Below are 72089 nucleotides of genomic sequence, written 5' to 3' on the forward strand. Positions count from 1 at the left end.
GATTCCATACTTGATTTTGGTTTTGTTCCTAGAACTAGACTTTCATCGAGTATTCTTTTAGTTTTATTCTAGTCGGTGGTTCAATCATCATCTCATACTAAATATAAGATTCCATGATTGGTTGACTCATCTTTCTCTAAAACATGATCTAGTCAATTTTTTACTTAAGACGTATCTTAATTAACATATTTAACTAGATTAGAATAACTAGGTTGAATCATACGGTATTAATGTTTAAAAGTTAACTTGGCATTTTTAAGAACATCATAAAATATTAACCTAAATACTTTACTTTCTCCATAACTCTTAAAGTTTACAGAGATGATGTCTCAAAATAAAACTGAAACTAATTTAAAGTAAATGCCTAAAGAATATTACGATCCTTCTCGAGCTCCCTCAGCAACTCTTGCCTCGTTTGCCTTTGACAGGTTCATCTCCTCTTCAGTTGAATATTTAACTCCCTTTTGCTCCTGTCATTCCAAATTTCATGAGCATTAGGTATCATATAACTTTAAGGGAAATTTATTCAATTTTATACTTGAAACAGAACTCACAGTTCCGTTCTTCTTGTCCTCCGGGAATTTCGAACAGTTCCTGTTGCAATGGGCCGTGCCACCACAGTAGAAACACTTGGAATCGGCAAGAACTCCTTTGCTTTTAGCAAGAACTCTTTTCCTTTGCCAAACTTCTTCTTCTTGTTCTTCTATTTTCCGTCTCTCTTGAATCCCTTATCCTTTTGAACCATTATAACTTCTTTCTTTGGTTCAATCACTGCGATATTCTCCTCGGCTATGTGGAGCATTGTGTGTAGTTCCTCCTAAGACTTATGCCATCCATTCATATTATAGTGCATTCTGAACTGATTGAACCTATTATGAAGTGAATGCAGGATGATGTCGGTGGCGAAATCGTGGCCATTATCGACTCCAAGTCGAGCTAGTTTCTCAAAGAAACTGATCATTTTGAAAACATGTGGCCCTACATGCTTTCCTTTTTCAAGGCGACAATCCAGTATTGTGCTTCATGTCTCGTACCTTTCCATTCTCAACTTCTTTTGGAACAAGTTCCTAAGTTGTCGTATCAGTATGTAAGCATACATCTGTATGAACTTATCTTGAAGATTAGGTTCCATGGTTGCCAACAACAAGCACGTGATAGGTTTAGATTTTCTCTGAAGGGCCTTCTATTGCTTCTTCTCTTCGGTAGTCGACTCATATAAGAGTACTGGAATATGAGTGTCTAGGATAGCTGCCTTGTTTTCAAATCTAAGAACGAGTCTCAAATTCCTTTCCCATACAATAAAGTTATCTTCATTCGACTTCTCTTCTCAAGAAGCCAATGAATGTTGAACGATTCTTTGTTTGTCATAATTAAAATACATAAAAGAAAATGCAAAGTGACTTAAACTTGTTTATCGTAGCAAAATATCTAAGTCTTGCCACATTATTCAAGATATGTGTCCCCTTTGAATAATATGATTGCAAGATCCCATTCCTTCGAGGTTAAGCGTACTAGGGCACTGCCCTCAACCCCGTCATCCTAAGTGAGTAAACTCTTTACTGATCATACTCCTATGACTCTTGGTTGATGAATTTCACACTTATGTGTTAAATTCATCCTTTTGCCTCGAAATCCAAAATCCATTTGTTGATTCGTTGAGAATAACCATTTAGACGCGTAGACCTCTTCATAGGTCTACCTTATTATCCCGAGGTAAAAGATGGCACTCTGCGAAGGCCGACCCACCATCAATGAACAAGGGCGCAACGGGTGTCTTAATTTGGATATGCGTTACTCAAAATTCTTTTTGGGACTTATTACGTTTTTATCATGCATGCATTACTATGAACTCTAACATAACCATTCACGACATAAAACGTAAATAAATAAGTAAGTAAATAAGCGCGAGCAAATAAATCGAACAGACTAAATCCTAGTATGACCCTTAACCTAAAAGATCTAATCTTCTTAGGTAACTTCTTGTTTTGCCTTTTGACTTTTCTGGATCTCCATCCATTAATCTCCATTGTTTTTCCCACCCGAACCACGATCTCATCCTTCGGCTCTTCAATGGACTATTTTGACCCTATACTCTAATTACAAGACTCAACGATTCGCAGATCGTACAAAAGTTGAAATTAATTATTACATCGGGCACACACTTGTGCTTAAAAACAAGAATTGGAACACATATATGGCCATACTAGTCTCTGCATTCACAAACATGCATACAATAACATGACATTCATAATATGATTTAAGTATGCATTTTAGATTCCTCTCTAAGGCTAAAATCTAGGGTTGCTATGATCCGTATAGCTATTCGGGAATATTTATTGACATCTATATGTCAAACGGGTCCTAAGCTTATTTTCGGAAAATTCTGACTAAAGGCGCGATTTAATTTTATCCGTAGAGATCTGTAAAATCAATTTTAGCAAAAACTCTGTTTTGGGCTTTCGGGAAGCCGGGGTCAATTTCAGAAAAATTCGTGTGGAACCGGGAAAAAAAACTCGAAAAACTCTCACTCGAGTCAAGGTCCAAGTCAAACTCGTGAAAACAAGTCAAAACTTGGTCAAGGCCCATAGACAAGTCTCGGGCAAGCCCAAGACATGTCTTAGATGAGCCGAACATCGGCCGGACCTAGGGACAAAACGTTCCAAACGTGTCGAGTCCCTTGGTCCAGATACGTCTTAGCCCTAGGCTAGACGCGTCTTAAACGCGTCTGACCAAGGTCGGGTCGCATAAGCCATCTCAGACATGAAATCCGAGATGCCTCGAGACGTGCCAGACGCGTCTGGACTCTCGGGTGGAGTTTCGGTCGAGTCCTAGTACTAGACGGACAAGGGTCAACAAGTTCCAAACGTGTTGTGTCCCTCGGTAAAACGCGTCCAAGCTCTAAGCTAGACGCGTGCTAGGGCCTCAGACGCATCCTAGACGTGTCTGAGCAAGGTACGGGTGTAAGCCATCTCGGACGTGAAGTCCGAGATGCTCGTGTTGTTCTAGACGCGTCCTAGACGCGTCTGGACTCTCGGTCCATGTCTCGGTCCTAGACCGAGACGTGCTGGGTTTTCCTAGACGCATCCAAGACGCGTTGGGATCCTCAGACTCGTCCTAGACGCGTCTCGGATGTTCGAGACGTACGCGTCCTGGACTCCAGCAAGGTCTGGACCGAGATAAACTAGTGGTCCGACCTTTCCGCGTCTCAAGACATATCTCGAGATGTGCGGGAACCGGCCAGAGGCGTCCTGGCCGGACAGACCGGATAATTTCCAAAAAATTTTTGGAAACTGCCGTTTCACATTTCTTCTTCCATGGTTCTAGGGTTTCAAAGCCGTTGTTTTGTAATATTTTTCACCAAAACTCCTGTTTTTTAAACCTTATTTAAGAATCATAAGGCTCGTGATGCCACTGTAAGGTTTCGTATATCTCTAAGACAACTAATGTTTTTAGCAAAATCTCAAACATCTGTATGTTTAACACTAGGTTTCCAGGATCACATACATTAACTAGTAATGAGTTAAGTACGGAAAGAAGAATACCTTATTCGCTTTCCTCGAATTCGATGCCAACGCCTTTTCGGATGATCAAGAGCTTCAAAGTAGTAATTCCTCCACTTGAGACAGCGAGTAAGTTGACTTGAACTCCCTCCCTTTAAGTCAGCTAGGACCTTGATGAAGGTTGAGATAAGGAACTCCTTCTTCTTGACTAGTTAGAAAAAACTGGGTGCTTTTCTATAAAATATTCTCTCTCTAAGATGTGTGAGAGAGTTGATTTTCTCTTGAGAAAATTTCACACTTTTCTATTTGTCTAACTGGTCCATATATAGACTAACCCTAATAGGAATCCCATTCACTTTAGGATTTAATCCGGACCACGAAAAAGATTTAATCAGACTTAGGGAATCCTCGATGGGAGGGATTCCCATCTAGGGTTTCCCTCTAATGTGGTCGGCCAGAATAACCCACTAATGGGCTTGGCCTGGCCGGCACACTCCTTTGTTATGGCCCGGTAGTGAAGGAGATGTCCTTCGACCAAAGATGCAATGCGAGCAATTTGTCGGATTGGAGAATTGATGAAGAAGATCATCAAGTCCGGGCGATTTAGGGGTCGTAGTGTTTAGCTAGAAACCAACTACGATAGTCGAATTACGAAGTAATTCGCGGCTAACTTCGACCGGATCCTACATCAGGTTACACATAAGAATGTCTATTTGATCGAATGATATGACTAGTGGGATGAGACATATAATCACGGGAGAGTCCCATAAACAAGTCTCATAGGCCTAAAAGAAGTTTAGGCAAAGATAGTGCAGAAGGCCCAAAAATGGGCACTTGGGCCAGGCACCAAAGGAGGGAATTTTGGGCCGAAAAGGGCACAGCCAAGCATGGCTGTCTGGCCCTATAGGGGCCAGGCAGATCTGCCTAAGATTGGCTTGATATGGCTGGCCAATAAAAAGGAAATGAAGAAATGGAAACTAGTTTTTATTTTTGACTATTTCCTTAATCTTATTCAGAAAGAACTTTTTGGGAAACCTAATTTGGGTGGGACTCTAACTTAGGGTTTTATGTAATGTCTCTTAGGGATTCGAATAAGGTGTGGAATTTCTCAAGAAGCTTTCTTACTCTACAACATTAAGTAGAGAGAGAAAGTGAGCTAATTCCCAAGCTATCTAACTAATCATAAAGAAGATGGTGTTCTTCATATCAAACTCCCATTGGAGTTCTAGCTAGCTACAAGGTGGAAGATCAAATTGATCATTCGGATGTCTTGAGTAGAGGAGCAACACATGGAGCTCTTGGTCTTCGCATTCGATTGAAAAGGTTCGAGGGAAAAAGTAGCGATTAAGGTAGTCTTAAACTCTTAGCTAATTATTAGATTATGCATGATGATCTTGGGACCAACTAGTGTTAGACATGAGATGTCTGAGATTCCGCTTAGAACACTAGGCGACACCACAACCCAACAATTAGATCAACCCTTAAGTGGGCTTGATCTACCCAGCCCAAAACTTCCTTTTAAGCCTTTCCGGGTTCCCTTTCGAGCCCGGTTCTTTTCTTTCTATTTGGCACTATCAGACTGTATCATATCCATCTATAGGAAAAATCTGACTATTCTTATTCTCTCAGTTCAAGTTACCCCTCTTATGTGTAACCCTTGTAGGATCTGGTCTATGTTAGCCGCGGATTACCAAAGTGATCCGACGATCGTAACAACTTGTAGCTAAACATTACGACCCCTAATTGGACAGGACTGGATGATCTTCTAGATGAGGTCATCGTTATCCTATTCGCCAAATTTCACGCATTGTCATCTTAGTCGAAGGAAACTCCTTCAGAAGGACATCTTCCTTCAGACCGAATGAATATATCCTTCTGAGGTACCCTCCAAATTGTCTCATGGTAGTTTAGAGGAACCCTCCAAACTGCCTCACGATAGTTGTGGAGCACTTCTCCAATGAGTGTATCCTCGTTGCCCTATCTTTTTGGGCAAAAAGTTAAAATATTAATATGATGGTTTTGTTTCTTTTTCTTATTTTTTGAGGATTCGACTACGATCTACGTTAGTCGTTACAAGGCATTGATACATCATGAAGATGTGATATGCACAAAGAACCGCCTAATTTCAACTATGAATGAAAGAGGCCTAAAGCCCAACAACATGAAAGAGGCCTAAAGCTCGACAAACTTATTACGTTATGTACTTTATTAATAGCCTAAATTACATGGGATAAATCTTGATGGCAAACTACTTCCACCGAAACTCGATCCCACGACCTGATGGGCTTAAGAGGGATGTCCAACCACTGCACTAAAGGTTGGTGGACATATGATGGTTTTATTAGTTGGTTGACTGTATTATTTTCTTATATGTTTGATTAATGGATGTGATTCTATAATATCAACTAAAACCTTTTACATATTATTTTTTTCCCAACGATTTGAGCTGAAGAAAAAGTCCATAACTGTAGTGGTCAACATTTGTATTCGGATAATGCTGTCCAAACGTCACCTAGGCCCAACCTAATTTTCACGAATGTCAATTAGGCCTGGCCCACTGTCTTACTGGCTTCGAAGGCCATGTAAACGCCTATCTAGACAAATACTTAATCGTCAAAGGATTTGGAATCCGAAGGATTTTCTTCATATCTGATTAAAAAAACCCTTACTTTTCTTAATATCTGTTCAATCTTATTGAGATAATAATTTCAGAAGTTTTGGAATCCGAATCCTTTTTCTTGCATTCTTGAAAGGAAAAAAAAACCACCGGCTCTAGTGAAGATCAGGATCCGATCGTGACAGTTATTGGAGTTCCATCACCAACCAATTCTCATATTATATTACTTCCTGTAAGCATCTCTCCAAAACGCCTAAACCCCATTCCTGGAAGCATCTTCATAGTTATCAACCTCATGTTCACGGGAAATGTGATCCTCCAGCTTTAATTCCTCTTCAAATGAATGAGATTTCGATGGAGATTGATTGTTACTTAGATACTGAGTTTATATCAGTTACCGGATCATGGGGACTTCACTGTTTAATGAGAAATCGAACTTGTATTTGAAGATTATTCGTGCCAATTGGAGAACATGTAAGTTAGAATTTAAAAGGTTCAATCTTTTACTTTTACTTGCTGAAACTAAGTTCTAATTAGGTTAAAATTTATGAATTTTAAACCGTTACTTTCTTTCTTCTTGTTTGATTTAGAGAGAGAGCAGAGGAGAGAGAAAGTAAAATATATATATTTTTTTAGAGGGAGAGAGAGAGGAGCGTTTTTTATTTTTATGTTTGAAGGTCGCCGGGCGGAAATTTTTCCGACCAGCGACCTTTGCCAGTGAAGATGATTAGGTGGCATGAAGATGAGGTGACAGAGATAGGTGATGAGATGGAGGAGAGAGAGGTGATGAGATGGAGGAGAGAGAGGTGATTATACTAATTAACGGAGTTATAACGGTAACTGAAAAAAGGGGCTAGGTAGGAAATTAACCGGTCATAAAGTTGGGGGCTATTTGGGAAATAACCATATTTCTTATTGTCTTATTGTTCTGAATCTCAGAACAATGATAAACCAAAAGTTCTTTCAATTAATATCAGAAGTATACAAATATTAGAACAAATACTATAACCGGATATAATAAAAGTTTCTTATAATTAAATTGAAATAACTTTACAGGTCATTATAAATTGAATAAGGGACAAAGGCGAATGTGTTGCTATTTCTTTAAGACAATAACCGCATTGTATTTTGAACCAACAGTAACTTTTTACTGTGTGTCTTTGCAATAGATTCTTTATTGTCATAGTGTATTTTAATTGTAGGCGCTAGTTTGGGTCATACAAAAATTTCCTCCAGGAAGTGTCGCAGCCACTCTGCCTCTTCTCGTGCTTTATCCCGAGCAATGAACTTCGAGTTCATTGTCGACCAAGCTACGCATGTCTGCTTCGCGGACTTCCAAGATGTGGCAACTGCAACTAGTTTGAATACATATCCACTAGTTGGTTTATATCTGATATCCAATTTGCATTGCAGTTCCCTTCTTATATCTCAGGATATAAAGTGTAATTAAGTCCATTGTCTTTCTCAGATACCACTCTTATTATAGCATTCCAGTGTTTGATTACTCGGATTGCTTGTGTACGTACTGAGTTTATTGACTGAGTACGCTATATCTGATCTTGTACAATTAATTAAGTACATTAGACTTTTGATAATCCCAAAGTATTCAAGTTGTTTTACTCCTTGACCCGTATATTTTACTAAATATATAGTTGGGTTTATCAATGTAGTTACAAATTTTAGCTCATTTTTACCAAATTTTTCTTTGATTTTCTCAACGTGGTGAGCTTCAGATAAAGTCATCTCCCCATTGGGATTTATAGAAATTTTAAATCCAAAATGAAATCTGCTTTACTTAAGTCTTTCATATTGAAATTCTTAGAGAGCATCTCTTTGGTAGCCTTAATGATATCCAAATTGTTTATCATGATTAACATATCATCTACATATTGACATAGGACAATACATCCTTTGACAATTGTCTTGCCATTGACAATTTCTCACATTCGTTTATTTTTAACCCGTTCGGTGTTACAGTGTAATCGAATTTCAAATGGCACTACTTAGGAGTATGTTTTAATACATATAATGACTTCACAAGCTTACGTACTTTCCTCTCATGAGCGAATAAAACGAATCTTTCAGGTTGAGTCATATAAATCTCTTCCTCCAAATGTTCTTTCAGGAAGGTTTTTCCACATCTATTTGGTGTATTTCCAGATTATATACGAAAGCTATTGCTAACATGAACCAAATCAAAGTGTACTGACACAATAAAACCAGACTTCTAACTGTTATATCTTATTATTCTGAAACTCAAACAATGATAAACCAAAAGTTCTTCTTTAATTAATATCAGAAGTATACAAATATTGTGACAATACTATAACCAGATATAATAAAAGTAGATTCTAAGCGAAATGAAATAACTAAACAGGTGATTATAAATTGAATAAAGGATAGAGGCGAGTAGGTCAGCTTTTTCTTAAGATAACAGTCGCACTGTATTTTGAAGCAACAGTAATGCGATTTGCCTCGCAGCTGGATACAACTGTCTTACCTTTCTAATCTGGGGGTTCTTTCTGATCGGAAAACAAACGAAGTCTTGTAAGCAATATGAGTAAAAGAGTTTGAGTTATAAGTCGATTTGTAGACTAGGAAAAGTCAAGATGGTTTTTGGATCAACAGTCGTTAATACTGTTGAGTCCAACGGGCTTTGGCCAATCAACATGACTATTTTGGTCCGTTGATAGTGATCCTTGTGATTACCACGGTAATGGTCTTCACAGACAGATCAGACAAAACTCGTCCGTCTGATTGCATTTAATATACCAAAATGAAAGGCTCCCACGCTCGTAGCAAGCGAAGTGCAAAGTACAAACACAATCGGCATATCTCAGAAGGAGTCTACCGTTTATTTGGCTACTGAAATTTGTGAATGTGGTGGAGGGACCCCCCCCCCCAAATGAACGAGAGCATAAATCTAAGGCCCAAAATTCGGCCCAAAATATGAAATTTTTGCCTAATCCAGTGATTTCCTTTCCCTTTTATATTCCAAAGCACTTTCCTGCCCATTTTCAATTTCCCCATTTTCGGTAACAACGAGAAAAACCCAATCATCCAATCACTCATTAACCCAGATGACATTTAAAACCAAGTTTTGGTTTTCTCTCTCTTCATTTGTCTGAAAAGAAAGGGTTGGAGCACTCTAAAGAAGTTCGACCAATTCTTCTATTCCACTCAAAAGCATCTTGTTCTTGTCTCTCTGGATTTCGGTTCAAACTGAGTGCATCATTTCGATTCCAAGAAGCCAAACGGTGTCGTTTGTATTAGAAAACCTCAAGAGGTTCGTCGGAGAAGAAGAAAGAGTTGTGCCGTTTTGAATCATCTCTTCAACAGGTATAAAAGAAACATTAGGGTTTCGAATTTTTTTTTACAAACAGCAAGATATTATGTGGGGTTACTTGTAAGTTATATTTAAGTTTTTTTTTGATAGATTTAGGGTTTTGGTTCTACCAATTCGGTTTTGGTTTTAACATTTTAGATTTTACTTTATAAATCATAAAAAAAAATTGGGAAAAAAAATCTATTTAGTGATGTTCTTTTCTACTTAATGATCAAGATATTCTAGATCTTTCTTTAGGAATTGGTTTTTTATGTTCATAAATCTATGGTTTTGGTGTTAGAAATTGGTAACAAATCTAAACATTCCTGAATCTGCAGACGTTTCCAGGAAATGGTTAAAACAACAGGAAAGAAAGGATTTTGTAAAATGTTGATTTTTTTATCTTGTACATTTTTAGATCTGAATAGAGTTCCAAATGAATTTATGTCCGCACTTATACCTCTGTTAGTGGCAAAAGTCGTAGTTAGATAAACATTTTGTAAAATGTTTTATTATAGAGGTTAGGTGTCTTGATTTTGTACATAACTTTAGTTCTGATAAATTTTCACAACACTTTTAAACATAAAGTTAATTGTTGGGAACATTTTGCAAAATATTCATTTTTTATCTTGTACATTTTTAGATCTAAATAGATTTTCAAATGAATTTATGTCTACGCTGTTGGGTTTTGGTATCACCTAGTGTTCTAAGCGGAATGTCAGACATCTAATATATCTAACACTAGTTTCTAGTAGATTACCTTAATCGCTTTCCTATCGAAGTAAATTCGATGCCTTTATCCCGAACAGGTGAGTTTCAATTGTAGCTCCTCTACTTGAGACATCCAAGCAAGTTGACTTGATCTCCCTTCTTTAATGTTAGCTAGGACCTTGTTGAAGGTTGAGAAGAAGAACTTTTCTTCTTTGACTAGATAGATCGCGGTTTTGGGAGTTTTTTCTCTAAAATATCTCTCTACTTGATATCGAAGAGATTGATTTGCTGTAGAGAAAATTTCACACCTTTTCTGTTCAATAATGGTTCTTATATAGAGAACCTTAGAGTAGAATCATATTCAAACTAGGATTCAATATGGACCAAAGAAAAGATAAGACTCGGAAAACCCTTTTCTGAGTAGGACTCCAGATGGGAGTTTAGTCCCATCTTGACTCCTTTATTCTGGCTGGCCAGGGAAGCTCTTTACTGGGTAGGCCCGGCCGCCCCACTTAATGTGGTCGGCCCCTTTTCATCCGGGCCTTCTTTCGGGCTCGGTTCTTCTTATCTTTGTCTGCACTCTTCTGAACCTTTTTGGGCTTATCAAACTGGATCTGATCCATCTATTTGCCTTGTTTCCTCTAGTCAATTCTCTCTGATCAAGTCACCACTCTTTGATGTAACCCGTTGTAGGATCCGGTCTATGTTAGCCACAATTCCCCGAAGTGATCCAACGATGACTCCTAATTCAACCATACTAGACGATCTAGTAGATAAAGCTGTCATAATCCTATTTGACAAATTGAGTGCATTGTCATCTTGGTCGAAGGACACTCCTTCAAGAAGGACATCTCCTTCAGACCAAAAAGACATATCCTTCATGCACTTATACCTATGTTGGTTGCATAAGTAGTAGTTAGATCAGCATTTTGTAAAATGTTTTAGTATGGATGTTAGGTGTCTTGATTTTGTAAGTAACTTTAGTTCTAAGAAAATTTTCATAACACTTTTTCACATAAATTCAATTGTTGGGAACAGATTATAAAATGTTCATTTGTTCTCCGTATTTTTAAAACATTAAGGTATTTGTTGGGAACAAATTACAAAATATTGATTTTTTCTCAATATTTTTTACAATCTGAATAAATTTTCAACATTTTTTTTTCAATATTTTTTAGATCTGAATAGATTTTCAAACGAATTTATGTTTGCACTTATACTTCTTTTAGTATAGAAGTTCGGTGTCTTAATTTTGTAAATAACTTTAGTTCTGATAAATTTTTCCCAAAACTTTTAAAAATAAAATTATATGTTGGGAGCATTTTACAAAATGTTTATTTTTATTTTGTACATTTTTAGATCAAAATAGATTTTCAATTTAATTTATGTTTTCACTTATACCAATGTTGGTTGCAAAAGTAGTAGTTAGATAAGCATTTTGTAAAATGTTTTAGTATGGATGTTAGATGTCTTGATTTTGTAAATAACTTTAGTTCTGAGAAATTTTTCGTAACACTTTTAAAACATAAATTCAATTGTCGGGAACAGATTATAAAATGTTCATTTGTTCTCCGTATTTTTGAAAATTAAGGTATTTGTTGGGAACAAATTACAAAATGTTGATTTTTTTCTCAATATTTTTTGGATCTGAATAGATTTTCAACATTTTTTCTCAATGCTTTTTGGATCTGAATAAATTTTCAAATGAATTTATGTCTGCATTTATACCTATGGTGGTTGCAAAAGTATTGTTATGTCTGCATTTATAAGCATTTTGTAAAATGTTTTAGTATAGATGTTAGGTGTCTTGATTTTGTAAATAACTTTAGTTCTGAGAAAATTTCCATAACACTTTTAAGTATAAATTTAATTGGTGGGGACAGATTACAGAATGTTGATTTGTTTATATTTTTAAACATTAAGGTATTTGTCGGGAACAGATTACAAAATGTTGATTTTTTCTTAATATTTTTTTGACCTGAATAGATTTTCAAATGAATTTATGTCTGCACTTATACCTATGTTGGTTGCAAAAGCAGTAGTTAGATAGGCATTTTGCAAAATGTTTTAGCATAGATGTTATGTGTTTTGATTTTTTAAATAACTTTAGTTTTGAGAAAATTTTCGTAACACTTTTAAACATAAATTTAATTGGTGGGGACAAATTACAAAATGGTTATTTGTTCTCAATATTTTTTGCAAACTTTTTTGCAAAAGTAGTAGTAAGATAAGCGTTTTATAAGATGTTTTAGTATAGATGTTAGGAGTTTTGATTTTGTAAATAACATTAGTTTTTGAGAAAATTTTGGTAACACTTGATAATGGAGGATAATCAAATTCAACTGATTGAGATTGAAAAATTAGTCCGTACGTTGAATTAATTTTTTTTATTGTGAACAAAACTCAAAATGTTTTGGTTTTTTGGAGTGAAATTTTTGTTGTAAGTATAATGTTTAAAGAGGTTGGATGTTGCTGTAAGGAAATTTGAAAATGCTTTTGCAAGAAGCTTTTTTTATTTATTGCAAAACCAAAAAAAGCGCTAGCAAATTTGATTTTGCATGGAACAAACTGATATGTGTCAGAAGTATTTCTATATGTGTTGATGTCGTCAATATGATTTGTCGATGTAACTTTTCAATGAAAGTTTATATAAATATAATGATGTTTATCTCGTAGCATCTCATTTAATGTTTAGTGTAAACTCAACAGTGTTTCGAAAAGTAATTAAACAAGAGTAAAATAGGAATTCATAACAAGATATTTGTGCCATATACAAATAATAAAGTGTCACCAAATAACATATAATTGTGAAGACAATAAAAAAATGCAAAGAATAAACTATATATTTTCAACTAAATTCCGGCTCGACATGTAGCACTGTTGTGATGAGCTTGTTGCTGCAGCCAGGTTTTGAGCATACAACGTTACCCGAAAGGGTTCGTTCTTGATATATTTGTAATTGTTCTTCGTAGAGATTGTATATCGGCCTAGAGCTTCGCGAAACGCTTTCACACCACCAGGAAAAAAAAAGACCAACGTGAGTAAACACCTGGCCCTAAGATTCCGAAACAAGTTTTTTGTCCTTATTTAGAGAAACATCGATTCTTCTACCATTCTCCATACATATTAAATCTGCAAAAAATAAATTAACAAATCAGCCAACATATATGGATGTATGCGCACATGAAGGACTAGATGCTTTAAGCATTATTCTGAATACAACTTTTTAATATGTAATGTTTGTAGTTCTTGGAAAATGTTGATGACAAAATATTTAATATACAAAAATAGTTCAAACTGTATTAGTAATACATAAGTACTTAAAAACAGTAATATGAGTGTTCTAAACATTTTAGACAGTGTTCCAAATGTACGCGTTTGTGTTAGGAGAACCACGGAAATTTTATAAGGAAATATGAAATGAAAAATGCAAGAATGTTTTGTTGGATCATCGTGATTTATGCTCAAAATATAAAATATGGTGTCTGTATTAACAACGATGTTGGAATCATAAATACCAGTGTTCACAAAACAGTATTTAGTTTTAGCTGAAACAAAAAAGGATCGTAAAAAATGAAAGAAAAATCAGTTTCTGTAAGAAACAAAATCTGATTTATGATGGTAATGGTTCAGATGAGCATGTAAATATTTGCTCTAACCATATATGTTTATGTGATCAACTAATACCTTGTGCTGACAACATGTAAGAAAATGCTCTTACAACCAGGAGCGGACCGTAATGAAGACCAGCCTAGGCAATGGCCCAGGCTGGATTTTGTAATTTTTTGACTAATGCAGGGGTAATTCGGTATTTCAAAGGTTTTGATCTTCTTTTCTTTTTTAATTTGGTCGAGTTTTAGAGGGGGAAAGTTGGGCATGAGTTCTTCACCGTGAGTCCGTGGGAGATTGTTTTCTTGTCTTTGATTCTTATTTCTTAAAGGCTTGATCTCCAAAATTAGAAGGTTTGATCTACTTACTCAACTTATACTCTTCAATCTATAATATATTTTATCAAAATTTTCAATTTGAAGATTTTAAGTTTTACTATTCAACTTTCTCTCTCTAGGGTTTATTGTACAACTTGAAATAAGTTTGTGAATCTATCTATGTGTTGATTGAAAGAGTTGTGTTGATATCAGACAAATGTAAGTTTTAAAATTAAGAAATCAAATTAGGGTTAGGGTTTATTTTAATTTCTCTCTATTCCTAAATAGTTTAGTTTCATTTAAGTACTGAGTTTATCTTCATTGTAAATTTCAAACCTTAACTCTAAGTTCTTGAATACTGAAATTAGGTTCAAAGATTTACAATGATTAATGAGAATTTTATTTCTGTCTTCTTTATTGATATGGTGTATGCATAGTTTTTATTTGGTTCAATTATTTTTTCTCTATTTTTGGTTTCTCAAATTAACTCTAGCAATTTCATAAAAAACTAACTCTTGCTGGATCATATTTTACATATTCTTTTATTTTGGTAAGTACCAAATCGGAAAAATGATATACTTGTGCTTATGTAGATAACTAGATATACGACAAAGGAGATGGGTCGTTTTGCACTCGATAATTTATAGAAAAAAATTTGTTAGAAAATTCGAATTACTTAAAGTAAAGAGTTGGCCCCGGCTAACTTGAAATCCTGATTCCGCCCCTGCTTACAACGGTAGTTTTTGTTTCTTTTTTATAACACAAACGTTGCAAACAAAAGAGGGGGAGAGAGAAACACGAAAACAAGATCAAAAAACGTACTTTTTGTTATCTTTAACAAAAACAAGACTTTGTAACCTTTGAAACTTTTTTGGATATTATATAGTCGGGGGGATGTGTTTTAAGTCCAAAATCGCATGATCAATGAGTCTAGAGACCAAAGATAATCTGAAATAGAAAATAAATCCACTCAAAGTAAATTACATGTCTATCCTCTCATTCTCTTTTACTACCTAACCTATCCTAGGTTTAAAAAAATAACCTAAAATAAATTATACCATAATATTTAGAGATTCATTAAATGATTTCCTCAAAAACAAACTTTCCTTCCGGAAAAATAGTTGCCTTTTCCGTTTAGCAGAATACTTTGTTTTATATTTCTATTAGAATTGGACAAAGCAAACTGAAGAGAGAGAGAGAGCATCGTCACTTTCTAATATACGAACATTTCATTCATCATCGACGCCAAATTAAACCGAGTGAAAAAGGTGAAAGCATCGAGTGGGAGAGAGAGAGCGATTGTTGGTTTCATTTATCATCTACAGTAGTGAAGAGTAAGAAAAAACAAACGTTAAAATAAAATTTTAAAAATGTTGTTAGACTCGATAAGATTCTACCAGCATAGAATTTTATTAGAATCAACCTATTGTAACAAATTCATATCAGATGGTAACAGAATCAAGAAAATGCTAGTAAAATACTGAAAGTGTAACAAAAATAATATCACATAATATATTTTAATTACTAAAAAGTATTCGTTAACCTACTGTAAAAAATTCATAAGATGCTAGCAAAATATTCTTGCTTTTTAAACTATTGTATTCAAATTCATTGAACATATGCTAATAGAATGTAAAAATTGCTATTAGAATCAATAAGACTCGTTTTGGGAGAGAGAAACTAGTTTTAGGTAAATATCCATTTATTTGGTAGGTTACTTTAGAAAAATATAAGTTTTGGAAATAAAGATTAACATTAAATATCCACCATAAATATTCTTTCATAAAATTTATGGAAAGAACAATTGTATTAACTCAACCATTATAAATCTTTGGTTTACCAATGGTTAAAAAATATTTATTAAAGGGCAAAAATGAGAAAAAATTAAATGATTGATGCATGGGGCTCACCAAATAGTGAATTTTTGGACTTATTTTACATTTTCAGTTTATTTTGGTTTTATTTTATTTATTGATTTAGGAGTGGATATATGACTAATTACCCCCCTATTTTTGGACCTTAAACTCAAAAATCCTTATATCGTCTTTAGAAGTAAAATCAACAAACTTCATAAGAAGATTTTTTTTTTTGTTAAAAGTCATAAGAAGATTGAACCTAATAAGATAAACAAACACCAAGAATAACCTCATTAATGGAGATTCAAATAACTAGATCTAAATTTATATACTTATCTCTCTAAAACACAATGAAAACACTCTAAAACCAGATCTGAAGCTAATTTCAATCTCCATTAAAGACGATAGAAGATGATGATGGAAGCTAAAAGATACAAAATACATTGAAAAAATCAAAAGAGAGAAGATGAAAACGCACCTTAAAAGAAAAGCAACTCCGGTAAAATTAAATGATTGATGCATGGGGCTCACCAAATAGTGAATTTTTGGACTTATTTTACATTTTCAGTTTATTTTGGTTTTATTTTATTTATTGATTTAGGAGTGGATATATGACTAATTACCCCCCTATTTTTGGACCTTAAACTCAAAAATCCTTATATCGTCTTTAGAAGTAAAATCAACAAACTTCATAAGAAGATTTTTTTTTTTTTGTTAAAAGTCATAAGAAGATTGAACCTAATAAGATAAACAAACACCAAGAATAACCTCATTAATGGAGATTCAAATAACTAGATCTAAATTTATATACTTATCTCTCTAAAACACAATGAAAACACTCTAAAACCAGATCTGAAGCTAATTTCAATCTCCATTAAAGACGATAGAAGATGATGATGGAAGCTAAAAGATACAAAATACATTGAAAAAATCAAAAGAGAGAAGATGAAAACGCACCTTAAAAGAAAAGCAACTCCGGTAAAATTTCCCGACGGGATGCAAGTCCAGTCAACAAGGTTATAGAGAGAAAACTTAGTCTGAGAAAAGAGAGGTTTGCGTTAGAGAGAATGAGCAAATGAAAAATGAATTAATAGGTTGGTCTATATATATACAAGGTAGAGAGGGTATTAATTGAAAAATGCATTGCCTAGAGATGGAAAAAAGTGTTTTGAGATCTGTTAGGACTTTATGTATAGGGTTTTTAAATTTTTGTTTTTTTTTTTGTAATATTATTCCGGATTGGGTTTTATTTAAGATTTGAGCCCATTTTTTGGGTTTTTTAATAAAAAAATATCAATTTATGTCTCACTGTTCCCTCCACAATGATAAGTTTGGTAGGTCAGGGGCCAGGCCCACCCCTGACCTCCCGTCCCTGCTTATGGACATGAAAAGATCATTTTTAGGTGTTTTCGACTATTTCATTTTATGTATGATACTGTATTTCTGATGTAGACATTGGCGGAAGCATAAAACTAATAGAATCCATTAATAAAACTAAGAAGAAACGATAAATAAACAATAATAAACGGAAGATAAACTAGAATAACTGTAAACAAAGAAGATGCAATTAAGGGTTTTTGTATTTGATAATTCAATTGTGTTTAACAAGACAGACTGGACTTCTCTTATATAGAGTTTATACTTTTCCTACTTAAACTCAAATAAAGAAAGAAGATAACTACTAAGGATACTTTCCTTGATTGCTAGGACTCTAAACATGGAAACCTCAAATACTAAACTGGAAACTATGCTAATATAGGATCATGGCCGTTAGGCCCACTATTAGTCTGGCCGAGAGGCCCACTAGTTGGATGGCCGTCATCATACTCCCCCGCTGAGGAACAACTTGCCCCCAAGTTGGTGTCGTCATAAAGCGGATCGTCCAGGTATATCAACAATTTGGGAGGCAACTTTGGCGACGATTTCGAAGGCAATCCTTAGTTCCCACTTTGCGTGTGATTTGCCAGAAATCTGAAGAAGACAAATAAGGACTATGGCACTAAATATTATCGAAATCGTATGATGCCAAGATACTCGTAAAAACAGTAGTAGTGCATAAAAGTCCAATAAATTGTGACATCGCCCGTCATCTTTTTGTGTGATGAAAGAAACCACATCGTTCTTGATGGAACAATTAGCCTTGAAATCCTTGAACCACATTATTACTTGCACAATCTTCCCAATTTCATCTTCGTGATGATAATAAACCGAGACTCCGTCATAGATATGCAAGGCCGTAATGAACTTAGCAAAATCAACACATAAAATCACGATCGCACCCAAATAATTAATGTATCTAATGTCTGATGGACTTCTTCAGTGAAGGGACACAATCGAGTAGGTGAATAACCTTTAAAGGACATTGTATCGAATACGTGATAGGCGAATTCCTGTTGGTTCCCTGAATACAACCAAGAACTTGTAAGTAGTTCATGATCATGAGGAGATAAAACCATTCCCTTCTTTTTAACCATCTCTGAAGTTTTTATCTTAGCAGATATATTCTCAGTATCATCAGTCAAGCCAATTTTTCCACAACCACGAATTAAAGATGCAAAAACATAGCCATCGACATTAAAAACAGATACATGTATTTTCTTTAAGAGTTCAAAAGCTATCAAAAGCTTCTCTTTGTCGATCAATGTCTCCACGAAAATCCCCAAACTCTCTTCATCATTGACAAATTCTTTCCTGAATAGAGATTCTACTTCAGAGACCATGCGTTCTTTCCTGAATAGAGAAAGCATATTTCTTCATAATGACACACTAGGTTTATACCCAACTCGCGTCATCTCTTTTATAATCGCCTAACAAAGATTTACATGCCTAGCCTCGTACAAAATACTTAATAAAACGCTGTAGAGTCCTTCGTCCGCGAGAACCCTGTTCTCTTCTATTTCTAAAAACAACTTCAGTGCTGTCTTTTAATCTCCATTCACTTTATAAACATCCATAAGAGACCCCAAACTAGGGTTTTGCTGCCCCGTTTTGGACTTCTTTGCTACCAAGTAGTTTTTTTACACATTCCATGTTTGGCTGAACCCGACATAACATGAGTGAAATAACTCTCGTAAAATACATTCTCTGCCAAAACTTCATTAATAAGAAACGTAGCAATTTCCGGAGAAATCGGCCGAGAAACACATGGAAGAAATCGAAGCGGCCAATTATAAAGGCGAAAGACTAAAACGACCAAAACCGAAGCTACGGGTGTCGGAATCGAACGAAATTTTGAGGGATGGTGCGAAATAGCGTTGCGGTCATTTTTTGTAGATTTACCTGAAAAATTACCACCTCTTAGAAACGTTCAACATCATATCGATTTCATCCTGGGAGCAAGCTTACCTAACATGCGCCATTACCGTATGAGTCCGAAGGAAGATGAGATTTTAAAAGAGAAGATTGAAGAGTTACTCAGCAAAGGGTTCATCCGTCCAAGCATGAGTCCTAGTGCTGTCCCCGCTTTGTTGATTCCAAAAAATGATGGAAGTTGGAGAATGTGTGTTGACAGTCGAGCCATCAACAATTATCAAAACCACGTATACTACAAGAAAAAACGGTTCTAGCGACAAAAAATTTTGTCGCTAAACATTAGATTTTTGTTGCAAAAAATGTTTATCGACGAAAAAAAATTTGTCGTCACTTGGTCGTAGTAGCATCGTCAGGGAATGTATTTAGTGGCGAAATAAAAGTTCGCCGCAAAAAATACTTTTCAATGACAAAAACTATTTAGTCATAGAAAATATTTTTAACGACAAAATTCAATTGTTGTTGAAAGTATTTTTCAACGACCAAAATATTTGCCACCAAAAGTATTTTTCAGTGACAAAAGTTGCAGTCCCTAAAGAATTTTTCTGTGGCAAAATATTTGGTTTCAAATTTGTTTTATTAACAAAAATTTATTGTCTCGAAAAGTATTTTTGCTGACAAAGTTAGTTTGTCGCTGTAAAAGTTTCCAGTGACTAAATAAGATCGTCGCCATAAAAGTTTTCAGTGACTAAATAAATTCGTCTCAAATTTATTCTGTGACGAAATAATTCGTCTCATAAATTTTTTACGACGTTACAGTATTGCTGTTGAAAATATTTTTATGGACGAATTATTTTATCGACAAAGTAAGTTTGTCACTACAAAATATTTTAGTGACTAAACGATATTGCTTCAAATTTAAATTAGCTATAAATAGTTCGTCGCATAATATTTTGCGACATCATAATTTCATCATAATAAATAATATTCAAAGACAAAGTTATATGAAATTGAATCAATATAACAAAACATAACCGTTAACTAATGTAGTAAAACAACTTACAACTAAGGCATCCTTAATTCTTCAAAGCAAAACACATAAAAGACTAATAAAGTATCCAAACAACTAAGTAGTCTTTTCTAAGAAAAATCTAGAAACAAAAAACTGAACTCAAATATTGCTGGTGTTTGAAGAGGTCCTGCCATCAGGAATACTTAAACCAATTTGACTAAGAATCATCCTTCTGAAGTTTTCATTGTCGTCCTCTATTTGTTTAAGTTTGTCTTTGTACACATTGATTTCTTCATTCTGAGTATGAATCTTTTCATCTTGAATCATAACCATAGTACGTAATTCTTCGATTACTCCATTTAAAGTGGTTGATGTTGTACTTTTATAAGACGGTGGTTTAGGTTTCTTTCCCATTACTTCATAAAAAATCTCATCTTCTCCACGTGGTGTAGAACTCTCTAAATTGCTCTGTTGCAGTTGAACCATCTGCTCCTGCATATAAAAAGTTTAAGATGTTATTAAAATATTAATATCACCATTGAATTTGTCTCCACAAATATAATTTGAAACACAGAAACACTCATGATATTATATACTTAATACCAGTACAAAACTACTAATAGTTTTTCTAACAAGAAACATCATCATAGACATAAAAGTTAACATAAAAAAACATACACGAGTTGAATAAGAAAAATAACAATTATTCCGATTTACATCTTACCAATGAAATATATATATATATATATATATGACAACTCAACCAAATCGAACTTCACATTTAGAAGTTAATAGTTGAACTCCCAAACATAGGAAAACACTATCATTTGATTGATCATCCAAGAATGGAATATATAAAATTTAAGTCTCTGGAATTTGTTTTATCTACAATATTGAGTAATCATATATGGAGATGGAAACTTCTAACATATAAATATCCAATTAACAACAGTATATCCATAATTCTAACATTCTTCACATTGTTATATCCTTTACAAACAAATTAAGTGTCCAAATGTAAACAATTCAATATAGTATATAGTACAAACATAAATAATAATCTAGTGAGTGGAAATGTATGTTACAGATTTATACTTCAAACGATTTAATGGAAATACAAGTGTATCAAGGTATGGACGGGTTTTAACTACGGTTCAACGATTACTATTTTTTTTCAAAGTTGATAATAGGTGATAGTTCCTTGAACCCAATAATCTATATTCTTGTATGTACACATTGAGCCTAAAACACAACAAAAACAAATGCAACCAAGAAACAGGGAAAAAAAATCATAACCTTAATCACTCAGGTTCCCATTATCTAAAAAAAATCTCCCTTATGGTTGTGTAGGATTCCATGTAAGTATCATTGTGTTAGCTATCTACTTAATTTTCATATTTATTAAATGAACAAACATGACAAATATCGAAAGGTAACAACAATGTATGAAGTAATATTAACAATTGATAATACACTTACATATTTAGAGCGAGCTTCATCATTAGTCCAACCTCCTTTTTCGCTGAAGTGTGTACTATAAAATGTTTGTATTTTTCCGATTTGCTCTCTAGCTTTTCTTTTCTAGTAAATCAAAAGTATTATATGGTAACCAAAAAGATTAGTATATAATTTATATGAACAAGCCAACAATTATATAAAAAAATATGTCATCCATAAAAAAGATAGAAAAATTTTGAGTGTACAAATTACAAAAAATGTGTACTTACTATCTCACGATGACATGCAAATGATCTTGACCCAGCACAATGATTAAATGGAAGTTTTCCTCGATTTGCAATGTTGGCCTCTGAGCGTTTCTAGAAGAAAAAAAAAACAAAATTTACTTTTGAATAAGTATGAAAATGTGAAAAGATACCGCATACCTTATAGTCCTCTGAATCAAATAAACGGCATAACCAATCCCAATTTTCCTGTGAAACACCTTCATATCTATTCTTGCTTGCTTCTCCAGATGAGCTATATTTTTTGAAGTGTTTATACAAAACAGATCTGTAGTTGCTATACTTCCTCGCCATTGAATCATATATATACTTCTTAACACATGGGACCGAAGTATCAATCTCAAATTTATCCTTACACAAGAAGAACACAGATCAAGGTGAGCAATAGTTAAATGATGAAATTTATTCAATAAATTTATATAAACTTTTACATACCTCGACGAGTTCAATTAAAGATTGAATATCATGCTCTGGAATTTTTCTCCACTTTGGCACCTGAAGTGGAGCGAAAAGTCGAACTATTGTGCCACATTCGCTAGCAAGCTTACTTGCATTTTCGCAAATTGGTCTCCCTTCGAATGTTGAAAAGTTAATGGTCAACTTTCTGCTCGACTTCATTATTTTTTCTATTCCAAAACTTCGAGTAGGTCCACATCCCCCCTGTGCTGGTGTTTAACTAAAAAATCTTATTGATTTGTTCTATTAAGACCACGAAGGAAGATTTTCAGTTTATGTATACGCATCTAGAGAAAAATCAGTCCACTTGAGCAGACACTTTATGAACCGAGACATCCACGGTGAGAAGGTACATGAAACTTATTCTGCTACTAAATCTCTTTCAGTTTCTTGATCCAGCAACATTTAAAACTGAATATTAGGGTTAAACACCCTAGAATTGGATACTTATACATTTGAATCCTAGGTTCATTAAATTTATTTCTTTATAGAATTTCATAAATGAGACAAAATATAACCAAATGAATCAAAATCATATGAGCAAATTTCTAATACTTAAGTCAATGTAAACATTAATACAATCGTCCCAAAATTTCGAAAAATTGTTGTAGTTTTAAACACTAGGTTAACCTGCAACAAATATAAAAGAAGAGGATAAGAAAAATACCTAAATATTTGCTCCTTGATGATCTTCAATTGGTTAAACTTCATAGAATAAAGATTTGAAGAAGATTTGAGTCTATTAAATGGACACCTTGTTAATGGAAGCAAGGTAAGTGGGAAGTGGGTATGCCTTGATCGTGTTTGAGAAGCTCCCTCCATTTCTCACGGTTTAGTTCAGAAAAGTGGGAAGTGGGTTTGCTTTCATTTGTGCCCTAAGTTAGAACAGGAACAACTCGTAATTGTTAATAAAAATAAAACAGGATGGAATAACATGAACGGCTTCTTAGCTCAATGGATAGATAGGTTGTTGGTGCTTCAAACATCATGGGTTCGAGCCCCGCCAGTAGTATTTTTTAATGGGGCAGGAAAAAGTAGTAATGATACGGTCAAAACACATAGACCATGGTCAAAACACTTGAATTTGATAAAAAAAAAATGTAAAACATAGTCGAATACGAATGAAAAAATATCTAGTCATCAATATATTTGTTGTTTTCGTCAAGTAAATACAAATGTGTACTTTAAGAAGTACTAACATTTTTGTCAAACTAGAGGTCCATTGGGAAATTAAATTTAATCTTTATAATTCTCGTCTATACCTTATTATCATGATACTTCTTTTAACATTATCGTATTTAATTAGTTTCCAAAACTATGTGTATGAATTCGGTATGTTGAAGTAATCTAACAAAAATGTGTATTTTAAGGTGACGAAGGGCTAATCCATTACATACATAGTTTATGGACGAAAAATTTAGTTATTTATATTCAAATGAATTTACGGTACTATGATAATTAGAGAGATGGTGAAGACAATTGTCATCTACATTTAAATCTACTTAACCGGCTTTAAATATATATTAGTAGTGGATTTCAATATTCACGATAGACAATGGATAACATAAGTGACTTCTGAAGAAAAATATTAATTGATACTTAGTTTTATAATTAAATCGAGAATGTCAAGATTGAAATTCGAAATTGAACTTAATAATTATTTTAAGTTGAAGAGAAATACTTAAGACTTAATAGAATATGTTCCAAGTAACACTTTCCATAACAATTACTACCTAATAAAATAAAAAGTGCGACTCAACTATAGTAATATGGCGATTTTGACATGTTAAATTTTAGTTATTTTAGATTAGACAATTTTATTTTGGTTTGTTGTTTAGCAAACAAAATATATCTTTTTGCGAAAATATTTTCAGAGACAAATAAAATCAGTCTTCAAAAATTATTATCGGTGACAATTATGATTTTGCTGGCATTTTTATAGTGACCAACCTTTAATTCCGACAAAAATTTAGCGACAATTATTAAACCTGTCGTGGAAAAATTTTTTATCGACCAAATATTATTGTCCGCAAAGAAAATTTTTGGTGACCGAAGTAAATTTTGTGGCAAAATGTATTATTAGCAACAATTATTTATTTCGCCATATAAAATTTTTTCTGCGAGAAATTGTTTTGTCGCAAACACATCTAATTGCAACGAACGTCAATTTTCTCTCTAAATTACGTCGTAAATTTGTTTCTATGACAAAGTGAAAATTCTAAATTTTCATCCTAAGTTTTAGTGACAACTGGGGCGACGAAATTTTGAAGTAGTCGCAAAAGAAATAATATTCGCGATAAGTTGTTACTTTGTCGCTAAAATTCACTTTTACCGACGAATTTCATATTATCACCAAACATTTGGTCGCTAAACTTCATTTTTCTTGTAGATATACCCACGTAGAGACTATGCTGAATATAAAATCACGGCAGAAATACCAATCTTTAATGGCTATTTACCGATCGAAGAGTTCCTTGATTGGTTATATGATGTTGAACGACAAGTCGATATATCTTTTACTGTTCCTAGCGAGCAGATGGTGAAGATTATTGCATGTAGACTCAAGGGTAGTGCTGCTGTTTGGTGGGATCAGTTGCAACGTCAAAGAGTGGGACAAGGAATGGCTCCCGTCCATAACTGGACGTCCATGAAAAAAATCCTGAGAGAGATATTCTTACCCCCTGATTATCAACAACACTTGTTTAGGACCTACCAGAATTTTAGACAAGGGTTGCATTCGGTGGGTGAGTACTACGAAGAGTTTTCAAGATTGGCCCAGAGAAATAGTATGGAGAACGTGACAGAAACAGATAATGTTCTAGTGGATCGTTTTCTGAACGGACTAAAATTTAGTCTGAGAAAAAAGATTGGAATAGTTACTGTTTGGACTATTCAGGATGCATACAACCTAGCAATGAAGGTTGAAGCTTGGGAGAAAGATCGTCGGAATTCTGATTTTCGTAGAGAAGAACAACCCCGACTAAATACTGAACGAGGCAAAGGAACTCTCTGGGAAAACACTGAAATCCAAAGAAGTGCACCAAAAGCCAATCCCAGTAATACTAATCAGAGACCCCCAACGAACACAGGAACCAACCCAAATCCGTATGCAAAATTCCGTGGAACTAAGTGTTACTCTTGTCAAGAAATTGGTCAGACATCCAACAATTGCCATCAAGGACGAAACAAGAGGACAGTGAATGTCATAAACGAGAACGGGGAAGAAAAGGTAGCTGAAGAAGATGGAGAGAGTGGTGAAGAATATGATGGTTATGAGTATGCCGAAGAAGAAGAGTAACGAGTAGCTTGCATGATTCATCCTATTTTACTCACGCCAATGAAGAAAGATCGTAGTCAACGAAGAAAGATCTTCCGATCTGAATGTACTATCAAAGGGAAGGTGTTCGTCAATTATTGACTCTGCAAGTTTCGAGAATTTTATTTCGAGAAAACTTATTGAGTATCTACAGTTACCCGTAGAGGGCAACCCATCACCATATAGCATTGGTTGGATAGAGCCGGGACATGTTAAGAAAATAGTCAAATCGTGTCGAGTTCCTATCTCTATCGGAAAGTACAACAAACAAGAAGTTGTATGTGATGTAACATATATGGATGCTAGTCATATCCTCCTCGGACGACCATGACAATGGGATACCGATTGTACATTCAGACGGCGAGCCAACACTTATACATTCGACTGGCAGAGACACAAAATTCTCATGGTGCCCCACGGAAGTAAGGTTAAAAGTATTTCACCTACCCCCCCACCTAAAGAAACTTTTCTTACTTTGAGCACATTAGAGGACGAAGTCTTTGCTGATGTAAAGGAGGCGCAAGGAGTCTATGCCATAGTCGTTAAAGCAGCAGTAGAAGAAGGAGCCCTAAACCGCCAATCCAAATTCCAGAACCGGCAAAGAAAATATTAGGAGAGTTTCAGGAAATCATTGTTGAAGATTTACCTGAAAAGTTACCACCTCTTAGAAACGTTCAACATCATATCTATTTCATCCCGAGAGCAAGCTTACCTAACATGCACCATTACCGTATGAGTCCGAAGGAAGATGAGATTTTAAAAGAGAAGATTGAAGAGTTACTCAGCAAAGGGTTCATCCGTCCAAGCATGAGTCCTAGTGTTGTTCCCGCTTTGTTGATTCCAAAAAAAGATGGAAGTTGGAGAATGTGTGTGGACAGTCGAGCTATCAGCAAAGGGTTCATCCATCCAAGTATTGTTTTCCAATCCCGCGACTAGATGATATGTTGGATAAATTAGAAGGATCCCAAATCTTTTCTAAAATTGATTTAAGGAGTGGATATCATCAAATCGGAATCCGACCAGGAGATGAATGGAAGACGGCATTCAAAAGTAAAGATGGGCTATATGAATGGTTGGTCATGCCCTTCGGCCTTAGCAATGCTCTCAACACCTTTATGCGTGTAATGAACCAGGTACTAGAACCTTGTATTACTGGAAAATTTGTTGTTGTTTATTTCGATGATATCCTTATTTTCAGTAAAACTGAGGCGGAACACCTAGTCCACCTCCGAAAGGTATTAATAGTTCTACAAGAGAATGAATTACACCTGAATCTGAAGAAGTGTACCTTCCTCACACCTAGTCTCATATTTCTGGGCTTTGTAATAAATTCAGAAGGAATTCATGTAGACAACGAGAAGGTACAAGCTATCCAGGAGTGACCGACTCCTAAAACAGTCACTGAAGTTCGCAGTTTTCATGGCTTAGCCACTTTTTATCGACGATTTATTCGGGACTTCAGCACTATTATGGCACCCACACTGAGTGCATGAAGAAAGGAAAGTTTCAATGGGGGATTGAAGATGACAAAGCCTTTTCCATTATTAAGCAGAAATTATGCAATTCACCGGTCTTAGCTTTACCCAACTTTGATAAACCATTCGAAAATGAGTGTGATGCTAGTGGGGTGGGAATTGTAGCAGTTTTATCACAAGAAAAGCGACCTATAGCCTTCTTTAGTGAGAAATTGAATGAAGCCCGACAAAAGTGGAGTACTTATGATCAAGAGTTTTACGCAGTAGTTCGAGCATTACAACGTTGGGAGGTATATCTGTACCAAAACGAGTTTGTCTTGTACTCAGACCATCAGGCCCTAAAGTTCATCAACAGTTAGAAGCAAGTAGACAAGATGCACATTAGGTGGGCCACTTTTATTCAAAAGTTCAATTTTGTTATTATGCACAAATCTGGAGCAACGAATAGAGTCGATGACTCCCTTAGTAGGCGTGCCCCACTGTTGGTAACGTTAACACAAGAAGTTGTGGGTTTTGAAGTACTAAAGGAATTGTATGAAGACGATGATGACTTCAAAGAAATCTGGGCAAAGTGTAAGGAGGGTCAACCAGTGTCAGATTACCTTATTTCAGAGGGTTATCTATTTAAGGGCAGCAGCTTATGTATTCCCAAAACATCCTTACGGGAAAGTTTGATCCGCGAGTTACACGCTAGTGGATTAGACGCACATCTCGGAAGAGATAAAACAGTTCTTAGTTTATCCAGTCGATATTTTTGGCCAAAGTTGAAGAGAGATGTGGGGAATTACGTTCAAAAGTGCTATGTCTGTCAAGTTTCAAAGGGACAGGTGCAAAATACGGGTCTTTACATGCCCCTCCCCATTCCAGCGACTATTTGGGAGGATTTATCCATGGACTTTGTGTTAGGACTTCCTCGAACACAAAGGGGAGTAGACTCAGTTTTTGTGGTTGTTGATAGGTTTTCGAAGATGGTTCACTTTATTCCGTGTAGGAAGACTTCGGATGCTACCTTTATAGAAAAATTATTTTTTCGTGAAGTAGTCAAGCTACATGGAGTACCTAAATCGATTACTTCTGATCGGGATCAAAGTTTCTTAGCCATTTTTGGGTCACTTTATGGAAGATGTTTGGCACTTCTTTAAATAGAAGTACTACAGCTCATCCCCAAACAGATGGACAAACGGAGGTGACAAATCGAACTTTAGGTAACATGATTCGATGTATCTGTGGAGATAAACCCAAGCAATATGATCATGCATTACCTCAAGAAGAATTTGCCTACAACAACACAGTGCATAGTGCTACTGGAAGAACTCCATTTTCTGTCGTTTACATGAAAGCTCTTAATTACGTTGTGGATCTAGCGAGGTTACCTTAAGGAATAGGAGTTAGTATAGCAGCAGAAAACAAATTCAGACAATGCACGACGAAGTGAGACTTCGTCTCGAGGAGACTAATGGCTAGAACAAAGCTGCTGTCGATAAACATCGTCAGAAGAAGGTATATGAAGAGGGTGAGGAAGTGATGATCTTCCTACGAAAAAAACGTGTTCCCGCAGACACGTATAATAAGTTGAAACCTAAGAAGTGTGGTCCATTCAAGATTCTGAAGAAAATCAATGACAATGCTTATGTGGTGGATCTTCCTGAAGACATGAGAATTTCAAATACCTTCAATGTTGCTGATATCTATACTTTCTACCCAGATGTACCACTTTATCCTAACCATAACTCGGGGTTGAGTTCTTTTCAAGTGGAGGAGACTGATGTAGAGGAAATGGCCGAGAAATACATGGAAGAAATAGAAGCGGCCAATTATAAAGGTGACAGACTAAAACGGCCAAAACCGAAGCTACGGGTGTCGGAATCGAACAAAATTGTGAGGGATGGTGCGAAATAGTGTTCCGGTCATTCGTTGTCGCTTCGCCACAACAGGCCCACTTTGAGGGGCAAATTCCGTCGTTTAGGACCTCAAAACGGATTTTTACTACTTTTTCTATTTTTTGATAATTGTTTTCAGTTTAGGATTACTACTATTCTAGTATTTTACTTTATTAGGAGTTGCTATTTGAGTTTGACTAAGATTAGGAAATCCTAGGCCTGCATAAAGAGGGCTTAGAAGTTGTTTCAAATCATTCATTCAAGTTTATCAATCAATAAAATTCAGTCTTTAGTATTACATCTTCTTAATTCGGTTCTATAGTCTTTAGACGAAGATCTAAGACTCTTTTATTAGTTTTCCGTTGCGTCATGAAAACAACTTCAGTGCTGCCTTTGAATCTCCATTCACTCTATAAACATCCATAAGAGACCCCAAACTAGGGTTTTGCTGCCCCGTTTTGGACTTCTTTGCTGCCAAAGTAGTTTTTTTTACGCATTCCATGTTTGGCTGAAACCGACATAACATGAGTGAAACAACTCTCGTAAAATACATTCTCTGCCAACACTTCATTAATAAGAAACGTAGCAATTTCTGGAGAATTCAGTACAACTAAATCAAAGAGGCTATTTATGTTATTACTATAGAGAGAAAAAATTTGTTTCTTCATCTCATTGAAGAAATACTGAATCTTAGGAAGGAGTGGATTGATAAATTGAAGCTGGGATTTTATCAAATAAAATCGAATCAGATTTGACAAATGGTCTTGACGACTTAAGAAATCCATAGAAATCAAAAGGGATAAGTGGATTTGACATCTTAATAAGTAATTCCGAAGCTTGGGAAGAAGAGGGAGATTCAGGAGACGGTAATTGCTAACTAATCGGATTTCTAGAGAGAAAAAGAGTGCTGAGATCCTTGAGTAGGTCAAATATGCACATGGAAGATATCTCGTTGGCAAGATGTTCAATTCCCTTCAAGCTTGGCACTTTATTTTGGGAAATTGATAGCCACTTTAGATAGATGCATAGGCTTAAACCCTTAAGTGAAGTATGATTATTGAAACCGAGATGATGTCCTTCCAAGATTTGGAAATCACTCAAACAAGAAACCTCAAGAGGAGATGTATCCATAGCTATATATATTATCTTCCCTGGTTCCTTTGATAATCCACGTATAGTAGTAGTAGAGTTAGCCCTCAATGGGGATAAAGATGGACTGGGAAGTATCTTATGATTTGAAACAATTAATTCTTCTTCGGGGATTATATACGGATCAAATAAGTTGACGGAGCTTGTGTTATCCAATTGGACCTCTTCTTCTTTATCTGTCTCATCAAAATTTTCTTCCTCCATTATTGAAAAACTATGAATTTTTTTTATCAAGAAGCTCTCCTTCGATAATATTGACCGTGGTATTCGGAGGAATTTCGGATAATAATTTGTTCGATTGGATTTGAGATTCCATATAAGATAAGTATTCATCTAAAGGGAGAAGAGCATATCGAAAAATACTTTTCACTTTACTCCAATCATTTATGAACGATTTTCCTTGATCAATGAGTTTCCATTGCAACTCGTTGGATTTTTCATAGACTCGTCTGGATAAGTGTTGTTCGAAGATGAAAACCTTATCTTCATCGTAAACATCTTGATTTCTAAACCAATCTTCCATGTGTTGAATCCAGAAATTTATATGAAATTGACCGTCGAATAGAGGAATTTTTGAAACGGTATTAATTTTTTCTTGATATTTTCGATCAACGTAGAATTGTTTTGAATCTCAAAAGGGATCCCAGTCTAAACGTGGAATAAATTTCCAGCATTCAAGAAGAGAAGTATCTAAAAAAAATTAATTTGTTCCCCGATTCTTGAGGCTCTGAATACCAGGTGATGTAGACTTTGGCGGAAGCGTAAAACTAATAGAATCCATAAATAAAACTAAAAAGAAACGAGAAATAATAAACAATAATAAACGGAAGATAAACTAGAATAACTGTAAACAAAGAAGATGCAATCAATGGTTTTTGTATTTGATAATTCAATTGTGTTTAACAAGACAGACTGGACTTCTCTTATATAGAGATTATACTTTTCCTAGTTAGACTCAAATAAAGAAAGAAGATAACTACTAAGGATACTTTCCTTGATTGCTAGGACTCTAAACATGGAAACCTCAAATATTAAACTGGAAACTATGCTAATATAGGATCATGGCCGTTAGGCCCACTATTAGTCTGGCCGAAAGGCCCACTAGTTGGATGGTCGTCATCATACTCCCCCGCTGAGGAAACTATGCTAATATAGGATCATGGACGTTAGGCCCACTATTAGTCTGCCCCCAAGTTGGTGTCGTCATAAAGCGGATCATCCAGGTAATACAGATATATATCAACGATGTGGGAGGTAACTTTGGCGACGATCTTAAAGGAAATCCTTAGTTCCCACTTTGCGCGTGATTTGCCAGAAATCTGAAGAAGACAAATAAGGACTATAGCACCAAATATTATTGAAATCGTTGGATGGCCGCCATCAACTTCCTAGATGTTTTGTGAGCTTTCTACTATGTCGTTCGTTGAACTCCGTTAAGTTTTACTTATTAAGGTGAAAATGAGATAAAAGTCCCTTTTTGAATTTGTGTCAATGGAATGTGTAACATTTAGTTAGCTATCCAAGTGGTACGAAACTTCTCATAAAGGATACTGGAGTGCTACATATACAAAATCCTTGGGTGGTTAACTTAACCATACCATGAGCGATTTGGTGCCGTTGTGACTTGTGAAAATCCACTATCCTATCTGTTTGGATAACGGATAGTCCTAAAACATCGGTTCTACAACCGATGAAAACCCCTAATTATATTAAATAAATAATGACAAAGTTTTCCACTTGGTTTTCCTCCATCCTTTGATGATCAAATGGTCATGGGGATAACTTGTTTGCTAAGAAAATGACATTTCAAGGCTTAATCTCTTGTTTCTTTTTTATTTTTTAAAGTTAGAACACCCAAAGTTTAGACGCATCTCCCACTAATAGAATCCTTTCTTTTCTTCTCTTTATGTTTTCTAAAGAATCCTAAGAACATCTTTCCAAAACTTCTAATTGATCTCTTTTATTTTAATTTGACGAACTTTTTTCTAAGTTTCTATACAGAGATTCAAATTAACCCCTACATGCATAAATTTTTATATTGCAGTCTTGTGGCCCTTCGGCTAGCTAGACAAAAGTTGAATCAAACTGGGCTGGCAAAGTTTCTCCAATGACGGTGCAGACTCGAAAAAGTATGTCACACAATCCATCTATTAAGAGGCCGTGGTGGGTCAAAGCGATATAAACCCAAAACTACCCGTTACCTTTTGAGAACGGGGCATAGAAGGGCCGTTAAATGCTAGTGGCAAGCGTGGTATATATGGCATGCCTACTACGCCACGACTACTTAGAGGGCTTACCAACACGCAAGCTCTCTCCATATGTGTGTGTGTGTGTATATATATATATATATGAAGATAACCATGGCACAATTTCAGTTCTTCAATTCTCCCTGTCACTCAAAGATAAAGGACAGAAAAACTAGCTTTAACTTAAATGCTTTCATACACTAGAGAGATTGTATGCATGTTTCTTTAGCTAAAGCTAGCCTAAACCCTTCATAATTATTTCACATTTTCATTTGATTCATGCATGGATTGGTATTTGGCATTACTACCCAATTAAGTACTACAAACAAGCAATCCAATTTCAAGCTCCCTTTGCCTCCTTACCCTTGCTATGAAGTTTTCGACTCTTCTGTTTAGTTCCTCATCCTCAACTGACTTAGGCAAATTATAATGATAGTGATCGCCCATTACATCACAGTACTCGTCTTCTTCTTCTTCTTCTTCTTCTTTTTCCCTTTCGTTGATTTCTTCCTCTATCCTACCATTTTGCCTCTCTTCTTCTTCTTCTTCCCCATGTTCTTCTCTTATAACTTCACTACCCTCAACACTACTCTCTTCCATGAATTGAAACCCTAATTTTAACTCTTGAATACTAACAGTTTTCTTCACCTCCAAAGTGGGTTCACTACTAAGACTACTCTTACTCCTCTTTAGACACTCATCATATACTTCGGTAGCCGGAGACGACTTGGAACCGAATATCTTTGATTCCCCAACGAGGAAGACAACAATTACATTGCACACGATGAATAAAAACTTGGGACTGAAAAAAGAAGAACATAAACTTGGGAAAGAGATGGAGAGATGGACATTCATGGATGAATATAGAGAGGGAAGCCAAAAAGAAACTACACAAAATAGAAAACAGGACATAGTTGTCAAGAAGTAGAGTATAAGGTTATTGAGGAATTGATTCTTCTTATTGAATTTCTTCTTGGCTTTCATAGCTTGAAGCTTTTCTATATAAATATGATCCATGGGTCAAGATGAGTGCTTGGAAAATCTTGATTAGGGTTTTAGTTAGAGAAGGACTAGAGAGAAGCTCAGAAAAACATCTCATCTGAGTGAAAATAGATGAATGGAATACATGATCTTAAATAGGATTTTAGAGAAGGGGTGGTCTAATACATGTTTTTCATTATCACATGCTACTTTCTTCTTTTTTTATGTAAAATATGGGAGAGTGACTTTACTAAAAGGCATGAGGGATGTGATTGATGTTTAAATTTTTGTGCTTTTTGGCTTCCATTTTTCTTTTGCTCTCCCCACTAACTGCAGTTGATGTTTTTTTTAGGGGGCCTACTTTAGGTATTGATTGGCAGATACCAATAATTTTATTTCTAGCCAATACAAAAAAAGCATGCACTAACCTAAAGAAAGAGCATTAATATTTTCCATCAATATCCAGTTTCAAATTAGTTTGGGTGTATAATGGTGAATGCAAGAAAATTAGTGTACTTATGATAGTCTTTTATTTATGCTTATATGTGTTAGTACTTATGGTTTCTCACCACTTACGGTTAAAATGTCTTTTTCTTATTCTCTGTTTAGTCTTTACGTACGCTTCTATGATTGATGTGAAGTGGAAGTTGACGAGGACACGTGAATCATTCGTACGATTAGAGCAAATGTTTGATTTCAAATTTATAAGTTGCGCATATCATTGTCAAATTAACATGTTCATTTATGCTCAAATTAACATTTTCATTTATGCTCATATGTCTGAGTAGTTACTTGTGGGTTTCTCACTGCTAACAGATAAAATGTCTCTACGCTTCTACATTGATGTGAAATGGAAGTTGACGAGGACACGTGAATCATTCCTATGATTGGAGCTAATGTTTGAATTTCAAATTTCTATTTTATATTCTTGTATATAGTTTTTCTTTGTTGGACATATTACCATACACTGTAAGAATCACAATAATTAATGATAAATGTATGTTATGTCTCTTCGCAAAGAAATCTAATGCTTATATCCTATCTTGAGCTAAGCCTAAACAACTTCTTTTTCTGTCTCAATCTCTTCTCTTTTTCCACTTTCAACCTCACATACCGTTACGACGGAGTTATTGTTAGGAAAAATAACCTAATTAACTTGTTCAGGAATATGAAGATAAACGATGCGAAAGTAAAAGTAGAGACACCAAGATTATTTAACGTGGCAAAAAACCCCTCCAAACTAGAAGGTAAAAAACCACGGGACCTAGTCCAGAAATCTTCCACTATAATTAAATAATGGGTTACACAATTCTTCAAGATGTGTAGAAACACTCTTGGACAACTCTTCACCAAAACTATGGTGGATAAACTGAACAAAGAAACAAAGAAATAAAATCTCTTACTCCTTAGGATTTGAACAAATCCTAGATTCCTAAAGGTTGAAGAAGATAACCACAAACTAAATTGCTTCACAAGATTAATAATCTTCTTTTCTTCAAACCAATATTCTGCTATTTCAATCTCTCTTGAAAGAACCACTTCAGAAATCTCTCTTTCTCTGACTTCTCTTTGTTCTGGAAGTTGTTGTGTATAATCTCTTCCCTTTCATTCCCTTTTATAATGATAAATAGGGAGGTTTACCAAAAGAAATAGGAATTCCTTTTTAGGCTTGAAAAAATAGAAACTTCTATTTTTTCCCCAAACAAGGAATAAGGGAAATCCTATTCCAACTAGGAGTCCTTTTATTATAAGGAGGGACCCCAAACTCCCCCTCCCGACTTATGAAGAGGGACCTACCATCCCCAAACCTGCAACACTGCTACATAGCTCATGTTTGCCTTTGGGTAATGGTTTTGTTATCATATCTGAACCATTGTCGTCAGTATGGATTTTCTCGATCTTCAACACCTTTTCTTCAAGAACATCTTGGATCCGCTGGTATCTCACATTTATTTGCTTGGACTTGGAATGGAAACTAGAATTCTTACTGAGGTGGATGGCACTTTGACTGTCGCAATGAATAACATAATTATCCTGTTTCATACCAAGTTCTTCTAACAACCTCTTCATCCATAACATCTCTTTGCAACATTCTGTAATGGCAATATATTCTGCCTCTGTAGTAGATAAAGCTACACACTTTTGTAATTTAGATTGCCATGACACTGCTCCCCCTGAAAATGTAAATAAGTAGCCTGATGTGGACCTTTTAGAGTCTACATCTCCTGCCATGTCTGCATCTGTGTAACCGACTAATACTGGCTTATCATTATCAAATCATATACGAGCTTTAGACGTACCTCTAAGATACTTCAGAATCCACTTCACTGCTAACCAATGCTCTTTGCCTGGATTAGCAAGAAATCTGCTTACTACTCCAACTGCAAATGCAATGTCCGGTCTTGTACACACCATTGCATACATCAAGCTTCCTACAGCTGAAGCATAAGGAATTTTCTCCATTTCTTCTTTCTCACTTCTAGTTGATGGACACTGATCACGAGTCAACTTGAAGTGACTGGCTAATGGACAACTTACTGGTTTTGTCTTGTCCATGTTGAACCTTTCTAGAACCTTTTCAATGTATCTTTCTTGTGATAGCCAAAGTTTTCCAGCTTTTCTATCACGAGAGATATGCATGCCAAGAATTTGTTTTGCTGGACCCAAGTCTTTCATATCGAAATACTTGTTTAGTTCCTTCTTTAACCTGCTAATTTTATTAGCATCCTGACCAACAATCAACATATCATCAACATAAAGTAGAAGTATAATCAAATCTCCATCAGGAAATTTATGAACGAAAACACAATGATCTGAAGCCGTCCTGTGATACCCTTGATCCTTCATGAATGATTCAAACTTTTTGTACCACTGTCTTGGTGCTTGTTTCAGCCCATATAAACTCTTCTCTAACTTACAAACCAAGTGTTCCTTACCTTTAACTTCAAACCCTGTTGGTTGTTCCATATACACATCTTCCTCCAAGTCACCATGAAGGAAAGCGGTCTTGACATCTAGTTGTTCAATTTCTAGGTTCATACTTGCAACCGATCCCAATACTAACCGTATAGAGGACATCTTCACCACCGGAGAGAAAATCTCATCAAAATCAATACCCTTCTTTTGCCCAAATCCTTTCACCACTAGGCGTGCCTTATACCGTGGTTGTGAATTTCTTTCTTCGGTCTTGATTTTGAAAACCCACTTATTTTTAAGAATTTTCTTATTCTTAGGTTTTTCAACCAACTTAAAAGTGTTGTTCTTATGCAATGATTCAATCTCATCTTGCATCGCTTTCAACCACTCCTTCTTGTGTTCATCATCTATGGCTTCTTCATAACACTGTGGTTCTCCACTATCTGTAACCATCACATACTCATGTGGAGGATACTTGGTAGATGGTGCTCTATCTCTAGTCGATCTTCTCAATTCAGCTGGTGGTTCATGTTGAACTTCCATTCCTTGCTCAACATCATCACCCATAGGAACATCTTTATGAGCTTCATCTTCATGATTTTGTTCTTCACCTGCATTATCATGCATAACCTTGGAAGAGATATGTGGGTCTAGATCAATGAGATCATTACAATGATTTTCATGCTTCTCAACTTTCCCGAAGTCCTCAATAGTTTGATTTTCAAGAAAGACCACATCTCTACTTCTAATAATCTTCTTATCGACTGGATCCCATAACCTGTATCTGAATTTCTCATCTGCATACCCTAAAAAGATGCATTGCTTGGCTTTATCATCAAGCTTTGCTCTTTGATCTTTAGGTATATGCACAAAAGTCCTGCAACCAAACACCCTTAAGTGTTCATAACTGACTTCTTTCCCAGCCCACACTCTCTCAGCTACATCTCCATCTAATGGTGCTGAAGGTGATAAATTGATCAGATAACATGCAGTACGCATTGCCCCACCCCAGAAGCTTTTAGGCAGCTTTTTCTTCTGAGAGCATACATCTGATCCTCTCCACAATAGTGCGATTCATGCGTTCTGCTACACCATTTTGTTGTGGAGTTTTGGGAATTGTCTGTTCATGTCGAATACCATGGGTTTTGCAATACTCTTCAAACGACCCGATGTATTCTCCTCCATTGTCAGTGCGGATGCACTTCAATGATTTTCCTGTCTCCAGTGTTTTGAAAACTGCAAGTACCTGATCTTTGGTCTTTATGGCATATGCCCAAACTTTCCTGGAAGCATCATCTATAAAGGTAACGAAATACAAAGCACCACCAAGTGTTTTGACCTTTAAAGGTCCACAAACGTCAGAATAAACAAGCTCCAAAACACTGGATTTTCTTTCAGATGCATTCCTTTGAAAGGAAACTCTGTGTTGCTTTCCTACTAAACAATGAGAGCAAGTGTTTAAATTTATACCTTTTTCGTTCGGTAAGTCTTGTCGTTTAGCAAGGATTTGAAGTCCTTTCTCGCTCATGTGCCCTAGTCTTCTATGCCAAAGATCAGTGGAAGAATCTTTTTCAACTGCATTCAATTCTCCTTTACACAGTTTTACTTGAGTCCTGTATAAAGTACAACACTTCTTCCCTCTTGCTATCACCATTGACCCTTTTGTGAGCTTCCACTTTCCATCACCAAAGTGACTGTGGTACCCTTCATCATCTAATACTCCGGTAGAGATTAGGTTATATCGAAGATCTGGTATATGCCTCACATTCTTAAGAATCAATGTACTTCCTGTGCTCGTCTTAATTTTCACTTCTTAAATTCCTACGATTTTTGAGAAACCTAAGTTTCCCATCCTGACTTTGCCAAGGTCACCAGTTATGTAAGAGTTAAAGAAATCCTTACATGGAATAGCATGATACGAAGCACCTGAGTCAACCAACCATGTTGTTTCTAGTTCTGACTCAGTCATACTTAAACAAGTCTCTCCACAACCTGAGAGTAAGATAATGTCATCACCTAAGGCAACTGCCGCAACATTATCTTGTTTTTCATCATCCTTTTTATTTTCCTTCTTTGGTTTCCTGCAATCACTCTTGTAATGACCCATTTTTCCACAACCAAACCATCTAACTTCTTTCTTTGGTTTTGATCTCCCCCTTGACTTATCACGGTTATGAGGTTTTCTACTTTTACCTCTCCCCCGTCTTTCTGTAACAAGTGCCTCTGAATGAGACTCGTCTGACGATGATTTCCTTCTTGTTTCTTCATTCAACAAACTACATGTTACGTGATTCATACGCATTATGCCATCAGGAGCAGAATTGCTAAGAGACACCACCAATGTCTCCCAACTATCTGGTAAAGAATTTAGAAGAAGTAAGGCCTGCAACTCATCATCCAAAACTAACTTCATTGCAGAAAGCTGATTTACTAAACTTTTCATCTCATTCAAGTGTTGAGCAATTGAGGTTCCTTCTTTATATTGTAACTTTCCTAGCTTTCTGAACAAGTAAGCCTTTTTGGCAGTTGTCTTCTGATCATACAATTCTTCTAATTTCCTCCATAGACTAAAAGCGGAAGTCTCCGTCGATACATGATGAAAAACACTGGGTTCCACCCATTGTCGAATAAATCCGACAACCTTACGATCTAATACCTTCCAATCTTCTTCATCTATCTTCATCGGTTTTATACCGTGATTTTCAATGGGTGCAGCTAGGTCTTTGCAGTATAACAAATCTTCCATTTTTGCTTTCCACATCAAGTAGTTTTCTCCATCTAAACTAATCATTCGATTAGTATTCACTTCCATATTTCTGAACAATAAATCCAACCTAAGCTCTGGTACCACGTGTTAGGAAAAATAACCTAATTAACTTGTTCAGGAATATGAAGATAAACGATGCGAAAGTAAAAGTAGAGACACCAAGATTATTTAACGTGGCAAAAAACCCCTCCAAACTAGAAGGTAAAAAACCACGGGACCTAGTCCAGAAATCTTCCACTATAATTAAATAATGGGTTACACAATTCTTCAAGATGTGTAGAAACACTCTTGGACAACTCTTCACCAAAACTATGGTGGATAAACTGAACAAAGAAACAAAGAAATAATATCTCTTACTCCTTAGGATTTGAACAAATCCTAGATTCCTTGAAGATAACCACAAACTAAATTGCTTCACAAGATTAATAATCTTCTTTTCTTCAAACCAATATTCTGCTCTTTCAATCTCTCTTGAAAGAACCACTTCAGAAATCTCTCTTTCTCTGACTTCTCTTTGTTTTGGAAGTTGTTGTGTATAATCTCTTCCCTTTCATTCCCTTTTATAATGATAAATAGGGAGGTTTACCAAAAGAAATAGGAATTCCTTTTTAGGCTTGAAAAAATAGAAACTTCTATTTTTTCCCCAAACAAGGAATAAGGGAAATCCTATTCCAACTAGGAGTCCTTTTATTATAAGGAGGGACCCTAACAGTTATAACATTATGCATGGTCGTATATATTGGCTAGACCTTTTAGATAGGTTTGGCATATTGATTGTCAAATAGAGAAGTCTTAGATAGTCTAAACTTGAACTATAACAGTATAGATGGTCTTATATATAGGCTAGACCTTTTAGATCGGTTTGGCATTTAGATTTGTCAAATAGGGAAGTCGTAGATAGTCTAGAGCACACCGATAACCCATGCCATAGAAAATCTTATATCATTTGAGACTTGTGTTGTGATGCATGTCGGCAGGGACGTAATTAGAAGTTTTGGTTGAAGGGGGCCTAAAAGATTCGAGTTATAGAAAAATACTACCCAAAATACAAAAATTACAAAAATACAAAATTCTATTGCTTCAACCAAATTTGACATTTGACATGACTCGTCGTGGTATGCTTTCTCAGAAGCTTAATTTCACAATATTCACTAAAAGTTGTGGATTCCAATTTGTGATGAGATTGCTCTGTCGCCTCTATGTCTGAACCGTCCATTAATGATCAACAATCCAAATAAGAAAAAGGAAGAGACGACATACAATTTTATCATAAGCCCAGAGGGGTGGTGGGAATATTTCAAAATAATCGGGAGGATTATGATGAAATATTAATTGTAATAGTTTTATTATGCTTCCAACAACAGACACGCCAACGATCAGCACCTGATGTGAATCATGTTAGATGTCGAGATTTATTCTGATTAGGTCAGGATTAAATAATGTTTTGGGTCAGTAAACAAGAACTAACCAAACATCAAGTAAAAGGGACAATTTAAGTTGAGACATTTTATAAGCATGAATTTGTATTTTTAGGTTACTTTAGTGTAGGTTTGTTGGGTGTGTGATGAGTATGGTGGGGCCGTGGGGGGAATAAATTTACTGCTTACAAAATTGCTTTTGAACACCGAGAAGACCCCCTTGGCCTACACATAGTTCCGTGCCTGCCAGTCGATGTCTAAATCTAGGATTATATAACTAGTATCCAGACCGATCAATATCATGTTACGTCAGTTCGCCTTGAACAATGGAGGATTTTGACATCATCACCGATTAAGAGCCTCACATAAGCCTTTAAAACCATGGTGCTTGATGGTAAAGGGGTTCGACGAAGAACCATTTTTCTTATATAATATAAATTGGTTGAGTTGATATAAGATTTAGATCAAGACCTTACCATCTTGTAAGATAAATTAATTAGCACTAGGAATTACCAATAAATTACAATATTTGAGTGTAAAGTTTATTGTTAATAGATTATTTAAATTGTTAACTTTACTAAGAACCTTCCTTTCAACTTTGGTAAATGATTTACATCTAAGATTACCTGCCTATGGGATTATAAAACAAATTTAGATTTTGCTTTAGTAAAAGAAAAAGATAAAACTCATGGGATTCCTGCTAAAAGACCTGCAACTCATGTTAAAGTACCAGAATATGGATGGGGAAACTGAGTTATTTTTCAATATGGGTATAGAAAGCTTTATAGTAAAGATAATAAAGAATGATTTTATAATTTAAAATTGCTGTTTAAGTAAAATTTATTTCGGATTTTCAGGTGCTTTTAAGTACATGAATGCTTTAATTATTATTTTTCGTATAGTGTTTTTCATTCATCCAGCTTCGAGGATTGTTCGTGTGAATCAGACAATTAAAGTACATATTGCACGACCGTACACGTTTAGATCTTGAAATTCAGCTAAGTCTTTTTATAATCTAGTTTTTGATCTGGAAAACCAAGAGATTTTGGATAAGTAGTTATGCTTGATAATCTGGTTGTTTGTTATAAAAGTATGTGGTTAGAAGTGTTAAATGCATTTATGAAAATCTAATACTACTAACTATTTTTACATTTTGGCCTATGCATGAAAAAACACCAAGAAAATCCATAAAAATGTTTGCAATGTCTCTGTGACTTTTGGGCCTATGATTCCATTATGTGTATTCAGATTGAATCATCCTTGGCGCCACCTAACCTTTGCCCACGGTTATAGGTGAAGCTTCCCCATCTATTACGAACGTATAATAAGCACTTGGGTAGGCAGATAAGAGACCAGGACTTGATGCAGATCCCTCTTGGTTTTTTCCACCAAAAAGACTTCTGAGAAGTCTTAATGCTCTTGCATATGTCTTTGAGAATGGCAAAGCATTTGCATCTGGTATCGAAGAGTGGATGCTGCTACAGCGACGATGACCACTGTCCGACGAGTTTGGGACAGAAAATTGTTCTGCCACTTAGAGAGCTTAACTTGGATTTTTTCTAAGAGAGAATGAAAACCCTCTGTTTTATGAGCCCCAATGGAAAGTTGAGCCCAAAGTATTTATCAGAAAGGGAGGCATGTTTAACTTTAAGGTTTCTGATGATCATACGCTTGAACTTAGAGTGCGAATTTTTGGAAAAGAAAATGTTGGATTTGGTGTAATTGATCATTTGTCCCGATGACGAACAAAAGATATTAAGAATATTTTTAGATTATGAATGTTCTCTGAAGAGTTCTTACCAAAAATGATGCAGTCGTCAGCAAAAAGAAGGTAATTGATCATCATATCGGAGTTGGTCGTAGGGAAACCTAGGTACTTACAGTCCGTTTGTTGAGATAACAAAAACCGACTCATACCTTCCATCGCTAGAGTGAAAAGAAAAGGGAAAAAAAGTAAGACCAGGGCGACCATCGATGAGGACCGCCATAGATGAACTGGAGATGTAAGACATAATCAAATTAATCAAGTGATTAGAAAATCTTAATTTTGTAATAATGTCAGAAATGAAGGACCATTCAACTTTATCAAAAACTTCGGACATATCCAGTTTAAGGCTAAAATAGCCATTGGCCTCTTTGATTTGTTTGTAAGAGTGGATAAGCTCTTGACGTATGATGTTGTTATCCGAGATCGATAGACGATTGTAGGTTGCTTGATAAAGAAAGATGATTTGGCAAAGCACCTGTGTCAATCTTACTACCAAGGTTTTAGTAATAATCTTGTAAGTGGTATTGAAAAGTTTGATACTGAAGGGCATGTCCCTCGACCAAAGATTCAATGCGAGCAATTTGTCGGATAGGACAATTGATGAAGAAGATAATCAAGTCTTGACGATTTAGGGATCGTATAGGAGTTGAAGGAGATGTCCTTCGACCAAGATGGCAATGCGAGCAATATGTCGGCTAGGACAATTGATGAAGAAGATCATCAAGTCCGATTGATTTAGGGGTCGTAGTGTTTAGCTAGAAACCAACTACGATCGTCGAATTACTAAGTAATTTGCGGCTAATTTCGTCCGGATCTTACATGGGGTTCCACCAAAGATTGTCAACTTGATCGGAAGATATGACTAGAGGAATGAGACATATATACGTGGGTTAGACCCATAAATACGTCCATAAGGCCTAAAAGAAGTTTGGGCAAAGATAGTACAAAAGGCCCGATTAAAGAGGTATTTGGGTCGGGCCTCAAAAAAAAATTTAGGGCCCATTATAGGGGTCGGCCATGCTTGGCCGACTAGCCTATAGGGGCCGGCCAGATCTCCCCATTACGGCTTACTCTGGCCGACCACATAGTTGGTTAAAGGAGAAAATAGAAACATGTTTTTATTTTTCACTAAATCCCAAACCTCTTCTTTTTGGTCTTTTCAGAAACCTAATTAAGGTTGGAATCTAACTTTGGGAATTTATATAAGACCATTATTAAGAACGTCTTAGGTATGAAGAATTCTCAACGAATTCTCTTATTCTACAACATCAAGTAGAGTAAGAAATGCATAATTAATCCCAACTATCTCTCTAGTCAAAGAAGAAGGTGTTCTTTATCTAACCACCATTGATTCTAGCTAACAACAAGGTGGGGGTTCAAGTTGATTACTCGGTATCACAAGAGAGGAGCTACAATTAGAGCTCTTGGTCTTCTTAAGCGATTGGACAGGTTCGAGGGTAGAATAGCGATTAAGGTAACAATCTCTATTTGTTTGGTTCATTATTTGCTTATGCATGAGCTCCTGGGGATACTAGTGTTCGACATTAGATGTCTGAGATTCCGCTAACAACACTAAGAGACACCATAACCCAACAGTGGTATCAGAACCTCTTGCACGTAGTTAAGTTTCAGACTAAATCTATACTTGTTTAGATAGATAGATGTGTCTAAAAGTTGTTTTAGACATCAATTTGTTTGATTTTGAATGTGATTTAAAAGTTATTCAAATTGATTTCAAAGTTGATGAGTGAAAAGAGTTTCAAAAGATTCGATTTCGATTGATATCGGTTTTGAAAATTTTCCAAAAGAGATTATTTTCATTGATTTTAAAAGTTTTTTTAAAATCAAAATTAGGTTTTAGAAGTTTTCTAAAAGATGGAACAACAGCTTGAGAAGCAAAGAAACAAAAATTTGGAAGTTGTTACTTCAGACGCGTCCCGGCCAGACGCGCATGCGTCTCGACCAATTGGCCGAGACCGTCCCATAATTGGAATCTGGGACGTGCGTGACCATATTCCTGGGCGCGTCTGGGTAATCCTATGCGTCTCGGTCCTAGACCGAGATGGCCTAGGACCTCGGCCATGGGCCAGACGCGTCTGGGACGGCCTAGGATGTCTCGGCCTTAGCCCGAGACATCTTAATAGGCTCGGCCTTAGACCAGACGCGTCCTAGCCCTGACCAAGACCGAGACACGTCTAGCCTATGCCTAGACTTGGCTGGTTTTGGCCAAACCGTGCTTAGCACGACCCAAGATATTGGCCTAGGGCCGAACCATGTTTGGACCGTTTCAAGCCACCACCTAGGCCTTCTTGACCCGGACAAGCCCATTGGACCTTGACCTTAGGGTCTTGGGCCTTGACCAAGGCTTGTACCGGGCCATTCCAAGGCCGACCAAAGTTAATAGGATCAAGAATGAACGAGTTTTTAGGCTTGATAATAAAAGTATTTAGACCCATAGGATAAGTAAGAAATTCACACTCCTTCAAGAAAATGAGTTGCATCACTAGCAGTCTCTTGATGTAGGCTAATCCTAAAGCATAGGGACAACAGAGACGTGCCATAAAGCCAACAGTAATGGAATTCAAACTCTTGCTAACTAAAGGTTTGGGAAAAGTGGCAGTAAGATGGCCCCGACTAGAGAGTGTCATAATAGTAGGAATTTGATCAGTAAGAGAGGTAATATACGAGTTCAGAGAATTGGAAGATATGAAACTATCACCTAAATATGATATGAGAAAGTGAAATCAGGAGCAGAGATGAAGTACCAAGAGATAAATTATAGCGGTGAAAGAGGCCGCAACCTAGGGAAAGAATGCTAATAAGGTTAGCAACGATTATTTTTATCCTAGTGTTAACCTACTCTTGGGTGGGGTTAAAATCCATTAAGAGGGTGAGGACGAAATTAGAATAAGTTTGGGCCAAACAAAATTTTGAAAACAAAATTAAATTTGATAAACTCATGATGAACACTAACCATGCGACAAGTCTGTTGTGAATAATGGCCAAGAAAATCAAAATCAGAAGTTAGTAGTAATTAAAATAGGGAAAGAGGATAAGAGAGAAAATCTAGGTTTCGAGTACTTCCGTCGGTCGCGCAGAGATTTTAGGGTACAGGAAAATATTACATTTGACTTGATGATGTCAACACTGGGCGAAAAGTGGATTTTGGGGTCAAAACAAACTGTCAGACACTTATGGGGGCAAAAACGGTGAGTTGGTCACAAATTGGGGGCTAAAACGCCAGGGCCGGTCCTGACTTTTTGGTGGCCCGAAGCGAGATCTGAAAAGTGTGGCTCCTATACTATACGGAAATCATAGTTATATGAGAAATAAATAATAAGTACTTACATATTTTCAACATATCTATATCATAAGAAAAAAGTGGCCCGAAACTAATAATTCTTGTCGAACCTTTTTGTACCAAAAAGTCTCTTAAATATTGATCAATGACGTCCCGATGTCCCGGATCAAAGATATTATTAGGTCTGTGTTCCTCCCTTATAAGACCCTCATTTGTATTGTCATATAAGAGATGAGTTGTTTTATCTCTCTCAATATTATCTACACTATCCCATTCATATTGTCGTTTGTGGTACCGTCTTCCGCACTTTCATCGTTTGTGTCGCTATTGTGTCTAATAAATCTATCGAGAGCACCGATTCGAGATTGAACTAGTTCTTCTTCTCTTCTCTTCTTTCTTATCTTTTCAGACCCGCATACATCCTTTCGAACTTTGTTAGGAGGCATAACTAAATCTCCAACTATCTCTAAAAATCAATTAAAAAACTAATCACATGATAATTGCAAGAATAATAAGAAATAGTCAATGTATGAATCGATTAGAAAAGTTAACTAGGTTTTGGTAAAAAAAATTGTAACACTATTGATTTAGAAATCTAAGAGACTAAAACTAAGAGATACCGTATTAGAGAGATTTAATAATACTAATGATGAAGAAATCAATGATAATAATAAAATCAATAATAGACTTATAGTTTTATATATTAGACGATTAGTTAGATGATTAAAGAAAGACAAATAGTTAAACAACCTTATTATACAATAATAGAATGGTGAAAATCAATAATGGGTTAGCTATTTAGTCAGAGGAGGGGAGTAAAAATTACCTTGATGGTTTGATGATTTAATACAAAACTCCAAAATTCAAATTAGTGGTGGCATGGTGTTATGTGGTTGCCTTGTTATTGTGTTAAATTTGAACAATAAATTCCAAGGTGATGACTTGTGGATTGGGGTGGTGGTGGAGTGGAGTCACTTGACTGGTGAAACTTGAAGTGGACGACGGTGAGTTGTTTCAATTTAGGGGTTTTGTTAATCTCGGAATAATTAGAAGAGAGGGAAAAAGGTTTGGGGTTTGGGCAGTCCAGGGATAAGGGTTTAATTGTTCAAAATTATAGAAGATGTGGGTTGGAGTTTGTTTTACACAGGTGGGTTGGATTTCTGTTTTAAAATGTGGCTCATTAATTGTGCTTACACATTTTGGGGGCCCTCAAACTCTATTTAAGATCTGGGGGGGCTTTTGTAATTTTTTTAGTGAAATGTGGCCCTTTTATATGTGGCGAAGCCTCGCTTTGGGCTCAGGGCCGGCCCTGCAAAATGGAATTAACCCTTCTTTTTATGTGTTTTTTTAATGCATGGTGTAATATTTGGGTTTGGTTGTCCATTATTATGAAACAGTGGCAGTAAATAAAACATCAGTACAAGTGTTTTGGGATGTTTATATTTAGACCAAGTGCACCACAATATAAACCTATTAGTGGTGATAGTGAAACTGGTGAAAGTAGCAATGACATTAATGAATATCAAATTGTAGAAAGTTGGGCACTAAGTCAAGATTTCATTTTCTTATATGCATGGAAGATTGAATGACCTCAAACACTTACGGTGAACAATTCAAATACAAGCTTCAAAACATTCTAGTTCTCAGTTACTTGATTATATATTGAATTTCTTCTATGAAATTTAGTTCTGATTTTGTGCAACATTGTTAGGTAAAACTGCTAACTGCTATGTTAATATATGTCGAAACTTGTACAACTTTAGAAGGAAAGAGAAAAGGATGACAGAAGAGAATGGATAAAAGAGAAGGAGGAAATAATAATTTTCGGTGAAGCACTACAAAAACGAAGACCATTTATGACGGATTGGATCCGTCGCAGATAAAAGAAAAGCCGTCGGAAAAGGTTAATTCCGGCGAGGCCTGAAAGTCGTAAATGGTGGCGACGCAAATACTATTTCCGACGACAGCAGTCGGCGAAAATAGATATTTTTCCGACGATTTACTTGGAGAATCTCGTCGGAAAAAATCCTGTTAAATGTGAACCTAGCTCGGCCTATTCCTGATGGTTTGTTTTGTAGATCCGTCGAAAATAGTGGTCAAAGTATTTCTGACGACTCTTTTCCGACGAAAATAGTGTGTTTTTTTAAATTGCTTTTTTGTTTTTCCATTGCTGCTACTACTGTAGCAACAACATTATCAATTACATAAACCTGCTGACAAAAAAATAACATAAATCTGCTAACAATATAAAAACCAAACATTCACAAGAATAACAAATTAAAAGTAATGGATATTTCATTAATGAAGTCACATACATTGAAAATAACGAAGTCGAAAACCAATAATGCAAACAATACTGTTGGTTTCATACAAGCATACCCTAAAATAACAAAATCACTAAGTAATGTAACCAGTAAAACCAACCGAGTCAAAATCGAGGTTGAGATTCAATAATCTAATTGATATTCCATTCAACACCCCAAACGACTCGAGATATCATAGTAACTGCATTAACATACATACAAAATGAAGTTAGTAAGTGTCTTATGATTTGAAACTAGCAATTATGTGAAATTCGACCCGTTTGGAGTATTGAACTTCCTTTAATGCTCCATGACTATTAGTGAACGCTCCATGGCTGACTATAACTTCAGAAAAATACGGTAAAGACTTCGAAGAATGGACTCTCAACATACACAAAAACGAGTACAAATGTGGGGTATAGACGGGCATCCAAAACAGGATTAAAGGATACATGGACCAACTGGCTAAACTCACTAGCTGATAAAGAACATAAATGGCATTGTATTTTGTTTTCAATTCAGTTCTTAAGTACGAAAATGAAACAACAAATTGTTGGCGTTTAATCTGTTTCTGTTTCGTAGGTCAGTGGTATTTGATTTACATGTCGATCTCGTTATACAAATTAACAACACAAAGTATCTTCTTCATTTACTAAACAACATTCCAGCAACAGTTGATATTTCGTCCACACACTGCTACTACTAGTTCTTCGATTTGTCGATCTCCTGATTAAAGATTAGTTTCTAACTAATCCACAATGTTAAGCTTATGTTAAACTACTTTGATCAGTATTATAATTCACTTGAAATAAACATTAAGAGACTTTAACCTAACTTTGGCCTCAGGAGCATTTTATATAGATGGAACATACCCAAAATACCAAGTTACAGTCTTGCGATACTCCTAAGTAACAATTTCTAAAATGACACAAACATAAAAACAGATTAAACACCAAAAATTTGTTGTTTCATTCTGAGAAGCTTAAATTGTCATGCATTGTATTTTTTTTCACCCTATACAAATGACATTTGAAACTAGCTGAGATGTTTTGTTGTACTGATAAAGAACACAAAGTATTAAAGAATAGTGACTTCATCCTAGGGTACATGCATTAAAGGAGTTGTTCATTAATGGGTGAGAAGTCATTCTACGTGTTGTATATATATGAATAGTGACTTCATCCTTAAGGATGGTTGTTGACCGACAGTGTCTGTAGAAAATGGGAAAGAACAAGAGGTGAGAGAAAGAAAGAAAAAGAATAAATAAAAAATAGGGGTATTATAGGAAAGTGGAAAATTAACATTCTAGTAAATGCATTTAAATGACAAAAGGGGGGCCATTTGGGTACATGTCACAAACTAGGGTCAGGCGGATAACTGGTTAGAAATTACGTGTTATTTGGAAATAACCCTAGTATTTACTTTATAAAAAAAAATTAAAAAGGCTTTTGTCGTTCGTCATGGTCTATATTATGGGTAGACGACAGGTTTACCCGACCCGACTGGGTCAGCCGGATCCGGTCGGTTAGTGTAGTGATAAAATATCATTTGTATTAATATAATCCTAGATAAACTACAATTAGGTTGTACATATCTCAATGTATCCCACTAGATTCAAATATTACAATGTATAAATAGGGTTGTATATAGATTGTTTAATATAAGTGAAAATATTTAACCAACTCTCTCTGTCTCACGCCTATCTTTCTCTCTCTCTCTCTCTCTCTCTCTCTCGGTTTCCACCATAATCCATCTCTTGGATTATTTATTTCACATGGTATAAAGCAGGTTCTATATCTCTTGTTTTTTTTTCACATCATGACTACTTCTTTCGAAACTTCTTAACACATCAAACAATACAATCAGTTCATCTCCTATCTTTGATGTTCATTATTTGGATTCACCGACTACTATCTTGATTACCCCATTATTAAGTGGAGATAACTATGCCTCCTGGTCTCGTGGGATGAAGATCGTTCTTCGCGTCAGAGATAAATTTGGTTTCGTAGATGGTACCTTTGTCAAACTATCGTCTGCTTCTGACTTGCATGCTTGGGGGCGTTGTAATGACCTAGCTGCAAGTTGGATATTCAACTTTGTTGCTCCTGATATTAGAGAATCTATTCTTTATGATGAATTTGCAGCCGATATTTGGCGTAATCTCTACGAAAGATTTCATCAAACTAACGCACCTAAAGTGTTTCAACTTAAACGTGCGATCTCTTCTCTAAAACAAGATGGTTTGGATGTATCTACCTACTTCAGCAAACTTAGAGCTCTTCAGGACTAACTTCAGTCCCTTCTCGTTATAGACCCATGTTTATGTGGTCAAAGTAAGTCCATCATCGATCGAACCAATCAAGATCGAGCCATGGAGTTCCTTCAAGGTCTTCATGACCGGTTCTCGGCTATTCGCAACCAAATTTTGTTAATGGATCCCTTTCCCTCTTTACTTAAAATTCACAGTCTTGTGAAACAAGAGGAAACACAACAAATTATCATGCTTGCAACATCTAGGAATCGAAGCTGCCGCACTTGCGGTTTCTCGGGTTGATAACTCTCGGTCGAACAATGGTGATCGAACCGAGAAACCAAGACCAAAACGGCTTCGTCCGTTTTGTGATACTGTCGAATTCATGGACATTATCAGTCCACTTGCTACAAACTTCACGGTTATCCACCACGCAATCGGTTTTCTTCTTCGGTTGATGCCTCTGTTTCAAACCCTAATCAAAGGTTGCCTTTAGCAACCACTATGACCCATGAGCAATTCAACTTCTTAAACAACCTACAGGACCATCAGAGGTCGTCTATGCACACTCCAAACAACAACGTCTAACCGAACATCATGGGTCGTCAGTCCCCTATAGGCGTCTCCATCGATCCACCTATTAATCTAACAGGTACGTTCCTTTACTCTACACCTTGGGTTGTTGATTCCGGAGGGGCTAAACACATATGTTCCACTCTTTCTTCTTTCTCTAACTATGTTCTTGCACCTCCGAATTATTATGTTTGCTTCCCCGACGGATCAAGATGTCGAGCTTTTCACATAGGTTCCGTTTCTTTCTCTCAAGATCTCATCTTATTGAATGCGTTCCACATTCCAACTTCTAAGTTCAATTTAATCTCAATCTCTCAGATTACTAAATCCCTCGACTGTGATGTTAATTTTAACTCTACTTCTTGTGTCATTCAGGACCAAAAGAGGACCCGGACGATTGGAATTGGTGATCAATTTGACGGACTATATTTTCTAAGCATGGAGCCTAGGATTTGTTCTATTTCCGTTTCTAGTAGTTTTGATGTTTGGCATTGGCGCTTAGGCCATCCCTCTTTATCCCGTTTTTAATTAATTTTAGATAGTTTCCATGTATTAAGTTTAAATTATTGAATAAAACTCCATGCTTTATATGCCCTTTGTCTAAACAACCTCGTTTACCATTCTCTCGTAGTAATACTACTTTGTCTCGTCCTTTCGAATTATTCCATGCAGACATATAGGGACCTTTCTCCATTCCTTCCCATTCAGGAAGTAGATATTTTCTCACTTTAGTCGGCGACTTCTCTCGTTGTACTTGGATTTTTGTAATGGCCTGAAAATCCAATACTCAAAGAGTTATTTCAAATTTTTTGAATTCCACTAATAATCAATTTCACCACAAAATATCCTCGATTACTTCTGGCAATGGACCACTTTTATTTCCCCCTTTACAAACTCTTCGATCTGACAATGGTTCCGAGTTCATGTCCTCTGAACTCCAACATTGGTTCCAAGATCATGGCATTGTCCACCAACGTAGTTGTACCTAAACCCCTCAATAAAACGGGGTGGTAGAGAGAAAACATCGACATATTCTTGATGTCGCACGTGCCTTACATATTCAGGCCAATTTACCACTCTCCTGATGGGGAGAGTGCGTTCTAACTGCGGTTTACTTAATCAATAAACTTCCGACTCCTCTTCTCAATGGTAAATCACCTCATGAGACTCTTCTTAGATCTCCACCCAAGATTGATCATCTCCGTGTTTTTGGTTGTCGTTGTTTCGCTCATAACTACAACATCACATCCAAAATTGATTCTCGAACGATTCCGAGCATCTTTGTGGGATGCCCTAACAACCAAAAAGGTTATCGGATCTTTGGTCCTTCGACAAACAAAATCTTCACATCTCGCCATGTCACCTTTCAGGAAAATATCTTTCCAATGCATGAACGATCATCGTGTCCTGAATTTGTTCAGCCATTCATCTCTCTTCCCGATGATGGATCCTATTCGTATCAACCGAACTCAATTTCGGACGCTATAGCTGATTATCGGGAACATCCACGTGTTGTGGTACCTTCAGACACCGCTCTGGGCTCCAACATCCCATCCCTGGCCCACTCACCAGAGATATCTATCGACCCCCTCTCCTTAGTTGCGCCCCCTCATTCGGCCCTGTTGGAAACTTCTCCTGTCCGCACCCCTTCATCCCTTTCTCCTTCGGAAAATCTGCCTACAAGCACTCCTCAGCCTCTCCCTTTCGCTGACTCGACTGTTCCGTCTATAGGCACCTCCGACGCTGATTCAGTTTCAAAACCGGTTCCCGGTTAGGTGGCTGCTACTCGACCAACATGATGGGTCATGAAAATGTCCCATCATAGTCGTTTAATTTAGTCGAGTTAGTCGGTTTCGAATCTTTATTATAATAAAATGGTTGGTTTTCTTGATTAGGTGTCTTTTGGAGAATTAGGTGTGAAAAACGGTTAAAAATGAGAAAAAGATGCATAAAGGGTATTTTGGTCATTTGGAGTCAAGGACATTCTGGAAATTTGGCCAAGGTCAGTGCGTGGTTGAAAAGTAGAGGTCGAGACGAGTCCGTAGGAGAAAACGGAAGTCAAATCGGAGTCCGGACGAAGGAATAAACCAAGGTCAAAGTCAGGTCAATGTTTGGTCAGCTTTCGGTACAATGTCGGGCATTATTTTGGCGCGCGGTACACCAAGGGACACGTGGCGCAGTCTGGTTGTCGTCGCATCTAATTCCCGTGTTTCTGTTCAGCATCGAAATGGACATTAGTGTGTGATCCCGTGTTTCGGGCGCAGTTTAACTCGGTGCACCCAGATCCCACGTTTTAATCTTACCCGTCCACTTCCGCGTTTTTGAAATCGTGCGGCTGCTGACTGCCCCCTCACTAATCTGTTCACGTGTTACCCGTACCACTTAGCCTCCGTGCTTCCGGCCACGTGGCTCGCTCCCGTCCATCCAGAACAGTGCGCGTGCAGATCTAACGGTGGCTGATTCGTCACACCCTATTATGCTACCTCCGGTTACACCCTAACATCCGGATTTGAACCAAAATTAACCAGCCGCCGACCATACTTGTGCTTTAGGGTTTTTTTATCCTTTTAACCCTTTTTATTCCAATTTTGACCCCCACTTTCTCCCTTTCTTACCATTTTAACCTCAACTAAACCCTAACTCTATATAAACTCTTTTTGAGAACCAACCAAGCTCTCTCTTTTCTTATCCCCTCTTTCCTCCTTCTTGTAGTTGTAAAACCCTAACTTACTTTTCCTCTCTTAGCCTCATTTTCTCTCTACCTCTTCACAACTAAAAACCCTAGCCACCATTCTTTTCTCTACCACCTTCATCTTTTCTCTAGATCTACTTTCTCCTTCTAATTTCTTCTTCTAACCTTCTAATTTCTCCATACCTTCTTCTCTAAAATCTCTTCTTCTTCCATCTCTCTTCTAAATTTTTCTTCTTTTATCTTGTAATAAGCTATTATTTGGAGTTTTGAGCAATATTCTTGAGATACTTGGAGCTTAAATTGGACATCAAAATGGAGATACATGGGAATATGGATTGGGAACATTCTTGGTGATTTCTTTCCATTAATCTTTTGTAATTCCATTTATTTTATGAATTCAATGAATATTATTTTAGATTCCATGAGTAGCTAAATTTTGTATCTAGGGTGTAGAGGAAACCCATATTTGGGCTTATTTTGAGATATGTTATAAATCAATGAATCCTTATTTTGAGCTTCAATGCCTATTGATTGTCATTTCATGTTGACTCTATAACCTTGTTATCATTCATGTATTATAATTAGATATTTCATGCTTTTATTGATTTATTAGATGAGATACGCCTTTTAGATCTTGAATGATAGTGTAGGAAATTAGTTTTATATGGTAGTCAATCATACATTCTTGATCTTGAATTGTGTTATTAAAGAATATTATCCGAAACCTAATTAGTTCATTAAGCTAGGTTTTGAGTTATAAACAAATAGTGATTTGTTGATTGAATGCTTGTCTTAAGTAGTCCATTTATGTGGTGAAATCGAAATCCCTAGATTCTTCTTCTCATCTTGATTTAATTCTTATTAATCTATTAGCATTGCTTTCTTTTTGTCATAGTAGTTTCCAAATCAAATCAAAAGTTTGAAAGGGGGGTTTAATTCGAGATTAGATAAAATAGCTTGTCTCTTGGGACGATACTCGACTTATTAGAAATACTATAACTTGACCCCGTATACTTGCGGGAATAGACCTAATTTTGGGTCTATCAAGTTTTTGGCGCCGCTGCCGGGGACTAAGCTTGAATTTGTCTTATCTCATTTCTATATTAGTTTTATTTTTGGTAAGTTTTTATTTTTGGACACTTTGACTTGCTTTTCCATTTTTGGTGTGTAGAACGCTAAGGAGCAAAGGAAGAGGCGCAACAAGGAGAGGACCTCAAGAAGGAAAATTTACATTTTATTTTTGGTATTTGTTATTTTATTTTATTTTTGGTGAGAGAGAGACTTTTAGACTTTCTAGTTTTTATTTTTGGTTTAAACGTTTTGACCCTAAATTGGAGGGCATTTAAATTGTAACCGAAAACCAAAACGAAGCCTCGGGTTCGAACACTCACGGGAGAGTGGCCCGGGTCGTCTACAAAGGTCGTCGCCCGTCTTGAACGGGAGGTAACTTCTTGATCACCCACGAATCTCCTGTAAGTGGGTACTTGTGATGTTTTTTGCTTGCTAATTGATTGTCGAACTATTAGTTTAATTATCATATTAGTAAGGGCATCAACCCATTACAAGATAGGAGTCGGATTTCATCACCGGTCTCTTGCCCATCTAGGTAATAACATCGCCGATCCCAAACCTCACCTAAAAACTAAAATCTGATTTAGACATTGGCCAAAGGGTAACGAGCTTATAGGACACTCTTGACAAATCTCGAACTTGATTAGTATTTGGAGTTTTCCCAGGAAGAGGGAACGATCCAAGAACACAATTCTTGATCGTTGTACTGTGACGGAGTAACTCCTCATAAGAATCATAGTTCAAGTTTGGTGAGAAGTAGAAGCTGTCTAGATCAATTTTTAGGTGAAAAAGACTACCCAGTCGTCTAGGTTGCTTGGTGGAGTCAGCTTGCTTGCTTTGTTGTTTTCCTTAGGATCTTCGTAGTTTCCTTACTCCTTTTCTTTTCAAAATTTTTTTTTCAAAAAGAGTCCCTTGTCTTGTCTTTTGGTTTATGCCCCCTAGGTTACGTGATAAGAGAGGTCGTTTTGTTAAAGAGTCTGATTTGAGTATTTTACTTGAAAACCTTTCTTCAAACGAGTCTATGGAGGATCACGTTGATCAAGCTAGGGTCGAGGATCAACCTATGACTCTCAAAAACTACATGCATCCGGCTAGAGTTAGCCAACCATCATGCATTAGGCTACCCCCGACTAACACTTATTTCGAGTTAAAGTCGGGAATCATCAATATGTTTCCGGTGTTTCGTGGTTTAGAGAACGAGAACGCGTATTATCATGTTAGGGAATTTGAGGACGTTTGCAAGACCATGAACGTCCCTAACTCGATTGATGCCGTTAGATTAAGGTTGTTCCCTTTTTCTCTAAAGGATAAAGCTAAGTCGTGGTTGTATGCCTTACAACCTGAGTCTATTTCTACTTGGGCAGAACTTAGTGGTGTCTTTCTAGAAAAATTCTTTCCCAAGCATAAAACTAGAGCTTTAAGGCAGAGTTTGCTTAATTTCGAGCAACTCCAAGGAGAATCTCTCTACTCCTATATTGAGAGATTCAAAGACATTCTTCTAGAGTGTCCACATCATGGGTTCGAAAAAATGAAACTAGTCCAACTGTTGTATGAAGGACTAGATTATCCTACCACCTCCATGATTGAGTCATTTTGTAATGGCGGGTTCTCCAACAAATCCGCCGATGAGGCCATGGATTTTCTTGAGGGACTAGCCGCACAATCCCAACAATGGGAAACTTCTAAAGAACCTATCACTCGGGCAAAGCCTAATCCAACTAAGGGCGGGATTTATAGGATCGATGATTCTGAGTCCAAACTTGACGCCATTACCAGAAGGTTGGAAGCCTTAGTGATGAATCAACCTAAAACCTTCACGGAGGATCCCACTCATGTCATGAGTGTTGGAAATTAACCCATCTCTTACCCTTGTTCAGTCTGTGGAGACCCTACTCATACGGGGAACAAATGTGCCTTATTCTTTGAGTCTGCTAACAAAGAACAAGCTCATGCTCTCTATCAAAACTCTAGGCAAGACAATCGTCAGAAGTATGATCCTTTCTCTAACACGTATAATCCAGGCTGGAGAAATCATCCTAATCTCTCTTGGTCTAAAGGTCATTACCAGAGTCAGCCTAGTAGTTCTATGAACCCTCATGGGTTTAATGCACCTAGCAACCCGTTTGCTCAGCCCAATGTCCAACACCCACCCGAAAAGAAGACATCATTAGAGGACACCATGCATATGCTAGCTCAGAACCAGAAGGAGTTTCAGGAATCCACCCGTCAAGCTTTGACTAAGCTAGAAACATCTCACGAACAATCTTTGTCTAAGCTAGAAACCCAAATAGGTCTACTTCATGAAGCCTTGAGTCAGAGAGAGAAAGGTAAGTTTCCGAGTCAAGTCGAGCAGAACCCAAAAGGTCTATTGGGTAGACCACCACCAGATGAAGTTAATGCGATAACAACCCTTTGAAGTGGTAAAATTGTGGATAACAAGGTAAGAGCTCCTGAAGAGGAAGAGAGTGAGAACGAGCCATCCTCGTTGCCAACCAGAGTCTCTAGGGACGAGCCTGAAAAGGCTCCTGAGTCAGAAAGTCCACCCTTGGTAACCGAGCCTTATGTCCCTAGAGCTCCATACCCTCAACGTTTGGTCGAGTCAAAGAAGAAATCTCAGTTTCAGGAGATAATGGAGTTGTTCAAACAAGTTAGTATCAACATTCCTTTATTAGATGCGATCAAACAGATCCCAGCTTATGCCAAGTTTCTCAAGGATTTATGTACTAGTAAGCGTAAGATGAATGTGCATAAGAAAGTTTTCCTTACTCAGAATGTTAGTTCGATCATCCAACAAAATATTCCACCTAAGTACAAGGATCCAGGAAGTCCTACACTACCATGTACCATAGGAGATTATAAAATAGAGCGTGCTCTATTGGATCTTGGTGCTAGTGTTAACCTTCTTCCTTATTCTGTGTACTTACAGTTGGGATTAGGAGAGATCAAACCAACCTCTGTGGTCCTTCAGTTAGCGGATCGGTCTGTTAGGCACCCACGTGGCATAGTCGAAGATGTTTTGATCAAAGTTGGTGAATTCTTATTTCCTGTTGATTTCATCATTTTAGATACTGAGCCAGTCCATAATTCCAAAAGTCAAATACCTGTCATATTAGGGCGACCATTCTTAGCTACATCCAATGCTATCATCTATTGTCGTAGCGGCCTGTTGAAATTGTCTTTTGGAAATATGACTGTAGAGATGAACATCTTCCATGCTGGACTTCACCCCGATGATGTTGATGATTTTAACGAGTTAAATTTGATAGAAATGTTGGTTCAGGATTCTTTACCAACAACTCTATCAGATGACCCGTTGGAAACATTGTTGGCCTACTTTGGTTTAGATTTTGATGAGGAAAGTAGTATCAATGAGGTGAATGCTTTATTAGATTCCACCCCATTACTGGATACTGAGAAATGGAAAGCGAAAACTGAATCCCTCACAATTTTTGAACCAAGTATGGCATCAACTGTAGAGACAACTCAACCATCGGCAAGTAATGAGTCCAAATCACCCTCTGTTTCAGAGTCATCTCAGCCTATTGAGAAACCACCATCCTTAGAGTTGAAACCTTTACCTGAGAACATGAAATATTCGTTTTTAGGACCTTCAGAGACCCTACCTGTTATTATTGCATCCGAGCTAGAGAAAGAACAAGAGGGTCGATTGTTAGATGTCCTAAGAGAACACAAAGAGGCACTAGGATGGTCTATAGCCGATCTCAAGGGTATAAGTCCGTTAGTTTGCATGCACCACATTTACTTAGAAGAAGATGCTAAACCATCGAGAGAGATGCAACGTCGACTTAACCCTCATATGAAGGAAGTTGTGAGATCTGAAGTCCTGAAATTATTAGATGCGGGTATTATCTACCCTATTTCAGATAGCACTTGGGTCAGTCCGGTTCAAACTGTTCCCAAGAAGTCAAGCATTACTGTAGTTAGAAATGAGTGCAATGAGTTAATACCCACCAGGATGACCACTGCGTGGCGTGTTTGTGTAGACTACAGGAAGTTGAACACGGTCACGAGGAAAGATCATTTTCCTCTTCCATTCATTGATCAGATGCTCGAGAGACTGGCAGGACATAGTTACTATTGTTTCTTAGATGGCTATTCCGGGTATAATCAAATTGCCATTGCTCCTGGAGATCAAGAGAAAACAACCTTCACTTGCCCATTTGGAACTTATGCTTATCGTCGTATGCCGTTTGGGTTGTGTAATGCACCCGCTACTTTTCAACGTTGTATGATGAGCATATTTTCTGATATGGTAGAAAGGTTTCTCGAAGTTTTCATGGATGATTTTTCAGTCTTCGGGTCATCGTTTGATGAATGTCTACATCACCTCACACTCGTGTTGGTTAGATGTAAAGAGAAGAATTTAGTGCTTAATTGGGAGAAGTGTCATTTCATGGTTCGTTCAGGAATTGTCTTAGGGCATGTCATTTCAGCTAAGGGTATAGAAGTAGATAAAGCCAAAGTAGAGTTGATAAAAAGTCTTCCTGTACCAAAAACAGTTAAAGACATCCGATCTTTTTTAGGTCATGCAGGCTTTTATCGTTGATTTATCAAAGACTTTAGTAAGATATCAAGACCTCTTTGTAATCTTTTGGCAAAAGAAAACAAGTTTGTCTTTGATAATGCTTGTCTAGAGGCCTTTGATAAACTCAAACTTTTGCTTACTACTGCTCCTATTGTTCAACCGCCTAACTGGAAAGCTCCTTTTGAGATCATGTGCGACGCATCTGATTATGCAATAGGAGTCGTTTTAGGTCAACGTGAAAATAAATTACTTCACGTAATCTATTATGCTAGTAAGACGTTGAATGATGCACAACTCAACTATTCGACCACTGAAAAAGAGTTGTCAGCTGTTGTTTATGCCTTAGAGAAGTTTCGATCATACCTAGTAGGTTCTAAGGTCATAGTATTTTCTGATCATGCCGCATTAAAGTACCTCCTCTCTAAAAAAGAGGCCAAACTTAGGTTGATTAGATGGATACTTTTGCTACAAGAGTTTGACATAGAGATACGGGATAAGAAAGGTTCCGAAAATGTTGTAGCAGACCACTTATCTAGGCTTGTTGTGGAGTCCGTAAATGATGAGTTACCTATTAGGGAAAGTTTTCCTGATGAACAACTACTTGTAGTCTCCCAATTACCTTGGTTCGCAGACATAGTGAACTATCTTGTTATAGGACAAATGCCCAAACATTGGACTAAACAAGATCGTGATAAATTCTTGTCCGAGGTAAAGCGGTTCTTCTGGGACGATCCATACTTGTTTAAGTATTGTCCCGATCAAATTATTAGGAGATGTGTCCCTGATAGTGAACAAACCAATATCATCTCCTTTTGTCATGACCATGCATGTGGAGGTCACTTTAGTAGCAAGAAGACGGCCGCCAAAATTTTACAATGTGGTTTCTACTGGCCGTCTTTATTCAAGGATACCCATGCATATTGTGTAGCTTGTGAGCGATGTCAGAAGTTGGGGAGTATTTCACGTAAGAATATGATGCCCCTAAATCCTATTCTTGTCATTGAGGTCTTCGATGTATGGGGCATCGATTTCATGGGTCCATTTCCGAACTCCTTCGGCAATCTATATATTCTAGTCGCGGTCGATTATGTGTCTAAGTGGATAGAGGCGGTTGCTTGCAAAACGAATGATCACAAAGTTGTGATCCAGTTTCTAAAAGAAAACATCCTTTCTCGTTTTGGTACACCGCGTGCGATTATTAGTGATGGGGGAACACACTTTTGTAATAGGCAGTTTGAGATTCTAATGAAAAAGTATGGTATTACTCATCGAGTGTCCACCCCGTATCATCCACAGACAAGCGGTCAAGTTGAGGTTTCCAATAGGGAAATTAAACGCGTTCTTGAGAAAACAGTCAATCCAAATAGAAAGGATTGGTCATTACGACTAACTGATGCATTATGGGCTTATCGTACAGCGTTTAAGACTCCCATTGGAATGTCTCCATATAGATTGGTGTATGGCAAGGCTTGCCACCTCCCTGTAGAGTTAGAGCATAGAGCATATTGGGCTATCAAGCAAATGAACTTTTCGCTTGACAACGCAGGTAGAGAGAGAAAACTCCAACTTAGTGAGTTAGAAGAATTGAGGAATGATGCATATGAGAGTTCTAGAGTGTATAAGCATAAAATGAAGGTGTTTCATGATAAAAACATTTTGAGAAAATCATTTTCACCAGGTCAAAAAGTTCTTTTATACAACACTCGTTTGCATTTATTTCCTGGGAAACTTCGTTCTAGATGGTCGGGGCCTTTTGTTGTCAAATTTGTGTATCCTCATGGTGCGGTTGATATTGAGGATAAAAATGGTGTTTGTTTTAAAGTCAATGGTCAACGTTTAAAACCATTTTTAGAAATATCACCCGAAACCGTGGATGTTTTTATCGAAAATCCTGTCTATCAGAAGTGATTCCCGATGTTCAACTTAGTCTGGCTGAAGACTTTAAACTTAGCGCTTCTTGGGAGGCAACCCATGCTTCTGATATAGGACAGTGGAGTCTGGTAATATCTTCCCTCTCATCTTTTTATTTTTGGCATAGTCTTCAGAACATTGAGGACAATGTTCGGTTTAAGTTTGGGGATAGGGAAGAACTTTTTGCTAAGTCCTTCATTTCGAAAATTCAAGAGGGTTCAAAATTTTTCAATTTTGGACCGAAAATGTGAGTCTAATGGTTGTTTTTGGCTTGTTAATAGTTATAGAGTCGAGTTGATCGTACTATCCGGTTGTTAAAAGTTTTTTCATGAATTTCGAGTCTTGAGTCTGTGTGCTAGCCACGTGAGTATTATGGAAGTGAAGGGTAGACGGTTCTGAGAGAACTAGATTAATCATTAGTGGAGACTTAACCCTTGTGAGATTTCTTAGCCTTTCTATTACCTTTGAGTGTACTCTTCTGCGCTGATTCCGAGTAGAGTGAAGAGCTACTCAACCTCGCAAATTTGTAAAAAGAGCTCATTTGATCTCGTGTGCTCAATTTCCATAGCCACTAGGAGTGACATCAGGATAGCGAATAAACCTTACTCTTGAAGTCCATGAAACCCGATAATAGTGTCAACTTTAGGAAGACGGATACTCCACCTTCCATTCATCATATGACTCCCGAGAATGAAGGCATGAAAAGTAAAGAAAGAAGAATGTGAAAGCAAAGTGCGAAAAATAGAAAAGTTGATTGTTGAGAATACTAGTGTTGGTATTGTTTATAATTGAGTTTCAAAAAAAAAAAAAAAAAAAGAAAGAAAAAATCCTTGAAAAACAGAAAGTGTGTGTAAAAGTTCATGTGAACTTTAGTTTGTTATGTAAAATAAGTGTTCGAAGCAAAAAGCTAAGTATGGAAGTTGCTTGAAGTTCTCTAGCATTGAAGGCGTCGACATTCTCGGGATCTCATCACCATCCATCTCATCACTTGTATCCGTTGACCTTTAGGAAGCATTATTAGAGGGTAGAGTGGGTGAGAAGGGTAAGTGAGCTTCCCCATTCCATTTAGTGGTTATATTCCTTTTCGTAGATCATTCGTTCTAAAATATTGTCCTCACCCCTTTTTATGTGTTGAGTTTATAGTCGTGATCACACTCACACATACGAGCGAACCATTTCTGAGTGATTTCATCTTTTAGAGCGTATGTCTGTGAGGCCAAAGTCGAGGCGAAATGTATTAAGATAGGGATCAAGGCTCTGTGTGTTCGGAACTGAAGTGATTCTCATTGTGGCTAGTCACGTACACTTTGAGTCTAGATTACTAGTGAAGGGATCTTTAGCGTCAGTATAGTGTTGTTAACTTTGACTGATTCCTATTAGCTTGCTAAAATTTTCTAGGAGATAAACATTTTTAGTCCTTCTTAGTTGACTTTGAGTGCTTTTGGACCCTATTGTATTTTTGAAATGTTTTTGAATTTTGTGGGTATATTCTCTGGAAACCCTCACGAGACCACACTCGTCCACTAGGGCAACCTAGGGGTTTAACGGCTTGTTGCATATGCTAAATGCAACCGGGATTCCTCCGAAAGTGAGTTAGGTTTTTCTTTTATTTTGTTTTGCTCGAGGACTAGCAAAATCTAAGTTTGGGGATGTTTGATGGGTCATGAAAATGTCCCATCAGAGTCGTTTAATTTAGTCGAGTTAGTCGGTTTCGAATCTTTATTATAATAAAATGGTTGGTTTTCTTGATTAGGTGTCTTTTGGAGAATTAGGTGTGAAAAACGGTTAAAAATGAGAAAAAGATGCATAAAGGGTATTTTGGTCATTTGGAGTCAAGGACATTCTGGAAATTTGGCCAAGGTCAGTGCGTGGTTGAAAAGTAGAGGTCGAGACGAGTCCGTAGGAGAAAACGGAAGTCAAATCGGAGTCCGGACGAAGGAATAAACCAAGGTCAAAGTCAGGTCAATGTTTGGTCAGCTTTCGGTACAATGTCGGGCATTATTTTGGCGCGCGGTACACCAAGGGACACGTGGCGCAGTCTGGTTGTCGTCGCATCTAATTCCCGTGTTTCTGTGCAGCATCGAAATGGACCTTAGTGTGTGATCCCGTGTTTCGGACGCAGTTTAACTCGGTGCACCCAGATCCCACGTTTTAATCTTACCCGTCCACTTCTGCGTTTTTGAAATCGTGCGGCTGCTGACTGCCCCCTCACTAATCTGTTCCCGTGTTACCCGTATCACTTAGCCTCCGTGCTCCCGGCCACGTGGCTCGCTCCCGTCCATCCAGAACAGTGCGCGTGCAGATCTAACGGTGGCTGATTCGTCACACCCTATTATGCTACCTCCGGTTACACCCTAACATCCGGATTTGAACCAAAATTAACCAGCCGCCGACCATACTTGTGCTTTAGGGTTTTTTATCCTTTTAACCCTTTTTATTCCAATTTTGACCCCCACTTTCTCCCTTTCTTACCATTTTAACCTCAACTAAACCCTAACTCTATATAAACTCTTTTTGAGAACCAACCAAGCTCTCTCTTTTCTTATCCCCTCTTTCCTCCTTCTTGTAGTTGTAAAACCCTAACTTACTTTTCCTCTCTTAGCCTCATTTTCTCTCTACCTCTTCACAACTAAAAACCCTAGCCACCATTCTTTTCTCTACCACCTTCATCTTTTCCCTAGATCTACTTTCTCCTTCTAATTTCTTCTTCTAACCTTCTAATTTCTCCATACCTTCTTCTCTAAAATCTCTTCTTCTTCCATCTCTCTTCTAAATTTTTCTTCTTTTATCTTGTAATAAGCTATTATTTGGAGTTTTGAGCAATATTCTTGAGATACTTGGAGCTTAAATTGGACATCAAAATGGAGATACATGGGAATATGGATTGGGAACATTCTTGGTGATTTCTTTCCATTAATCTTTTGTAATTCCATTTATTTTATGAATTCAATGAATATTATTTTAGATTCCATGAGTAGCTAAATTTTGTATCTAGGGTGTAGAGGAAACCCATATTTGGGCTTATTTTGAGATATGTTATAAATCAATGAATCCTTATTTTGAGCTTCAATGCCTATTGATTGTCATTTCATGTGGACTCTATAACCTTGTTATCATTCATGTATTATAATTAGATATTTCATGCTTTTATTAATTTATTAGATGAGATATGCCTTTTAGATCTTGAATGATAGTGTAGGAAATTAGTTTTATATGGTAGTCAATCATACATTCTTGATCTTGAATTGTGTTATTAAAGAATATTATCCGAAACCTAATTAGTTCATTAAGCTAGGTTTTGAGTTATAAACAAATAGTGATTTGTTGATTGAATGCTTGTCTTAAGTAGTCCATTTATGTGGTGAAATCGAAATCCCTAGATTCTTCTTCTCATGTTGATTTGATTCTTATTAATCTATTAGTATTGCTTTCTTTTTGTCATAGTAGTTTCCAAATCAAATCAAAAGTTTGAAAGGGGGGTTTAATTCGAGATTAGATAAAATAGCTTGTCTCTTGGGACGATACTCGACTTATTAGAAATACTATAACTTGACCCCGTCTCAAGGCACGGACAGCAGCTGCAAGGCACGGACAGAGGCTGCTCTCACGGGATGCTGCTGCAGCACGGACTTGCAACCCTTGGACAGCAACCCTTGGCTCGGGACAACAGCTCTCTTGGCCGGATTTCAAGCTATTTTGGCCGGAACCCTAGTTTCTTTGATCGGATTTATATGAGTTTTCCGGCAATCATCTTGGTTCGAAACCTTAGGGCTTTTACTCCCCATGTCTTGATCTATCTTCCCATGTAGTTTGATTTGATTTTGGGTGAAAAATCTCTAGAGAGAGAAAGCTTGGTGAAGCTTTAATGGTGGATGTTCTTGAGATGGAGAAGATGATGATGGGTGCTATGGGGAAATCTGATTTTTACTCGGGGACACCCAAAGTTCACTATTAAAGGGAAATCCAGAAAATTGCTACGGGGAGATCGACTACACTTAGAGACTCGTTTTTCTCGACGAACCTAGCCTCGAACCACATCGAAAAAGGGGGATTTCTCATCATCTTCTTTTCATTTATTACTTATTCACCATGTTTAGCTAAATCAAGTGTGTCGATTATATGAGATGAAATGTGATGAATTCGTGATTATGTTTAATATGATTTCATGTTTTGATTATGAATTGATGTTCATTTGATTCGATTATCGTTTCGATCGTATTTTCATGTGTCTTGTCATGCATTTCACATAGTTAGGCGACTAGACGACGATTTCGACGACTCAGGATTAACCGATTTAGGACGTTTATTTGACTAAGTATAATTTCCGAATATACGTAGTACTTATAGACATCACCTTAGGAGTCGAACATCGCTTGTATTTGACACATTAAATCGGACAATGCATAGTTGTAGATTTATCATTATGGATTCCCGGATTTCGATACATGAACTCTCGTATTCGGATACTCTTGAAGCATGATTTGAATGTGATGATTGGCTTATTATTTGTTTACATGTGAGTTTAATTGTCTTCGTCTAGTTTTATAAACTAGAAGCCTCGATCTTAATCGTCTAATTGACATGAAGTTCGATAATGTGTACTTAGTTGATAATCGATACTTAGTGACGTTTGATCGATTACACTTAATTGGACATATTATGCTTATTAGTGTCATACTTGTTCATTCTCAATCCATTAGATAGTGTGTGTAAGTTTGATAGTCGATGCCTATTGATTGTCATTTCATGTTGATTCTATAACCTTATTGTCATTCATGTATTATAATTAGATATTTCATGCTTTTATTGAATTATTAGATGAGATATGCCTTTTAGATCTTGAATGATAGTGTAGGAAATTAGTTTTATATGATAGTCAATCATACATTCTTGATTTTGAATTGTGTTATTAAAGAATATCTTCCGAAATCTAAATAGTTCATTATGTTAGATTTCGAGTTATATATGACACCTAGGATTGTCAATGTGGGTGAAGTTAATTACATTTTCATGCGAATAAATACATAGTATTTGTCATTGTCAATCTTGTGGATCGAAGTATCCGTCTCACTTAACTTTTGCCCGAATCAACTCTTGCCGTCTCCCGACTCTTGTTCCTCCGACTCTTCTCTCGAATCTCTCTCGCCCGTTTCACTTAGATAGTTTAGTTAGTTCTTTTTGTTTTCTTATTTCTTGCAAATCAAATCAAATTTATGAGTGGGGTGTGTGTGTGTGTGTTAGTCTAAGTTAGCTATTGACATTTTGATTATAGGGCTAAACTCGCCGTCAATATCCGAAATTGCCTACTTATCCCTTGGGACGATACTCGATCTTATTATAAATACTATAACTTGACCCCGTATACTTGCGGGAATAGACCTATTTTTAGGCCCATCACAACACGATCTCGCCGTCGTCCTGCCAAACAGGCAGACTACGACTGCAATCAAGTCTCCTTTCCATTGACTTCTTCCACCGCTTCCGTCGCTCATCCTCTCTCCGACTGCCTTTCGGTCGCTCGTTTCACTGCCACTCATCAAATCTTTTTGTCTACTGTGTTGTCTACTACGGAACCTTCTTCATTCAAACAGGCCATGACTTCACCCGTTTGGCGCGATGTAATGTCCAAGGAAATCGAGGCATTGGAATCTAACAAAACCTGGACATTGACGCCACTTCTGCCAGGCAAACACCCAATTGGATGCAAATGGGTATACAAGATAAAGTTTAAATCGGATGGTTCTGTTGAACGCTATAAAGCACGCCTTCTTACTAAAGGTTATACACAGATCGAAGGGCTTGACTATCATGACACATTTGCTCCGATCGCCAAATTAGTCACGGCCCGTGTCTTACTGTCCATCGCCGCCATAAAAAACTGGCCGCTTCATCAGCTTGATGTCAATAACGCTTTCCTTCAAGGTGATCTTGATGAGGAGGTGTTCATGAAACTCCAACCATGGTTTTCAGCTCAGGGGGAGACTCGTGTTTGTAAGTTGAATAAATCCTTATGTGGCCTTAAACAAGCTTCCGGCCAATGGTTTTCTAAGTTTTCTTCTGTTCTTCTTGAATGTGGATTTGTTTAATCTTTGACTATTCATTATTCACTTACTCTCATAAGTCCGTCTCCATCTACGTCCTCGTTTATGTAGATGACAATATCATTACGGATAATAACCCTTCGGCCATTTCTGTTTTAAAACTCTTTCTAGCCAAGATATTCTCTTTAAAGGATCTTGGACGTATTCAATATTTCCTAGGAATAGAGGTTTCTAGATCGTCTCAAGGTATTTTCCTATGTCAACGAAAATACATTCTCGATAGTTTAAAGGATTCCGGCCTTACAACCTCCAGAATCTCTCCGTTTCCTATGGAACAAAAGTCCCGCCGCTCGGACTCTGATGGCACCCCACTCGACGAACCATCACCTTTCCGTCGCCTCATTGGTAGACTACTCTATTTGACCCTCACTCGTCCTGACATCTGTTATACTGTCAATAATCTAAGTCAATTTCTACAAAAACCCACTGACACTCATATGGCCGTTGCCAATCGTGTCCTTCGGTACTTTAAAGGTTCTATCGGTAAAGGTCTTTTCTTATCTTTTGACAACTCTCTTGTCATCTCCGATAATAGTTATTCTGACTGGGATGGATGTCCTTATACCAAACGTTCTACTATTAGTTACGTCACCATGATAGGTAACAGTCCTCTATCCTGGAAATCTTAGAAACAACATACCGTTGCTCGCTCATCTGTTGAAGCCGAATATCGAGCCCTAGCCACTCTAACGTGTGAATTACAGTGGTTGAACTCTCTTCTGAGCGATTTTGGAATTGCTCATCCGACGCCTATGCCAGTGCCTTGCGACAACAAAGTTGCCTTGCATATTGTTGATAATCCGGTATTTCACGAACGTACCAAGCATATTGAGATCGACTGTGATCTGGTTCGTGAGAAGATAAAGTCAAAGCTTATTCTCCCTCTCTACACGTCAACTTCCGAACAATCGCAAACATATTTACGAAGCCGCTTGGAGCAAAAGCCCTTCAGAAGTTGATAAGCAAGTTGGGCCTCATTGACATTTCAGCTCCGACTTGAGGGGGAGTATTATGGGTAGACGACAGGTCTACCCGACCCGACGGGATTTGTATTAATATAATAGGAATTGTATTAATATAATCTCAGATAAACTACAATTAGGTTGTATATATCTCAATGTATTCCACTAGATTTAAATGATACAATGTATAAATAGGGTTGTATACTGATTGTTTAATATAAGTGAAAATATTTAACCAACTCTCTCTCTCTCTCTCTCTCTCTCTCTGTCTCAAGCCTATATCTCACTCTCTCGGTTTCCACCATAATCCATCTCCTGGATTATTATTTCACAGCCTAACCAGTGATTGGATATTGAACGGGGTAATTTATTAGTGGAGAAATCAGTTGGATATTAATTCCTCCCAACAACTATAAATCTTGATTAATCTCCAAAGTTCCAATATACGATTTTTTTTAAGACAAATATAACATCTATTCATTTTGATTTGAATTTTGATTTTGATATAGAGGAATTGGTCGAAAAATACATGGAAGAAATAGATGTGGCCAAGTATAAAGGAGACAGACTAAAACGGCAAAAACCGAAGCTGTAGGTGTCGGAATTGAACGAAATTTTGAGGGATGGTGCGAAATAGCCTTCCGGTCATTCATTGTCGCTTTGCCACAACCATCCCACTTTGAGAGCCAAATTCCATCGTTTAAGGCCTCAAAACGGACTTTTGGTAGTTTTTCTATTTTTTGGTATATTGTTTTCAGTTTAGGATTTTTGTTATGCTAGTATTTTAATTTTTTAGGAGTTGCTAATTGAGTTTGACTAAGATTAGGAAACCCTATAAAGAGGGTCTAGTAGTTACTTCAGTCATTCAATTCAATCAACAAAATTCAGTATTTTAGTATTACATCTTCTAGTTTCGATTCTATAGTCTTTAGACGAAGATTTAAGGCTTATATTAGTTTTCCGCTGCGTCAGTTGGCATCAAGAGCAAGGTAATTTCCCACATCTCTCTTCAACTTTGGCCAAAAATATCGACTGGATAGGCTAAGAACTGTTTTATCTTTTCCGAGATGTGCGTCTAATCCACTAGCGTGTAACTCGCGGATCAAACTTTCCCGCAGGGATATTTTGGGAATGCATAAGCTGCTTCCGTTAAATAGATAGCCCTTTGAAATAATATAAACTGTCATTGGGTTACCTTCCTTACACTTATCCCAGATTTCTTTGAAGTCATCATCGTCTTCGTACAACTCCTTTAATACTTCAAAGCCCACAACTTCTTATGTTAATGTTACCAGCAGTGTGGCACGCCTACTAAGTGCATCAGCGACTCTATTTGTTGCTCCTGATTTATATCGAATAACGAAGTTGAATTTCTGAATAAAAGTGGCCCACCTGATGTGCAACTTGTCTACTTGCTTCTGACTATTGATGAATTTTAGGGCCTGATGGTCCGAGTACAGGAAAAACTCGTTCTGGTACAAATATACCTCCCAACGTTGTAAAGCTCGAACTACTTCTTAAAACTCTTGGTCATAAGTACTCCACTTTTGTCGGGCTTCATTCAATTTCTATTAAAGAAGGCTACAGGTCGCCTCTCTTGTGATAAAACTGCTCTAATTCCCACCCCACTAGCATCACACTCCACTTCGAAAGGTTTATCAAAGTTGGGTGAAGCTAAGACCGGTGCATTGCACAATTTCTCCTTAATAAAGGAAAAGGCTTCGTCAGCTTCGATACCCCATTCAAACTTTCCTTTCTTCATGCGCTCAGTGATAGGTATCATTGTAGTGCTGAAATCCAAATAAATCGTCGGTAAAAGGTGGCCAATCCATGAAAATTACGAACTTCAGTGACTGTTTTAGGAGCCGCCCACTCTTGGATAGCCTGTACCTTCTCGTTATCAACATGATTTCCTTCTAAACTTATTACAAAGCCCAAAAATATGAGACTATGTGTGAGGAAAGTACAGTTCTTCAGATTCAAGTGTAATTCATTATCTTGCAGGACCGTCAATACCTTTCGGAGGTGTACTAGGTGTTCCACCTCAGTTTTACTGAAAATTAGGATATCATCGAAATAAACATTAACGAATTTTCCAGTAATACAAGGTTCAAGTACCCGATTCATCACTCGCATGAAAGTGTTGGGAGCATTGCAAGCCCGAAGGGCATGGCCAACCATTCATAAAGCCCATCTTTACTTTTGAACGCCGTCTTTCATTCATCTCCTGGTCGGATTCTGATTTGATGATATCCACTCCTCAAATCAATTTTAGAAAAGATTTGGGAACTCTCTAATTTATCCAACATATCATCTAGTCGCGGGGATTGGAAAACGGTATTTGACAGTTATTTTGTTGATAACTCGACTGTCCACACACATTCTCCAACTTCCATCTTTTTTTGGAATCAACAGAGCGGGTATAGCACAAGGACTCATGCTCGGACGGACGAACCCTTTGCTGAGTAATTCTTCAATCTTCTCCTTTAAAATCTCATCTTCCTTTGGACTCATACGGTACGGGCGCATGTTAGGCAAGCTCGCTCCCGGGATGAAATCGATATGATGTTGCACAATTCGAAGAGGAGGTAACTTTTCAGGTAAATCTTCAGCAATGATTTCCTGAAACTCTCCCAATATTTTCTTTGCCCATTCTGGAATTTGGGTTGGTTGCTTAAGAACTCCTTCTTCTACTGCTGCCTTTAACGACTATGGCATAAACTCCTTGCGCCTCCTTCACATAAGCTAAGACTTCGTCCTCCGACCTGCTCAAAGTAAGAAAAGTTTCTTAAGGAGAGGGTGTAGGTGAAATACTTTTAACCTTACTTCCTTGGGGCACCATGAGAATTTTGTGTCCCTCCCAGTCGAATGTATAAGTGTTGGCTCCGCCTCTGAAGGTACAATCGGTATGCCATTGTCATGGTCGTCCTAGGAGGATATGACTAGCATCCATATCTGTCACTTCATATACGACTTCGTGTTTATAATACTTCTAGATAGAGATAGGAACTCGAGTGGTATTTCTGCCTTGATTTTATATTCATCATAATCTCTACGTGGGTATATGTGGTTTTGATAATTGTTACCTTCGTCTCCTTGGTTGTTAGCATATTGATGAATTAGTATTGCTCTGCCTTCGTGTCTATTAACAGCTTGGTTTTGGGCAAATCCCTCAACACGTTCCCCGTTAATAGGATTACGTTCAGAAGCGCTATATTTGTCAAGTTTCAAAGGGTCGGGCACAAAATACGGGTCTTTTCATGCCCCTCTCCATTCCAGCGACCATTTGGGAGGATTTATCCATGGACTTTGTGTTAGGACTTCCTCGAACACAAAGGGGAGTAGACTCAGTTTTTGTGGTCGTCGACAGGTTTTCGAAGATGGTTCACTTTATTCCGTGTAGGAAGACTTCGGATGCCACCCATATAGCAAAATTGTTTTTTCGCGAAGTTGTCAAGCTACATAGAGTACCTAAATCGATTACTTCGGATCGGGACTCAAAGTTTCTTAGCCATTTTTGGGTCACCTTATGCAAGACGGTTGGCACTTCTTTAAATAGAAGTACTACTGCTCATCCCCAAACAGATGGACAGACGGAGGTGACAAACCGAACTTCAGTTAACATGATTCGATGTATCTGTGAGAGAAAATCATGCATTACCTCAAGCAGAATTTGCCTACAACAATGCAGTGCATAGTGTGAAGGATATATCCGTTCGGTCTGAAGGAGATGTCCTTCCGAAGGAGTGTCCTTCGACCAAGATGGAAATGCGATCAATTTGTCAGTTAGGATAAAGATGAAGATCATCCAGTCCGGTCCAATTAGGGGTCGTAGTGCTTTGCTAGAAGCCAACTACGATCGTCAAATCAATTCGGTGATTCGCAGCTAACATAGACCGGATCCTACAACAGGTTACACATAAGAGTGGTAACTTGACCGGAGAGAGTTGACTAGATAAAGAGTGGCAAATAAGTGGATTGGATCCATTATTTGAGGCCAAATAGAGTTCGGAGGAGTCCGGACAAGTGTACATAACCCCGGGCTAAAAAGGGAGCCCGGGGGTGCCC

The 72089-nt window shown here is 37.0% G+C and overlaps 4 protein-coding genes across 7 annotated transcripts; 2 read left to right on the top strand and 2 right to left on the bottom strand.

Moving 5' to 3' along the window:
* Positions 1-20201: 20201 nt before the first annotated feature.
* On the bottom strand, positions 20202-23383 carry LOC147567389 (uncharacterized). 4 transcript variants are annotated; one of them, XM_086669420.1, is made up of 6 exons: positions 23062-23383; positions 22374-22598; positions 22080-22289; positions 21924-22013; positions 21676-21777; positions 20202-20688 (listed from the first exon to the last, which is right to left on the bottom strand). In XM_086669420.1, the coding sequence occupies exons 2-6, from the start codon at positions 22554-22556 to the stop codon at positions 20356-20358; spliced, it is 918 nt and encodes a 305-aa protein (XP_086525546.1). In that variant the 5' UTR covers positions 22557-22598; positions 23062-23383; the 3' UTR covers positions 20202-20355. The 4 variants fall into 4 exon arrangements, with proteins under 4 accessions (XP_086525546.1, XP_086525539.1, XP_086525532.1 ...); XM_086669413.1 differs by having other exon boundaries at positions 22374-22603; XM_086669406.1 differs by having other exon boundaries at positions 22374-22614.
* A 1547-nt stretch (positions 23384-24930) lies between these two features.
* On the top strand, positions 24931-25692 carry LOC147567390 (uncharacterized). The gene has a single exon (XM_086657413.1). It carries the CDS (start codon positions 24931-24933, stop codon positions 25690-25692), a length of 762 nt encoding a protein of 253 aa, XP_086513539.1.
* Positions 25693-32575: 6883 nt separating this feature from the next.
* On the bottom strand, positions 32576-33573 carry LOC147567391 (uncharacterized). The gene has a single exon (XM_086654030.1). The coding sequence runs from the start codon at positions 33475-33477 to the stop codon at positions 32773-32775; it is 705 nt and encodes a 234-aa protein (XP_086510156.1). The 5' UTR covers positions 33478-33573; the 3' UTR covers positions 32576-32772.
* Positions 33574-55522: 21949 nt separating this feature from the next.
* LOC147567392 (uncharacterized) lies at positions 55523-60955 on the top strand. Its single transcript, XM_086652538.1, has 4 exons — positions 55523-56280; positions 56473-56893; positions 56942-58730; positions 59448-60955. The coding sequence occupies exons 1-4, from the start codon at positions 55523-55525 to the stop codon at positions 60953-60955; spliced, it is 4476 nt and encodes a 1491-aa protein (XP_086508664.1).
* The last annotated feature ends 11134 nt before the right edge of the window (positions 60956-72089 follow it).

Source organism: Eschscholzia californica, unplaced genomic scaffold (genome assembly GCF_041429995.1).
Source record: "Eschscholzia californica isolate CP2 unplaced genomic scaffold, dmEscCali1.0.p SCAF_1, whole genome shotgun sequence".
Classification (NCBI taxonomy): domain Eukaryota; kingdom Viridiplantae; phylum Streptophyta; class Magnoliopsida; order Ranunculales; family Papaveraceae; genus Eschscholzia; species Eschscholzia californica.

Coding starts and splice junctions, on each gene's coding strand:
- LOC147567390 (XM_086657413.1), top strand. CDS start 24,931: ATGGTGAAGATTATTGCATGTAGACTCAAGGGTAGTGCTGCTGTTTGG.
- LOC147567391 (XM_086654030.1), bottom strand. CDS start 33,477: ATGGATCATATTTATATAGAAAAGCTTCAAGCTATGAAAGCCAAGAAG.
- LOC147567392 (XM_086652538.1), top strand. CDS start 55,523: ATGGAGGATCACGTTGATCAAGCTAGGGTCGAGGATCAACCTATGACT. Junction 56,894..56,941: donor GTAGACCACCACCAGATGAA/GTTAATGCGATA, acceptor GTGGATAACAAG/GTAAGAGCTCCTGAAGAGGA. Junction 58,731..59,447: donor GTTTGGGTTGTGTAATGCAC/CCGCTACTTTTC, acceptor TTTCTGATCATG/CCGCATTAAAGTACCTCCTC.
- LOC147567389 (XM_086669420.1), bottom strand. CDS start 22,556: ATGAAGTCGAGCAGAAAGTTGACCATTAACTTTTCAACATTCGAAGGG. Junction 22,290..22,373: donor CTTTAATTGAACTCGTCGAG/GTATGTAAAAGT, acceptor TTCTTGTGTAAG/GATAAATTTGAGATTGATAC. Junction 22,014..22,079: donor TTGATTCAGAGGACTATAAG/GTATGCGGTATC, acceptor TTTTTCTTCTAG/AAACGCTCAGAGGCCAACAT.